Source organism: Mytilus trossulus, chromosome 7 (genome assembly GCF_036588685.1).
Source record: "Mytilus trossulus isolate FHL-02 chromosome 7, PNRI_Mtr1.1.1.hap1, whole genome shotgun sequence".
NCBI lineage: Eukaryota > Metazoa > Mollusca > Bivalvia > Mytilida > Mytilidae > Mytilus > Mytilus trossulus.
Window position 1 is genome coordinate 70,401,639 of NC_086379.1, and position 72,089 is coordinate 70,473,727.

The following is a 72,089-nucleotide window of genomic DNA, read 5'->3' on the forward strand; positions in this document are numbered from 1 at the left end:
TTCAGCAGGAAATATTTAATAACAAGTACCTTTTTTAGATGATTTTCAGTAAAACGCGTGTTTTTTGGAATAACCTTTAATAAGGTTGCTTTTAATAACAACATTAGAAAGCCAAAAATATTATTTTTTTAAAAGCTAAGTAACATTAGTAACCCGGTATTGATATTAATGTTAACTTTTGTGTTGTCTTGCTATATCTGGTTTCTTGTTATATTTAATGTCTTATTAAAGTTTTTTTCGTTTAAGATTCTTTACTTCTTTAGATTTTTTTCAGTATTTGCCATTTGGTCTTTGATTTTCACGTGGACATATGTAATACACAGAGGATTCCGAATTTTATCTGATGCACACTTGCATATGTTAACAATTCAGTTATTATCGATGGCGCTTCAATACAAATTTAGAAGATCAATAAAACTCATAATAAAGAATGCAAAATGCAAAAGTATTTGATAAAAACTACAGTCATTTCAAATCAATAAAACACCTATGCTATACCTTAAAAGTCTAGATCCTGTATTCATAGCATAAACAAATTGAGTCAAATTTTGGAGGTCTCAATAACTGATTGACCTTTCAATTGTATAATAAAAAAATCGCTTGTATTATAAGCAGTAAATTTAAAATTGAATTCAGAAACGACTGTCAAATCAGGAAATATCACAGTAGAAATGAGTTTCAAATTGTAATTAACAAACATCAGTTAAGAATCTATAAAAATTGAATAAGGAGTTAAATGTAAGTTACACTATAACGTATTAAAGAACTTTCTCGTATATATTTATTTCTAACATAGCACAAAATTTACTAAAACTCTTTTACAAATAAACAACAAAAAGAAGATAAAATTAAAAACCATATTTTAAACGCTGCCTTATTTCTAGAAGTAAGGAGTAGTTAAACCTCACTTTCTGCATCGTCTGCATGACTAGACCGCTTCTTTTGTCCTGACTTAGAATTCTGATGTGTACTGGGAACTACGTCATTACTAGCTGGTATAGGTGCAAAACATTTGACTAAATTAACAATTTCACCTTGCATATTTCCTAAAGCTTGAATTATATTGTATAATGCTTTCTGATTTTCTGTCATTACTTTACGTAGAAATTCTACATCGTCAATAATTCTATTATTCTCTTTACTACTAGCTTGTAAATGTTGAAGTCTAACGTCTAGAAGCTTCTGTGATCTTTGAATAGCGTCTAATTGAGGTATAACGAGAGTTGTCGGCCCTGATGGAACACTATTTGACACACGTCGTGTCTGTTGTCTTGCAGTTGTTTTTCTTTTCAATCCAGGATTGCCAGCTGAAAATGATAGAATGGAATTTTTACATACTGTAAATGCAGAAATTAATGCGAGGTTTTTATTATAGTGAAAAATGCGACAGAGTTGTACACGCAATAATTTAAACTCGCATTGTGAAATATTTTTTATGAATTAAACAGGATTTTTCTCAAAATCGTAAAAAATATATCGTATTTAAGTCTAAAATGACTAAATCGCAATAATAAATGCATGCAATAATTTCTGAATTTACAGTAATCAGAAATGAAAACCATAAACATCATATTGTTTTATACTGGTCGTGAAAAATTTTGTCGAAACTATTACTTTGACACATGTTTTATTTTCAAGAAATCTCGTAAACATTCATAAAAAATGCTTTGTTTAAAGAGTCAAGGTTGCATTTCTGTAAATATTGACAATGCAATTTCCCATAGGAACTCCTTTAACGGCTAAAACTGTACCACTTTTATTAAGAAGTTTTGAAAAAAATACTATCCTAGAATTGAAGTTCATATGCACCGCAACGTTTTTCAAAGGTCAAAATATAGGGCTGTGCGGCATATTTTCAACGTTTATATGCCCTGTATAAGAGATAGCATTTTATTAATGATGTTTAAATGTCAAGAATCCATTAAAAAGATACAAATCAAAGTAAAAAAAAATAAAAAAAATACGGGAATCGCATGAATTTCAAAAGCCGCGAGATGGATTGCGCTTAAAGTAAAGCGTTGTCTAATATGCATAAATCACCAGTCATGCGAATGCATACTAAGTTAAAATATCGTAATTCGGAACAGGACACAAAGTTTAATTTTTTTTCTGTATACCAAGATCTCAGACGCGAAACATGTTAAGATTGTTTTGAGACACAGACACATCGTATCTGTCAATTTAAAAAAAAGAAGAAGATGTGGTATGATTGCCAATGAAACATCTCTCAACAAGAAACCCAAATGACCCTGCTAATGTTTTCTCTAGGTTTTAATGTGTACAAACGTACCCTTTATTTGAATATTTAACACTTTTACTTTTTACAGTTAAAGATGGGCTTCAAAAATATTGTGATGAGATATATTTTACCAGTGGAGTTAACCAGATGTGGATTCTCAAAAATTCGAAAGGTCTACTGATTATTCTTCGATCACAATCTTTGCAATTTTGCAACAACATAAAAACTTTTGATTTTTCTACTATTTCCAATGCTCAGTTAAAAGATCGACTTCACCATCTCATAAAACAGAGCGTTTTCTATAAAAATGTAATCGTAGATACAAATTTCTTGTTTTGGGTTACAATAGTTCATATTTTGTAAATATACTGAAGATGATATTATCAAAATGCTGGACTTTTTGATCGACAATATATTTGTTGAGTTTGGAGGATTTATATTTCAATAGACAGTCGGTATACCAATGGGTTCTTATTCTGCACCCTTGTTGGCCGATTTGTTTTTGTACTCGTGTGAAGTAATTCTCATCGGATTTTGTCAAATGTGCTAACGTTATTTCTGTTCCCATGTGTTATGGTAAAGAAAATTAAATGACCGCCTTCATTTATTAGATTTTTTTTTTCAACGTAATCTGGACGATGTTTTACGTTTAAAGTTGGATTCAAAACAAACCGAACATGGCTTTATGTTATAGTAAGTTGCTACCTTAGTTTGATATTAATAAGTATTAAAATGTGCATTTTTATTAAATGTAATATCAGTATTTAGTTCAAATATAATCTTAAATTTATCCTAATTCTATCTTATTCATTCATATGAGACGTCATTTTTAATTTTTTGATGATCTGTTGTACAAATTCTAATGTGACATCATTTGGCGTTGAGGTTTAAACTTATTCGGATGTGTTGCATTTTGTCGGGTTATGTATTGTATTTCGGTTGTTTCCTGTAATTAGTTCATTCTTCAGTTTAATCATGTATATCTTTTGTAAAGTCATTTTATAAAATATACTGATTGCAAAAGTATGAATTATTCCAAATGATAGGGATGTTCTGGTAACTAATAAAAAAAACCTGGCCGTTTGTGTCACAACTTTTTTGAACTTTTTTACCTAAATTTTGTCTTTTTGACCGTTGTATTTTAAAGAATTATCTAACACACTCTTCCACATTCAATTTCAGAAAGACAAAAAATTTAAAACAAATTTTAGAAAATTGGATCTACGGTCTAAGTTGTATAATTCGTCATACATACCTCTTTGATTACATGATATTTCATCCTCTTCTTCGTGTATTGGAGGTGTAGCGTAAGGAATTCTATTAGGTGTATTTGGAACAGGGGGTGGGGCATCGTTTGTGTCCACAATTTCTACTTCCTCTGTTCTTAGGGCTGGTACATTCACTGCAACAAGTAATTAAGGAAGTCTAGCTATTGACCTATTTTGACTATTGTTATTTTTTATATTTCACATAGATTATTTTAGCATGAGGTGTTCTATATATTGATTCAGACTCGACTATTTACCAAATACCAACCAATAGGTTAAGTAGCATTTCTAGGTTATGTGTGATGATACTGAGCTATCATGAGCCAAAGCGACTTAGCTTGTTTTTACTAATACTGTTTTCTGTGCAAACCAAACATTTAGTTCTGTTGTTGTTAATTTGTCAACAAATTTTCGTAATTATTTTTGTTTATTTATAAAATCACCCAATTGTTTGTTTTAAAGACCTCTGATTTCAACCTTATAACTTTTTGTTTCTGGAATGACGGACTCACAAACACATATTGATATTTTCTTTATATATGAATGTTTTAGTGTTAAAACTGCTTTAAATTGTATGAAATGTTGTTTGGGTTGTCTATAACGTTTGTTTTTGTTCGATTGAAACATTTAAGAATTGACATTTTTGAAGTTGTTATTGTTCGTTTACTCCAGTTTAGAATTACCACATTAAACACATTTATTTTGTACGATTATTTACGTTTGAACTTGGATTCATAACAAACTGGACATATATATATTATAGTTAATTGCTATTAATAAGTATTGCAATATGCATTTTGTTTAAATGAATTATCAGTATTTAGTTCTAATACAATCTTAAATCAATCCTAATTCTATCTCACTTTTGAATGAGAGTTTTTCATATGTGACGTCATGCTGTTTCTAAATTTCATAAATTCAAATGTGGCATAACGTTTCTGCCTTTTCGCCATCGTATGTGATGTCACATTTTATTTAATTACTGTTGACGCCTGGACTGATTCGGGTGTGTCTATTTTGTGATAAACTCGGGTTTAGTTTTCTGTAATTAGTTAATACTTCAGTTTCATTATGTATATCTCTTTCATATTCATTTGTTAAAACTTACTGTTTGCAATAGCATTTAGTGTTCTATATAATAAGGATGTTCTTATCCCGTGCATAAAAACAATGCCGTATTTGTCAAAACCTTTTCAACGTTTGATCTTCAGTGCTGTACAACTTTGTACCTTTTTAACGTTTGATCTTTTATATCTGGGCGTTATGTATTCGGGTTTAGTTTTCTGTAATTAGTTAATACTTCAGTTTCTTTGTGTATTTCTCTTTCATATTCATTTGATAAAATTTACTGTTTGCAATAGCATGAATTGTTCTATATAATAAGAATGTTCTTATCCCGGGCATAAAAACAATGCCGTATTTTGCGAAACCTTTTCAACTTTTGATCTTCAGTGCTGAACAACTTTGTACTTTTTTCACTTTCGATCTTTTATATCTGGGCGTCACTGGTGAGTCTTGTGTGGACAAGGCGCTTTTTTGGCGTATTGAATTTTAAACCTGATGCTTCTTGTTATCTATTAATCATGTTTTTCTTTGTCTAATATGTTCTCCTATTTATTTGTATTGTAGTCCTGTAATATTATGTTGTCATTTCAATGTTATATTTAACTTTGCCATTAAAGTGCGAAGTTTGGCATGCCAAAAAAACAGGTTCAACCCACCACTTTTATTCCCCTTTAAAAGTGTCCTGTACCATGTCAGGAAGTTGGCCATTGTTATATTATTGTTCGTTTCTGTGTGTGTTGCATTTTAATGTTGAGTCGTTTGTGTTTTCTCTTATTTTTGAGATATTGAGATAAGACGTGGCACGGTACTTGTCTATCCCAAATTCATATATTTGGTTTTCATGTTATATTTGTTATTCTCGTGGTGTTTTGTCCGATGCTTGGTCCGTTTCTGTGTGTGTTGCGTTTCGGTGTTGTGTCGTTGTTCTCCTCTTATATTTAATGCGTTTCCCTCGGTTATAGTTTGTTACCCCGATTTTGTTTTTTGTTCATAGATTTATGAGTTTTGAACAGCGGTATACTATTGTGGCCTTTATTTAATGTCGAATATGCACTAACATAACTTTATTTTGCATAACATGCAGCAATTACAGAGTTATATGTTTCTGATTTTAATTTACCCATTTCTTTTTCATCTCTGGCACGTTCCAGCTTAAACAAATATCGCTTGACTAATCTCTGCATGATTTCTGTATAGGTTGTTTCTTCTGTTTTTAATTCCAAAGTTTTACAAACAATTTCTCTACGTCTCTGAAGTTAAAAATCCAAAACAAATTAACATAGTAAATTTAAAGATTGAAAATAATAACTTATATTTCATTCAGTGCCCTTTCATTTCTATTGTTTGCCAAATCCACATCCAATCATTACTATCAAATGTGAATTTTTATTTCTACTGTCTTTTGTCTGAAATAAAGTTTTTAGAAAATTCTTTAAGAAAATAACAAAAATCCCACTGATGAGATGTTCACACGACATCCTTGATCTCCGTTTGTCTTTGGTCCGTCTTTGGTGGAAGTAGTATCCCACTAGAGAGATGTTTACACGGCGCCACGTGTTTGCTATGTAGCGCCTGTGAAACACCTTTCTAGTAAAAATACCAATGAGTCTTCAATCCCGCACACTTATTACATTTTCCTGAAAAAGAACTATAGAAAAACTTGACAAGGTTTTTTTTTCAATTGACATGACTCGCACCACAAGTTGCATTAGATTTTCGAGATATTTTCAAACAAATTTTTGATTTTTTGGTTTGTTACTATATAAAAAAAAATAGCAAAAATTCAAAATATCTTATTCATCAAATATTTGGGTTTATAAATATTTACCTTTATAAATGTTTTCTTTCTAGCTCTTTGATAATCAAGCCAGTCGCCATTTGCTTTTCTGGAGAATAGAAATCTGAATGACCGCCATATATAGTATATAGACTTTGGTGTTGGTATCATGTTGAAAGGAACAGGTAGTGTACTTCCGTCGTCCATGTAATTCATCCAGAGTTTTGTTCTTGCAAACTTCCATTCGACATCACAGTCAGTCTATCCATATAAAGAATACAAGCGTAATGTAAAGTGTTATTCAGTTCATTACATGAATTGTTTATTATTGGTTTATTCTACTTGTGTTTCCTAATTGTCCAGTTTTATAGCGATTATAAGTGCTTATCTGTTCTTTTTGTTCGTTCATGAAATTATCTTTTGATATTCAGATGAGATAATGAGGAAGAGTTGAGATTTGATGTGCATGTGCCTTTAACATGTAAATCTTATGAATAAGTGTAGATGTAGAGAATACAACAAAATGACAAAACACAAAAACCAACAAAAAATCAATACAATATGTAAAGCATTTCGTCGTACTGTATCTATAAAAGTTATGAATGAATTAAACTAAAGTCAGCAGCAAAAATCTTTCGATTTAAACATTTTGTTCCCTCCTAAAAACAGTATTATCTCTAGGCCATGGACATAGGAACATAGTGAAACCTCACACGGACTTGAAATATGAATGTTGTTTTTTCAATGTCGCTATCAATAGATGTTACTCTTTTTAAACAATTGAAATTCGTCAGTTTTTTAAGGTCTTTCCGTACGGTAGAATAAGTACCTCAGTATTATCATAGTAAGGAATGTTTAAATTTTAAATCATTCAATATACACATATACACGACAAATTGATAAAATCAAGTCCTCTATTTATATATCTATATATTCAGATTTCAGCCAAACTAACTGAATCACACACATCGTCAGCTTTATCAATCGTCGGACGTTCCTTTTTATTTTAACCTTCTGTACTGTCAATAAATTTATGAAAAATTAAAAAAGTAAAATTAACAAAAATTATTAACTCCGACGAAAATTCATCATAGAATTTAAAATTAACTAAACTGCATTCATCGTCAAAAGTATCAGTATCTTTCGATTTTTTTTTAGAAAATTTTGTTCAAAGAGAGATAATACTATCCTAACATGGAAAGTTCTTACTTTTTTTTCTATACTCAAATTTACAAATACCTGTATATCTTCAAAAGAATGACTCATCATAGCTATCAACATGTTGATCAGAACGATAATGATAACCACGTGATAGATTCCAAATAAGTAAGTTCCCACTCCTTCTACGATGGATGTACTACTCTCCATCACATTGTTTGGATCTTTAGCAGTGAACACTAAAACAAATACTTAACTGTATTCTGTATAAACGCAACTACATATCATGTATAAAGAAAACTGTTATTATTCAACAGATCATTTAATTTGCAATTATTTGTTTCGTCTTAGTTTCCAAGTATTCATGCACAATTTTAAACAGTTTTATATCAAAATGTATATATATATATATAATAAGCTTGCAAAAAAGAATCATATTAATTCAGTTATTGAGTTTCAAAAGTAGCAAAATCTAGTTTGACATTAGTAATTACAACTCTGGATTCTTATATCAGAGAAACAGTTAAAACAAGTTTTGGAATTAATTGTAGGAATTAATAGTTCGTTCTTATGATGTACTGTTATACCACTGTCCCAGGTTAGGTGGGATCCCGCTAACATGTTTAACCCCGCCACATTATGTATGTATGTGCCTGTCCCAAGACAGGAGCCTGTAATTCAGTGGTTGTCGTTTGTTTATGTGTTACATATTTGTTTTTCGTTCATTTTTTTACATAAATAAGGCCGTTAGTTTTCTCGTTTGAATTGTTTTAAATTGTCTTATCGGTGCCTTTTATAGCTGACTATGCGGTATGGGCTTTGCTCATTATTGAAGGCCGTACGGTGACCTATAGTTGTTAATGTTTGTGTCATTTTGGTCTTTTGTGGATAGTTGTCTCATTGGAAATCATACCACATCTTCTTTTTTTATATTTCCTACTCATTACTTCTTATGGCTCACAATTAATAAGTCCGGAAAACAATCAGTTAAAAATAAAGTCGTTTAGTTATCATTAGCCAAATATCACAACATTTCACTAAACCTGTATTTCGATGGTTTTCAACAATTATGATACAGCACTATGAAGTACACACATAATCAGAGATCAAATAACATTTTATAACATGAAGTTGAAAGAATGTTCTTTTACTACACATATGAAAATGAAGATGCAGTTAAATTGAAAAACATATTTATACTAAATTCTTTGGAAACTTCCTGATACTCAATAATCACAAAATACTTGAAACCGGATCCATCTGCCTCATGCAAAACGGGCTATATTTGTCATACATTGTGCTCATGAAGTCAAAAATAAAATACTGGTGCGAATGTATTCGAATGTGAGTTTCACTTCCATACATTATTATGAAAGGAATTAAAGTTACAAAAACATGCAACAGAAAGATGCTAAAAGATTGATAAATTAGAAAACAAATCATCATTTCTAACAAAAGAGCTAATTACAATCTAGCTCATAGGCAATTGGTATTGAATAACACATGTAATATGCGTACACTTCATCATTGAAGAGTGTATATATATGCTTCAATGACTGATCAAACTTATAAAGCTTTAATAATTTCATAAAATAAATGTTTCACACCAAAGCATGGCAAAATTGGGACAACAAATGGTACCTGAGTAATTTGACACGCCACTGGAACAGAGTATTTTGTTACGATCACTGTCAACAACCATACAACGCCTGACTGGAGAGAGTAAAGCAAGAAATACAAGTACAGTTAAACAGTGCATGCATGGTATTTGAGTTAGTATAGAAATATAAAAAGGGTTTGTAGGAATGAAACTGGTAGCACGAAAGAGTATTTTTGTTTCTTATTTATAAACTCCATTTTTTATCTATAAAAATAACAAATTTTGTCAGTTCAAAGCACTTTTATGATTTTGCTTGAGGGAGTTGGATCCTTTGTTTCTTAATACTTTTCAAAAAATATTTCAACCAGGTAATTTTAAACAAATTTATGATATAAATTATTTCAGTTCAGACGGACCACCTACTGAGCTGATGATAGTCTTGTGGGTACTAAAAGGATATAGGTGTAATAACGAAATGTATGCAATGTCAGAACAAAGATAAGAAATTGGAAGGTACCAATATCTTGTTGACGAATATTCCGTATTAACTTCACCAATAATACACGATGGTCATGAAATATAGATTCTGGGTACTGACGTTGTTTATCATTCAAATAACGTGTTATTTTTTTAATTTGTTTTTATGAATATTACTTTTACTGTGTATAGTCTGTTTTGGTGTATTCATTTGACATGGCTCTGTACTTATACATCTTGTCATTATGTTATTGTTTTATGGTAAAAACAATTGCATTGGTGTCTTTCATACACATCCCGCAATTGTGCTATAGTATTTTGTATTGTCTTTTTGTTCTATTGTGCTTTGTCCATATGCATTTTGGTGATTCCTTTTTACATATTTAGGTTTTCCTTAGTGATTAAGGTTATAACACATAAAGGACTTCTATGCGACTGACATATATTTGAGAGGTTTAACCCACCATTTTCTACTTAAGAAACATGACTGTTGCTATCCATTTTCTTTGGAGTATAGAAGTTTTGCGTTTCTAATTTTTAAGATTTTAACAATGTAAATCTCCTGTATTTATTCAATTCTTACTGCTAAACAGAGATTCGATGACTGTGTATTCGGTATTTGATAGTGTATATAAATCTTTTAACTAATGAGCGTTTTTATTTATCAAGACATGATTAGCATTTTAAAGTAAGAATTGTGAGTAACGGTACTATAAAAACGATACGAAAAAATCTATAGTATTTATTCTGTCAATATCATATCTATTACATGCAAAGTATTTTGACCAAATAAATGCATTTGTATGATGTGTGTCTCTCATTAAGGGACATTTGCAGCAGGGATTCCGCGTCAAACTATGTGTGTAGACAACTGTTTTGGAATATGCACGTTGATGAATAACTCTTAATGATTTTGGGCAATATCGTGACTCTAGGAAGCAAAAAGTTATTTATGTCTTGAAGAAAAGTTGATTTTTTTTTTAATTCTTTAAAACAAAAATAGTGGTTAAAAAATATTATATGCACTCTATCCCATGGACCTTTATACTATTCAATCATTTCGCATCATAATTATATATCATAAGTGATTTCAACGCTGGTACTTATGATACATCAAAGGCGTTACAGCATAGTGCGATATGGTTTTTTTTTATATTTTTATCCAATGATATAAGTGCAATCCGTAGAAATGTTTAAATGTGTATAAGAAAAGAACGTGCAGTTAGTGGGTACATTAAAATGTAAAAACATATTTAGTGCCACACAAGTTATTGTCCTTATAAATGTCATTACCTTTACGCCAAAACGGATTAGGATTACTAATTGAACCTGAAAAATGTCAAACATCCTTTATGCTTCTCCCAACCTTGACAGTATACATTATTCAATCGCAATGACCATTCGCTCTTGATAAAATATTACGTAAATACATATATATAATAACACCACCCTGTTCAATGTCGCACACTTTTCGGTAGACTTTTGAAAATAGTCCCATGAAAATAATTGTTCCTTACAAAACCTGTTTTTGAACTGGTCACGCCAACGTTATATGTATTGGAACGCTAATTTATGAAATCATTTTAATTAAAAATTTATTCTTTAAATAGGATATAACAAAAATTGTCGATTTTTGGTCGAATATTTAGTGCGGATTTGAAAATTTACAAAATATTGTTGGAATTGTTCCCTAACTTTCATTTTGGTGTTTCCATAACAACAAACGTAATAAGTACATTTTGTAAAATTTCTTGATTTTCTTTGTTTTTGAGATTTGGAAACGTATACGCAAATCATAATTAAAATTGATTTTTTTGTAGCAAAGTATCATGGCTTCCAAAAAGGATACAAACTGTATGGATAGATGGGCTCTGTGTTGAAAGCCGTACATTGACCTATACTGGTTTACTTTTTTAAATTGTTATTTGGATGGAGAGTTGTCTCATGGGCACTTACACCACATCTTCCTATATTTATGGATGGGAAACAGATTAATATAACCATCGTCCTGTGCTTACAGTATATTGAGAAATCTTGTTTAACTCAACATTATCATTGTACCACGTTAGGAATGTGACATTGTATATTTCTTTCCGTTGATTTAAAACGTTTGAGTTTGTCAGTGTTCATGGACTCCCCCTTTTTTAATTTACCTTTGAGTTAGATATTTTTTGATCTTCGATATTTCTTTTAATCAATGAACTACATTACCTTCAATATGTTAGAATTGTAATGTAACAATTTGTAAATTTTACATATAACAATGCAAGACATACGCATTAAAAAGAGATAATGGGTAAATTAAAACAGCAGCAACGAGAGGATACAAATCAATACAAAATATGTTCACCTCATCAGTAAACAGGTATATATACAATGAAACAAGCTCTATGTAGTTGCAAATGTAAATATATTAATAGACGGAACAAGAATTATTTAAATTTTGGCATAGACTACAAGTTCATAAAATGACAAACAGACATGATATGACACCATATGACACTGACGTAACCTTTAGCAATAGTTATGAGACATCAACTCGTCCATTTTACACAATTCAAACTTAACCAAAGTTCAGTTTAGAAATATTATGTTATATCGGAAGTTTGTACTTTAGGTGTTTGAAAGCAATATACTTCACAAATGTTGGTGGAAAAAGATTTGCTAATTTTTTAAAGAACATTTTGTTTATGTAACTGTTCGCAGGTTGACATCGGCGTTAAAAAACAAGGAATATAATTTTTATTATGTTTCGTTCAAGAGAGAATTTAAGAAATGAAAGAGTTAACTGGATTTGAAGTTGGCTTTAAATGGTATGTTTTAAATAGATTTTATTTTTCGAAATATGTAAAAAAAAAAAATAAAAAAAAAAAACTTATTTTAAAATATATAGAGTAAAAACTAAACACAAAATCCAAAGCAGGTTCTTTGTACTTTATTACACAAGGAATAAGTGTCTAGTTCTATAGGTTTAAACACTATTTTTACAATGCTTACCTCCGTCAGGACCAGGATGTTTAACACTGATATCGTTGATACTGACTTGTCCAAACATTGACCAGAATAAACTATAAAATGTCTGTTTTAATCTGGAAAATAAAATTTATAAATATGAGTAATCTTGATGTTCGCGTTTTATTTCAATATTTCTTTTTCTATGTTCACTTACTGTTTATTACAAGTAACGTTATGTCCAGAAAGTGATCAACGGATAACGCCAAAAAGACAATCAAGCGGATGTGTAATTATTTCTTATCTAGCCATAACTAATCACCTAGTTTAGTATCCGTCATCCAGATCAATTCTCTAACCCCATTTATATGTGAATGTTTAATTTTGAAATAGAAATACATTTCAACTTTGCAGAAAAACAAAAAGACAATACTCGTGTGATATCAATTATGATAGGTACATACCATAAGATATTTTTATTTATTTTTTAGAAAATACCTCTTTCTATCATTTAAGGAATGACTGTAATATTTTTCCTGTTTATGAAGAAATAACATACACAATTTGGTGTACACTGAATAACGCGCGTAGCGGGTTATTTAACAGTGTTTAAACAATTTTTTTTTATGTTATTTCGAATAGACAGAAAAAATATTACAGTCATTTCTTATAATTTAATTATAAATTCCATTTTAAACCGTAGAAAACCATGAAAAAACGTTGATGACGTCACGGTCACATGACTAACTTATGTCTTTGGGCTCATAACAAAGTAATGTCAGCCAATCAGGGGACGCGTTACATCCAAAATTGAATTATTAAAGGATATTTCACACCAGAAAAATTTCTTTACGATATGCAGGTATAAAGTTTAGAAATTATAGAAAAATTTGACAAAATATCTGCCATCAACACCAATTTTAAAGGACATCATTGCAACACTTATATCGAAACATGGACTTTTACTTATGATGTTCCGGACTAGAACAGGAAAGGAAGACAAAATATGGTAATTGGTTAAACTTGATCTCTGAGTGTTATACAATCTATTTCGTTTATTTCGATCATTATGTCAAATGCCTTGTAGTATAGTAAAATGTAGTAATATGAGCATTCAGTAGTTGATCATTATGCCATATTGATATCAAGACTTAAACAGTGAATTTATGTTACTTGGCATTACCCTTGGAATGCCTCTGCAGCATGTACATATGCAGTCTGATCGCCCATCACCATCTTAATTCTTTGAGCGCCGTAATACCAATACAAGTTATGTAGACCTACCATAAAGGCAAATAGTACCTAGAAGAATACAAATATGCAATAAGGTAATAGAATACAATTCAATCAGAAGGGAAATATATTCTTATGTCTAGATTACAATAAGGGTTTTACGGCCGTACTAAAATAATACTATAAATATAGGTTATAATGTTTACAAGCATATATATATATGTTCCGGACCATATGAGTATTTGGACCATACGCGTATGGTCCGACCGTACGCGTATGGTCGGGGTAATTAACAGGTTTAATACTAGTTGTCACGTCATTAAAAAGACACTACAAAGGGTAATTCAGTTTATTATAGATCTATAAAAAAAATAATAATAAAAAGATTAACAAAATGAAATAAGCAGTTTCACACAGTAAATTTCATCATTAGTCAAAACTACAGTATAAACATTTTTTTTTCATTTTTTCGATCAAGTTGTTATTACGAGTGAATGGCAAAATGTCGACCTGGCATGCTGGGAAGATAACTTCCAAAAATATCTTAATGAAATGTTACACAAGAAATCAACTGTTTTACTATAAACTGACCGTGCGTAAAAGTCGACAGGATAAGAGTTTAATAACTTGCTTACTTTTGAAACTTTATATAATTAGCATTTATTTAGCGGTGCATGTAGAATTTTTATACTAATACGTGTTTTTGTTGTTAAAAATGAATGACGTAACCCGCAAGGACCCTAGTTTAATTTTCTAAGTTGTTTGGTGATATGATGTACTTCAGTCTTGTTACGATATTGGAGATCTATAGCTTTTTCAAAAACATCGTAGACACATAGGAATGACCCAGGACCAAAGAAAAGCTATGGTACGGTATGGAAGTAAATGTCATCCTACGCATACAAGCAAGAATACCATTAGCGATGGAAAGTAGCTTTGGCATAATTATTTAATTTGTTTCCATGATTTGTTCCTCAATTTTTTTTGTTTGGGGCTATATAAATTGAAAATAATACAATTGCATGTAGAAATCATTGTTTTTATAAAGTTTTCTACTGCATATTATTGAAAAACAAATACCTATATGGTCCAAATACTCATATGGTCCGGCCCGTTAATAACCAAACGAGTATCATACTCATATGGTCCGACCATACGCGTACGGTCGGACCATACGCGTATGGTCGGACCATATGAGTATACGCATATGGTCATGACCATACGCGTATGGTCCAAATACTCATATGGTCCGGAACATATATATAAACAAAACTCATCATAGATACTAGGGTAAACATTTTGTACGCCAGACGCGAACTTCAGTCGGCAAAAGACTTATCGATGACGCTCAACTCAAAAAAGTTAAAAACACGAATTAAAGTACGAAGTTGAAGAGCATTGGGGAATTTGAAAAATATTATATAGAAAGCAGCATAAAATTTCAATAAAGTACAGACAATTATACCCAAGACGAAAATTTCAAAAGTGCTTATATTATATATTAAACAAATTCTTTGAACTGAATAGTCTGCACTTGATTGAATACATACTTGATCATCAGGAATAAGTTTATCGATAATCATAATCAATTATAATATTCAAGATCATTTTCTCAAATCAATCATGTAAGTCTTATATACAATATTAAACGTTGGTCATTAACCGACTAACTGGAAATTCGTCTGTAAATTTTAGTATGTATATTGGGTTACGTCGCATTTTCTATGGATGTGTAGTCATTATTTCCTTGTTTAAATCATGCATCTTACTTATCACATTAGAAATGACAATAAGCAGACAAATCCAAATTTTAAAATCAGTTAAATGTCAAATACAAAATGCTTTTGAACTATAAAAATATTTAATATCATGTTTAAATATAGATAGTAAAGAAATGTGCAATTGCATGCTGTAGATCCATATTTGTGGCATAAGAACGCAATTTAAGTGTTTATAGATCAAGGACAATTTGCCAAACATATTGTATATTAATTGAGTCTCGCAGAGAGGTTTATTGTGTTATCTGTGAATTTTAAAGAATTGAACTACTTTTAACCATCTTTAAATAATCCAAGTTATGATATAACAGCGATATGTTCGTAAATATCAGTATCCTGAATACATAATTCTTGTCTTCAGTAAGTGTATCAGAAGGGAAGGGAATAGACAACTTCGATCTACCAGAATAATAAGGACAAAGCAATCAATCTAAACCTTTTCTGAAATATTTAACAACTTAAAAAAAGACATGAAAAAGAACTGGTAACAAACATATTAACCCCCCAAAAAACATTTATGATGTTGAATATGCTATAAGTTGTCATCATAAAGGTTATACACATACCAATGTGAATAGCACCATAAAACGAGTAATATCACCAATCATGCGTCCCAGTGATATCTGTAAAGGACCTAACACTTCAAAAGCAGGCATCAGAAATGTTGTTCTAGCAAAACTAATCACATTTGCAATAGCAAATAACACATCTGAAACGATTTCAGGGTCGTCTGCCTTCCAATGAAATCTGGCTGAAAAAGAGATTAGTTTTCTTTAAAAAAAATATATTGCATTTTACTGAACTGTTTCTGTGTTATTAAAATTTTACATAGAGAAAAACAGATTACTAACTGTTTTCATGCTTTCATGGGTTATTGCAAATTTATTACGCTTATTATATCAATATAGCAACTGGAGAGCATGCTTAATTTCCTATGTAATTAATTTGGCTTTGAATTGTCGGTACTGTAAACTCCTATGAATAACCTAATGTTCATTACGCAGAAGGTTAATTCATAGATTTTGCTGAACTTCAGTCAACCTTAGTTCATATTTTTCATCTTTAGGTTTTCGTCTTTCTGTATTATCTCTCGTAGTATTGAACACATGAAAGCTATATCATAATTGTTTTCATAATTCAATTCTGCATTGTTGATGATATAAACAAGTTTGTTAAACTGCTATAACATTTTTAAGCATTTAGGCTTACTTCTTGCATGAGAATTATCTTTTGAGAACCATGTCAATATTGGTGTTACACGAAGCTTCATTTTAATATTTAATTTTTCATGTTGTGTTTTAACTATATAAACAGCACATAGATTTTATGTAAACTCTGGACTGCAATGGTAATGTCACCAACAATTGAGTTACCATTGCGTTTACATTTATAGGTCATTGTTGTGTTTATTCATTTTAAATAACTTTATATTGTCATTTTACTTCCATCAGCAGAAACCTGAAAATCAACTGATATGTGTATGTACTAAATTGCATTTTTGGGATCCATTGATAAGTTAATGTTTCTTCTACACAAAATATGAAGGTTTGTACTAATGGTATAAAAACATAACTCAGTTTTGTAAACGAATCCATCGGTGTTGGTTTCATCGAGTTATGAAGAGATGATAAATTTCAAAGACAATAAATGTGGTTCTTTTCTTCCAAAGCGTCCGTTTTTCTTAAGAAGTCATCAATCGAAGTTCGAACCCCAAGGAACATATTTTAATTCATAGTAAATTCGTGGATAATTTGGGAATAATTACGGTAAATATGAGTCCGTCACTAGACAAATGAGCCACTTTTGTTGTTTCTTTTGTATTGTAAACAATTCGACAATCAATTAGAGTTTATCTGATTCGAAAACACAGACCTAAAAGCATCATGGCAAAATATTTTGACAAAGATTAAGCTCAAACTCATTTAACTGTATACTCACAAGCTTCCATGAAATAATTTTGTGGTGAGTAGCGAGGATTTTTTATCTCCGCTAATAGTAAATCAAAATATGTGTAGTTGTCCTGCCGTAGAAGGTCGTTCGCACGTTGTGCGCCATTGAATTCCCTTAAAATGTAAAATAAAAATTGTAAAAAAATACCTTACCATTCTTGTCTCAAAACATTTTTCGGTAGCATGAAGATTGTGATTAATTAAAGAATTGTGATATGGAATTAAAAGTGTATACGTGAACAATAACTTTTCATATTACGCTTAATGTCGGTGTTAATCTCATTATTACTAAATTGTAAAGTATAATATACATAAACGGTGATAAATCCATTTTGCACTAAAAGTAAGACATATAATTGCTTAAAAATATAGATGAATAAGACTGATGAATATAATTCTGTGATAATTAAGTATAACACAAGCTCATCCGAAACAGACATTGGATAATGTCTTTCGACGTAACAATTCAGTTTAGGTGTTCGACCTTTTATTTTCCATTTGATTAAGTACTTTTCGTTTGAAATTTTCCTCTGAGTTCAGTATTTTTGTGATTTTACTTTTTACATTGCATATGCGATAAAAGAAAGTTGTATGTCTATGTGTGCTCAAAAATATAATTACTTATCTCCAACATACCTGTCAGCATTAGAAACCATGATTTCTGTATAAAATCTTAACACATACGATGCAAGATACATTGATATTACACTAAAGTCCATAAAATTATAATAATCTGTAAGATATGAGTGAGCGCCTGTACAATAGAGTTGTTTACACTCTATCCACAAAAGACCTGAAAATTAAATAGAACAACTTTGTATTGTTTATTTTGTAAATAACTAAAACAGAGCCATCTCAAATCATTTGAACATTTTACAAATACCGTTATTAATAGGAAGATTTCTGCAGGGAACAATTTTGTTCTTCCTACTTCCTTTATTTTTTACTAGCAATTGTCCACAGTCTTTTCAAAATTTTACTATTTTGAAACAGAGGAACAAGACTGGTTAATTCACACACCTAAATTGTTGCATTTATCTTCTGGTTAATTCAGCCATTGTGATTGCATTACAATTAGAATTTATTGTTAGACTCATGAACACTTTAGACTACAATAATGTCGATTCGACTTCATTACAGATCAATCCAAATTCAAACCAACTAAAACAAGGTTAGTGTTGCAAAAAACTAAACCTTAGAAAAATGTTAGATATTATTTATTTTTTCTTTTACGTCTCTTTGTAAATTACAGCATCGTATAAGAAATATTTGCATTTGTATAGTAATAAATGTCAATGCACGAGGAAAATATCTACTTACATACAAGGACAGTGTAGTGTAATTGTATAGTTTATGTTTTTTTTTATTGTTAAACTCATTTTATTACATTGAAGCCAAAATAATTATATTTGTTCTTAAAATTACATGTAATACTGTACAGTGCTTTCTCCCTGTTCGTTGTAAACTATTTTCGATCAAACCGTTTGATGTCTAGAGCGGGAAAACCAGATGAATTGGTGCCAATTATATACCTTTAAAACAAAAATAACTTCAGATGATTGACAACTCACCTAATATCCAAAAGACTATACAAAACTGTTCACGAGTTAAAATTCACCTAATATCCAAAAGACTATACAAAACTGTACACGAGTTAAAACCCACCTTATATCCAAAAGACTATACAAAACTGTACACGAGTTAAAACTCATCTAATATCCAAAAGACTATACAAAACTGTACACAAGTTAAAACTCACCTAATATCCAAAAGACTATACAAAACTGTACACGAGTTAAAACTCACCTAATATCCAAAAGACTATAAAAAACTGTACACGAGTTAAAACTCACCTAATATCCAAAAGACTATACAAAACTGTACACGAGTTAGCAATGTATTTGCAGGTCTTAAAGTCTCCTTTAGTAAACTATTTATCTTCTCGTCTTTTGAAAGGTGTATAAAGGCGGGATCTGTAAACTCCTTCGTTGAGGTGATTGAAATTCCACTCTCTGCAAGTCTGAAAGTGGCAGCAGCTAGCAGAATGAGGAAACACACATGTGATGTGGTATGAGTAATAAACTTTGTAACTGGACAACGCATCACAGCTCCAAGCTGTATAAATGAAAAAGGTACAAAATTACGGAAGGCATCATATTCATGATACATTAAAAAAGGTAGTTTGAGTTCCTTAATGAGCTAATGAACAAATAGAAGTATTACAATATAGTAAGATGGAACTCAACTGTGTACAATGATTTAAACAGAATTGCAAAGTGAATTATGCCTTCCATTGATGGTATCATTGTTTTAAAAACACCGTCAATTTTCAATGTTAATAGTTAGACTGGTTCACCTTGTAACCGTTTTCTTTTATCTCGTGTCCTTCGATTTATAACTTACTATGAGAAAAACAACGTCCTGTTTAGAGTTTGGACTATTCAAATGAGCCGCTGGTTAATAAATTTTGCAATTTCTTAGAGTAAGAAATGAGGCATTAATAAATGAGCTATTGCTTGATGCCACATCATATGATATGACTCATTCAATTCTGGAATCTATGATGAGTTTATTCACATATTTTACTTGGAGTTACATCTCTGGTGTGCTGTTTGAGTTGCTCAATGTTCAGTTTTCTTTGTTTTTGTTTTGTGAACTTATGAACGAATTTGAATAAACGTTTCACTGAATTAGTACTGTGTATATATGACAATAAGCTAGTGTGGAAATAGTATGCTTATATATTTTACAATCAATAAACCTGCAACGTTAAGTTTCTATTGATAAAAAGGATAAAGGGTCATATTATGCAATTGGTCATAGAAACGTTATATTTTTCATCCAATGAGGAGTTCATTTCTTAACATTTTCTTCTTAAATGAGAAAATCTCCTGCTTATTTACAAGTAACGATCATTTTGAAATGTAGTAATCAATTCTTGTGTGATGTATAGATGTCAAAATATAACAATTTTATAATTCCTGAGAATCGGTTGATTGATTAATCCCGTGGTACCATGGAAATGTTACAGAACAAAGTCAATGCTCTGACAGAATGTTTTCCGTGAAAATTAACAGTGATTGTTCACAAATCAATTATCTTGTGATGAATTAGGTACAGCATCTATCCTTCAAAGTATCGTTAATCAAAGTCTATCTGGCATTTATCATCACTTTATAGTGACCAAGAGACAGCATTAAAGCCGCTCATTTGAAAATTTCGATTCCATACATTGGTATGGAATAACGATTCTTATTTTGTGTAAACAGCTTTATGAAGTGCTAAAGTGCTTTTATAGTTCAATTTATAAATTAGGTGCATCATCATATATTAACATTTTATGATATCAAACACACGTCGTGGAAGGATAAAGGTGTGTGTTTGTTCTAACGTTTCTAACTAATCATTTTCGTTTCAGTAAAAGTTGGATGCCATAAAAAGGAAAGATTTGAATTTGGAAAATAGTCAAATCACAGAAATACTGAACTACGAGGGAAATTCTAAACAGAAAGTCCCTTATCAAATGGCAAAATAAAAAGCTCACACAAATCAACCGAATGGAATACCTTCCCAATAAAATGTCGATTTTCTTTAATCTTATTATAAAAGAAACCAAAAGGAACAAATGCCAAAAAATATTTTTTATTCGTTTTGAATTATTTCAAAGGTAACGTTTACCTTTCGTCAGATCATTATTCTCAATTTAACGATTCAGTATCATCCGATATCATACAAACCTCTGTATATAATTAATACATACCTTTGTATTTGGCGCAATGATATATGATAGTGCTATAAACGGTATCGTAGGTAGAAACAAAATCACAAAACACAACTGTTTCCACCAACTTAAAGACTGAAGAAAGCCCATTTCTGACCCGTACCATAAACTCGTCATATGCTGCTGGCAATTAGGATGAGCTACAAACTGAAACAATTTTCAAGTTTTTAATTGATACATTGTTACTTGATTGAAAAGAAATAATGGCAACATTGAAACAAAAAAGCGAACAGAAATAACAATTTCGTTTACTTATCATCCAGTCCACAAAAAAAGCGACGATTTAAATATATTCTTAATCTTTTCCATGAAATTAAACAGTCATTGAAAAATTGCACGTGCTTGTCTGTATCAGGTTGTCTGATCATCGGCAGTCTTCGGAGGTCATCTCGATGGATTTTTTTATGGCGTTTTGTCGGAAAATACACACGAATTACTGATACATTATAACCTGACAATGCAATTTTAATGTTTCTTTTGTTGTTTTTTTTTTTCGTAGTTTGAATATACGTTAATAGCTATCAAAGTTACCAGGATTATAACTTAGCACGGCAGACGTATGTATGTCATAAACCCCAGAAAACAGGCAAAAGGATATATAATCCTCTTTTCAAAAACTGAAATTCGTTCCAAATTTTTTTTCTTTCTGAGAATAAAAATCAAAGTTACTTTTTTATAAAGTGGGCGGTTTGAATTTATCTATTTTGATGACCTTATAAGATTAAAAGATGATTTCCAGTTAATGATTTGTCTGCACTCACAGAATTAAATACACATTATATAATTCTGTTATCAGCAATCTAAGTTGGCGTCGGAAGACATTAAAAGATATTCCAATCAAGTGCCTATAAAGAATAACCATAAAAGAGAACTTTAAACTTTGATAAAATCGGCTAAAAAATTGTCAGATAAAAAATATGATTTATTTATGGGGTCTTACTGTTTTAGGGAAATGTACTAATATAATTGATTGCATTTTGAGAAATGACAGTTGTATATTCCACTTGAAAGAATCTAGTCAAGCTATAGCAAATATTATTAAACTTGCTTTCTTAGTTTATACAACATCTAATGATATTTATGAGAATTTCCTGGATCGAAATAATTGCATTGGCTTAAAAAATGAAATTTGATTCGGTAGAATGTAATAGATAGGAAACTTTTGCATAGTAAAACAGGCATATGGAGAAAATTAATCAACGGTTATAACACGGCGATCATAATTATGTTTGTTATCTTATATTAACAGTATTGTGTTATTTATTATATTGCTTGACGTCGGGTCAACTTCTTTTAATATTTCGCTTTTAGGGTGATGTCTTGCATGCCCTTAATGGACATAAATGTTAAAGAGGAAGAGCCAACGAACGCAACTAAATACAATTTGTAGGTCTTTGGATCCTGGTTTACATATTTGTTGTGTTATGTGTAACACAAATCAACTTCCAATGACGGAATATTAATCTTAGTTTATATTACTGTACCAAAATAACATATAAAACAAGAAAAACAACTGAGAGTGGAAGGAATACTACTAGAACTATAAATGTCTTAAAATTATTATTTCTATTTTTCTTTATTTTTTCAATTACTATTTGTTTGGTAGCTTATTGACCCTTACTATTATTTATCATTAAATTGTTATTATAACTTGGTTTTTGTTTAAATTATTTATGATATAATAATCGAACTAGTTGAGATATGAACATGTTTATGAATTTGCACCTGCGACTTTTTACATTGATATTATTATATGAAAAAAAGTATCAATGAATTTAAAAACATAAAAATCATCTTAACACAAGGCAAAAGTTATCATAAAGATGTTTTGAATAATATCAATTAGCAAGTTATCAAAGTCAAAATTTCCAATTTATAAATAAAACTAATAACCTTTGAAATAATTGATAAAAGACAACTTCTTATATGCGATAGTCTACTTCTTAAACATCAACGTCTGATCGGGAAAAGATAAGTGCAACAACTTAAATCTCTGTTAACAATTATCAATAGTTACACATAACTTATATTTACTTATAAACATAGATATCAATTAGTTGTATAAACATAGATATCAATTAGTTGAAAAGAAAAAGTACAAAAGTATAGATGTAAGGGATCAGGCATTCAAACACAACAAAAATAAAGCTATCATGATTGTTTGTATTATTCCCATTGTGTCTCCCCATTTGTACTTTGTGGGTCTCTGTGAAGGATAACATTCCACAATAAGGCCGGAGATCGCATGTGATATTGTAGTTATTATGCAGATTTCAAGTTTTTAACCGTAATAAAGGAATTTCGTATGAGTCTAAAAACACTGTGAAAAGAGCTCAAAAAATTGTTGAACACACCATGTCTTTTTGTATAATCCGTCATGGAAAAGTAAAATATTTGAATTGCCGTTTGCTGCTACAGTAAGAGAGATATTATCTTGTTTAATTTTATTTTTTTAGTTCCGGCGAGTTCTAAAGTGAATGTGAGAAAAGCAAAATTTATTTTATTTATCTATCATTCCTAAATTATATCATACTTTCTTTTCTTGATATCTAATGGCCATTTTAAGGCGAGCTAGAAGATCTCTGGATCCCTCAATTACTGAGTCGGTGCCCTCGCTTAATACGGCTTCTACTTCCTGAGTACCCCTACATAGATCCATCAGCTCACAAGCAAAGTCCATACACTTCACAACCAAACCATGATATTCATTCTGAAAGTTAATAAATGTGTATTTAAATAACACACAACTGCAAATGTTATTCGTTTTACTATTGGTAACGAACAAATACTGAAGGGGACTAGATGCGTCGACAGAGAAAAGGGATCTTGCCATATATACATTATCTGCTTTACGAATCCACACTTAAAATGTCACAACCGGATAGAAGACACTATCGGTAAATATTTGACTACTGATATCTATTTTTTTAAGACTACTACACATGTCACTATAGTGAGTTCTAACAAAGATAGCTCGCAATATTTCAAAAAAGGTCGGGGTTCCCTAACTTCGGAGAACTTCAGGTTAATGATTGATGCATTTGATGACGACTATGCAACACATATCGGTAAAGCTCGAACCAGGTATACTTTTTATCTGAATAGTGCCAATTTGGCTGAGTCTTGTTTTAGTCAGTCATAAATCCAACATTTTCTCTAAATATACTTTAAACAAAAGAAAAATCAACAGAATAACTGCTTTCTATACGTTATTGTATAATAGCGTATCGTCACAAAAACCTTCTACAAATCGATATATTGTAACTAAAATAAAACAATTCGTATTATTTATTAAATGAGTTATTCTCAATCAGTGGTATCAATTACTCGTGGATTCTTAAATTATAATGATCCACTCAAAAATATTCAGTCATAATGTTATACGTTTGCAGTATCATCGAAATTAATAATTCTGAGATACATGTTACTATTCCGAAAGCTCAATTGAATATTTTGGACTATGTTAAGAATAATGCTGATTCTTACAACGAATACATCTAAGATTAAATATGAAATAACACAATGAGAAATTAAAGGAAATAGAAAATTTTAAAGTTCCGAAAACGACCAACCTTAATCATAATTGGGTTAAAAAAAAGCCTTAGTTTTCTCACATTTATACCAAATGCCTTTTTGTACCGGTTGAATAAAAGTATTGAAGATGCATTCAAGTTTCAGTATACAAATTAAATGTGTTTGAACAGGGAAATGTTAGTTAGTTAGTTGATGACTGTAAGTTCCAGTATAATTAACAAACCCCTATACATTGTGACGTTTCTTTGAATATATATTTTTATAAGGTTTCTTGTCGGACAACATTGTTAGAAGGTGAGTAAAAGCTTTTAATTTCATTAATGCATATAAGGGTAACCAGAAAATGTTTTATTAGAATGCTTAATGCATAACACGGTTGTTTTAGTGTCTTGTTACGAAATAAACACGTGATTGTGACTGGCGTTAACGTTTCAATTAGTCTTTCATTATGCATTAACAAAACATCAACAGACAATTAGGTTATATTGACTCTTGGGAATCTTGATGATATATACCCATTTGTAGCAAAGAAATTCTTACAATCTTAGTTTCAAATTTTACCAATAGAAAGTCCAAATATTGAATTCTAATATCAAATAAACATGCAATTAGACAATTTCAATATTTTTGAGTAAAACACATTCAATACTCAAACGAAAAGATGTGAAATTAAACACAATAATTATCTCTTAGAAATGTAGTAAATCTTATAAACGAAATCAGCTACCTTTACATGGAAGTGCTTGCTCATTATTTGTATAAGAGGATTATGAGATGTATGTAACTTTCATTATGATATATTTGGGATTGAACTAACTAGCTAATTCATCTGAATGATTTACAGACAAGAATTGACGAATTAATCATAACATTAATTTGAGATTGTGAAGTGCATTCATTTGAATATGCATTCATATAGTGGTACAGCAAAGTACATGTAATACAAAAGATCAATTTAGAATTGGAAGCTCAATTTCGAAATGTATTGAGAAAATAATAAATGATTCAATAAATACCATAACTCATAATATCGTTATATCTTAAAGTTACTTGGTTGTATTTGAATGTCAGTTCATTTTCCATTTGAAATATTTTCATGTTCAATGACAAATATGTCATGAATCCATTTCGGACGAAAAGAAACTCATCAATTGGTAAAGTCTGAAAATTGAGAACACAAGATGAAGGTGATAGATAGATTTGATACTATGGAGCGTTTTTAAGGCCGAATCATAAATTAAGGTCACTCATACATGTATATGGAAAAAATTTCCAAATTCGAGCTTTCTATCAAACTCACATACGATAAATATAATAAAGATTTTTTTTTTAAACAGAGACTGTTTTTTCATTGTCAATTTCACGTTATTTTGAACAGCGGTATACTACTGTTGCCATTATTTATGCTAAGGTCTTGTACTATTTATACAGAACCAAAAACATGTGGCGAACATTTGCATGAAAAAAAAATGATGATAAGAAAAATAAATGGCACTTGCCTTGAACTCTTTTTCAACTTCTGCAAGCTTCATCATTTCCTGTCTAAGTTCAAATGTCGTCATGATAGGATCCGGACTTGACAGCGCCATGTAAGCAGGACTAGACAACGCTCTATATGCATTTAAACGTGACCTTGACCTTTTCAAAGAATCATAATTCTGCTTGATGACGCAGTCTGTACACTTACAGTAAATTGGATGTGGTTTCTCTAACCGATGATTTCTCGAGAGAAACATTTGAACAATTTCATGATTATTGTACGAAGCAGCTAAAATTAAAGGTGTAATATCCGGAGGAAACTGACTTTTCTCTTCTGTTCTAAAAAAGGCTTCATTGACCCCTGACCTCTTGAATCGATCCTCTCCAGCAATAAATGTCGGATGTTCAATGATTATTTTAACAATCTTTTGTCCTCCCTTACTAATAGCATGGAGTAGTGCCTCTTCAATACAGTTAAAACTTAAGTTGTCTAGCAGCATCTCTATGATGTACAACTTCTCGCTATCAATAGCTAGGTGTAGAGCATTTCTGCCCATATAATCTAAACAGTTAACATTCAAGGAGGCTCCCTTCTCTTCCAAGGACTGTCGGACGATCCCGACATCACCCAACGATGCTGCATTTAAATAAACTCTTTCTTCATCTGTCAACTATGATTATAAATAAAAATGAAATGTTTCAAATATCGCTATAATTTACTAATAGTGAAACTCAGCTTGATCCAAATCAGCTAAACAATACAAAAAGAAAAACTAATGTAAACCAACAAAAATTAATATACTGCAATTTTGTGAATCATTTACCAGAGTAGATAAGAATTACCAATAATGAAAAAAATTGTTCACATATACTATTCAATCTTTTTTTATATTTGATTGCAGATATGTTTCAATTTATTGTGAATCACATGACACTGAGGTGCCTACTGGTTTTATTCCTTCAAGGGAACGGCAAATCTAACTGTTTTCCTTGCATTGACTTACTCTTCTTTTTAAACATTTTCGAATTACTTTGGTGCACTTTCTAGATACACCGTATAAATGAAAAGGTAAGCCTCTTTTTTGTGTATTTTCTTTATTTCCTTCTTATTTTTTAATAGGTATGCCCATGTATTTTATTTTCTTAGTATACAAAACGTCATATGAGTATTGAAATAAAACAATCAGTTTGTTGATAATTAATAACTGCTCTTGATCGTGTTTGTACTTCATATTTTATATCAAATGATGGTTATACAAACGTTATCACATACACTCTACCACCATCTCCTGACAGTCAACAACAATAGCCACAAGATGTTCAATCAAAAAGTCACAACATTTAGATATACGCTTGTGGGAGCTTATATAATAGAGCACTCACCAGAAGTAAATGTTTATTAATGTACGTTTGATAACAAAACTCTTGCAACAAGCATGAACATATTATTATAATTAAATTTCTTCATGCTTTTATCATAATGTATTGATATCAAATTGGTTGAAAGTTCAATTTTGAATACCAATACTGAGATAATTTTTGAATGTTATACCATGGCATACTCTCGATTGATGCGATATCCATGAAAAATGAAGCATATTACAGGAATGAGACAAAATACATATCTATGACTGGTCGTAGAAAGTACACCAATCATTGTCAATAGCGTCTATTTTAAGCAAGGACAGACCACAGATACTATCTTAAGTAAGTCACTAATTGTTATGCCATCGTTAGGTACGACAGACAGATAAATTCATTTATTAGTTTTTTCACTCTGTCATCGTGGCTAATCAAATCCCATTCAGCTAAATTACCTCAATGATTTAAGTGAACTTACATTAATGATCGGGATTTTAATAAAAGAGTTCTAGTGGTATCTAACAAGGCTGATATAATATGTCATTAGACTGGGGAAACAAAGTTCATATTTTTGATGGATCATAATACTTCTATGACTGTGTATTCTATAACAGAAATCTAGATAAAACAAAGGGCTATATGCAAAAACAACATGCATACAACGTATTCCCTTTTTTAATAGAATATACTCCGTTGTATAAGATCTAGTCGCTTTTCCCCTTCATTTTGAAATTATTTATTTTTTAAATTTGACATTTCAATGGTATGTTCTGCAACCACACGTCTTTCCTTATAGATTTATATGCAAAGAAGGACGTGATTTTTCGAACAGACCAACTTACAGCACTCCTACCAAAATATGTCGACTAGAAAAGAAGTTGAATATTGGTTTTTAAAAAGGGAAGCTCACGCTCAACAAGCGTGTTCATTGATTTTTACCTAGACAATAAATTTTAAACCGAAAAGTATATTATATTTGAAAAAGGTATCAATATTTTACTCATTTTTTTTAGTCAGTGTTCTTTGTTTACTACAATTGCATTTGTTTTACCTGGTATTAGTAGTTAAGACTCAAAAGTTTAAAACATCAGACAGAAGACCAGGTTTCGATTTTTTACAAGTAAGTGTTCGATCTTAAATGGGTAAGGCAAAAAAAAAGATCTTAAAACACTTCTGGTGGATTTGCAGGTTAGAGAATTCAGAGTATGTTTAAATCAAAGTACCCGTTTCAGGTAAACACCTTTAACAAAATAATTGGAAACAACACGTTAAATAATTTAATGCGTCCGAAGCGCTTTTCTGGATTTACCTTCATCAGGAACGCTCAAAGGAAAACATTTGAAATCCGAGGATTTATACGTACCGAAACTGTTGAAGAAATATATGACAAAAATACCTTAAATAAATATCTAAATAACAAGTGACTAGATCTTTGTAGAAATTACGGACTTGGGTTATTGTTGAGCTTGTCTTATCATTTTGAATGGTCAATTATCATGAACCTTGGAAAAATGCTTATTTGATTTAGCTCCATGTTACGATTGTTGGTCAGTTACCTTTAATCATGCATATTCTTTCTTTTAAATTTATACTTATTATAAAGAATACGAGCGATTACTAGTGATACTGTGAGCTACTGCTCACTGGTAGGACCCCCGCCCCAAGTGGATAATTTTAATAGTGTATAAATATGTAAGTGTTTGTTAAACAGGAAGTTGTAGAGTGATGAATCTGAAAACGCATCACACGGTATAGCTGAATTGAAAAAATCCTGAAACTAAATTTCAGAAGTCGTTGTATTGTAGTACCTGAGAAAAATGTGACGAAAATTTCAAACTTGATTATCATGTGTAAATTCATACAAGTATTTGGTAAACAGGAAGTTTTTGAGTGATGAATCTGAAAACGCATCACACGGTATAACAGACTTAACTTAACCCTGAAACCAAATTTAAGAAATCGTTGTATTGTCTTTCCTCATAAAAATGTGACGAAAATTATCAACTTGATTATCATGTGTAAAATCATACAAGTATTCGATACACAGAAAGTTGTCGAGTGATGAATCTGAAAACGCATCACACAGCAGACTTATATAAACCCTAGAACCAAATTTCGAAATCCTATATTGTAGTTCCTGAGAAAAATGAGACGAAAAATATTTATGGGACGGACGGCCTGACGGACTGACGGATGGATTGACAGACAAAGGTAAAACAGTATAACAATATCAAAATAAGTTGCATTTGTAAACTAATAGATAAAACAAATCTACGAAGCAAGGAGAAAGCAATGTGGGAATGAAACAACATTCCTAACCTAACTCTTCCTATATCCGCTTCTTGTCATGGACAAAGCGTGTAGTATTTGACAACTGACCAATACATACATGGTCATAAATTGACATCTTGTGATGTGTAATTAGTGTGATTCTTAATTTGACATCAGACTTAATCGAGTTGACCTTTAAAACATCAATAATTGCCTCGTTTGTAATGCCAAACAAATATTTCGTATTTCCGGTAGGTACGATTGGAAATTTCCTTATTTGTTTGTATGTGACAAATTGACCAATATTTCCTCATTGCAGTGTCTTTATAACCATAGTGTAAATATTTACACAATTTGCTTAATGTACAAAGTACATATGATTTCTCTTTTAACGTCTTAAATTCAGAAGCTTCTCCATTGAATCATTCGTCTAACCCACATGGTGTATACTATCACTGTTAGTGCCTTAAACTCAGATTCCAATAGTGAATTCATTAGCTTAAACGGACTAGCAAAATATGACCAACATTCCAAAGTAAAATTGTTTCGAAAAAAATATTTATTTGATTAGATCTGCATCTTTTGATGGTATTACATCATACACAATACCACTTTTGTTTTGTCAAATGGAAATTATGCAACCTCTACAAATTAAGCAATATTTAGAAAAGACACGATTTACAAATATTAAACAAATCTATTTTCTTTCAATAAGGAAGTAAATAGTATATAATAACATCATTCAGTACTCGAGTCGCGATACTTTTATTGAATTAGCGGTGACATTACGTCAATTAATTTCTTTTGTTGAATGAAAAAAAGGATATGTTTGTTCGATTTCCTTTTAAAATTACTTCATTTGTAGAACGATTTATTTACTTCACTTCCAAGTAGAAAATAGTGACTGCCGAACAAAACATTGAATATATTTGCATGTTAGAAGACATCTTCAGGAAAATCTTAAGTGTTTCAAAATGTTAAAGGAAACACAGAGATCATTTCTAAAATTGATTTTTCAAAGTGAACTGTAAGCACGGTTCCATTAAATTAGGTAGACTAGTGTTATCTTGCTTTATTTTCAATGGTAATAGAATGGGTGAAATACGTAATGAGACATTCACAAAATTAAATATTTTTCCCCTCCAAGTTGTCCTATCATGATTTTCTTGTGTCTTACTACAGATGATAACTTTTGTTCGGTCATTTTAGTTAGGTATTTTAGTTTGCGTGCACAAACTATTCTTTAGTTTCTTTCTCTATTTGGCGAGAAATCTCGAAACTATCGTGAATTCTATCAATTACATAATTGTTTCAGGTTAGGGTGAAGGTTTGCGCCTATTTAAACGTTTACACTAGCTGCATTTGTTTCCACTTGTCCTAAATCAGGAATCTGTTGTTCAGTTATATTCGTCTGTTTGTGTGGTTCATATAAGTGCTTACCGTTTCTCGTTTTTAATATAGATTAGACCGTTGGTTTTCCCGTTTGAATGGTTTTACACTAGTAAATTTTGGGGTCCTTTATAGCTTGTTATTCGGTGTGAGAAAAGGTTCCGTCTTGAAGACCACTCTATGACCGATAATGGTTTACTTTTACTTATTGTGATTTGAAAAGGGAGTTGTCTCATTTGCACTCATTCCATTGGTCTTTTTAGTTATATTGAAGGAAAAAAATGAATACTACGTTGTGTTAAAGAAAATACCAGAGAACACTATCTGAATCACAGATATCGTAATGGGTTTAACGCATTGTAAATTCTCAAAAACACGTCCTTCATATTCATTCACTCATTTAGAATGAATGCGAATAAGGCATGTTTACTATCTTTCTTATTCAGATTTTAGCACAAAAGCAGATTTCCTATATATTGTAAAACACAGATTAAAGATTGAACCTAATAGGCCACTTCTGATTTATTGAGAAAATTGATTTGTGACACGCTAAAAGCAGTGGTCTTTTAAACAAGTATAAATGCTAAATTACCTGGCTTCTGTAACAGTTTATCAAAACGTATAATGTATTAAGAAGATAACAAGTCTCAATATGTCCCTTTTCTATTAAACTTTAAACAAATAAAGTAATAGGATTTTAGAAGAAAGCGCTAGAAATCCATTTTTAACTTTATTATATTTGTTGATCTGATACTTTAATGAATGACACTTCGCTAAACTTAATAAGAATATAACGAAGCACCAATTTATAACAATATTTAAAGATATTTATTTCAGAATAACCTTGGTTTTGTTTATATTACTGTTAACTTCTAACTGGAGAGCTTTGAAAGTCTAAAGTTTTAATAATTTACAGACCCTATACTATACTACCTATCTATATTTGAAGACTATATGCTAGTATCTTGTTTAATTAACTGACGTTTATCCCTCGACTGAGCTGTTCCTATTTATACTAATACATCTTAATGACGATCAAAGTCATATTAAACGAAACATACACATATATGCGACAAACATTTCGTTTTTTATTTCCGTTCGATTTATCAAATTGACTTTCTAATTTAATTATAAATGTTTATGAAAATGTCAATCCATGTGAAATCTTCAATTAAACTATAAAATTGAAAGGAAAGTAATATTTAACGTCTGAATTATATTCTATTAGTATTTGAGATTTACTAAGACTGTTACGAGTTTATATATTCCATCATTTGATCTTTTCAAACACCAAATCGATAAACTTAAATCGCTCGACTTAAATCCGATCTATCTTTCCTCCGCTGGTTTATGAGATAAATAGTCCATATGCTATATCATAATCATTCTTAAAGAGCGATTTGCATTTTATTGAATTAAATGAAATGCTTGATTTAGAATTAAAGTATCTAAAATACATCCTTCATATTCGTTGACTTATTTAGGATGACTGCGAGTTAGACATGTATATCCATTTTTATAGATATAACAAATAAAAGAGAGAACAGGTCTTCAACGTCAATCCGACAGCAACCCAATATAATCAACGATGCAAATTACCAAAAGATGCCCAGAGCTCAACATACAGTCTCCAACAATAGGAATATGTTTATTTCAAAAAATACCAAAACCTGAATGCCCAGTCTCACATACATTTTAAACAGATAATATTAAAGATCTGTCATCAACAGGAAAATTGTTCACATACCAAAATCATAAAGAAATAATAGTATTAGATAACTTCAGAGAAGGTTTTTGACATGGGAAAGGTACATTTAGAATATTGGCATTTTTGTTTTTTTTTATACTTACTCTATCAGCATGAATATTAAGCTAGCAGGGAGAGTTAATATTCGAGCTGATAAAGTCAGTGCATAACGAAGTCGGATGGTTTAAATTTTATATATTTTGCACAAAATATATAAATTTTTGAAAATGCAAATTCAATTTTAAAAAAAGTAACTACGTAAACTTTCATGAATATGTTTAATGCTTATATTTCAGACATAGCTGACTATAAATGCACGAAGGTTTATCCAGAGACGTTTAGTCAATTAATATTTAACATCACAAATTGGTGTTTTTATCAATTAAAATGTTTATGTTAAGAATAAACTTGACGCACACAGTTACTTGGGTGTGTATACTTTTTATACTTATCGTAGCTATAGTTATATACTGTTAACTTAAATTTAACTACATCTACACTACTGTTGTCGTTGATGAAACTTTGGGAAACAATTGTATCAAAGCAAAGTATAAATAGTTGTACATATTATCTGAAAATAATAAAGAGGTTTTTTTTTAAACTGGTTATCAAAATTGTATATGATAAGGTGAGTGGTGAAATCCGTTTGAGTTTTGTAAATGCCATGTCAACGTTTGAAAGTTATAGAAATACAAATACGCACAGAAATATCATACTTAACCCAGTCTAACAAAAAAACTGTCAAAAATACCCACTATACAATGGTTTACTTTTATAAAATTGTGATTTGGGAGGAGATTTGTCTCATTGGCACTCATACCACATCTTCCTATATCTATAATAATCTTCTCACGATACGCTTTTAGTTTTTAAAACGCAGAAAATGTATAAAGTAGGAAACAATATTTTAAACTCGTGTTGTTTTCTAATTTTCAACGAAATGAATCCAAAAATTGGAAAAAATTAATAAGTGTTTTCAAATAAAACCTAAAATCTTTAATTCTGTTTACCATTTTTACATGTTTTCTTTACATACTAGTATAATTGTACATGTGTTGGTCTCAAGTGAATTTAGTGTCCCTGACAAATAGTCTCGACAACTTCTCAACGTACCCTTTTGCGTATTACGATTTTGACATAAAGTATTATAGACTCTTTGATGTTGTTTTTTTGGATCTTATGTTGACATCTAAAATTCGTTGATGTTTTATCGTTATGTTTCTGTCGCGTAGACCCATAACCAAAAACTCCCCTTTTTACATAAAAAATAAAATAACTTCAACTTACCTGTATATCTTCAAAGTTGGTGAAGAGAGATCCCTGGGATGGCATGGTTGACGCCCTCTTGTGTTCCGCTGTCCCTCCACTGTAGTCGACGCCCCTGGACGGAGAATTATAAGGAGAATTATAAACTATACATGGTAACAGTTTATTAGACATATTTGACATGTCGACAGTTCGTCCACCAGAAGAATTGTTCAAATCAACAAAAAACATATAAAAATGTTTTATAATTACGCGCATGAATTTTGTGTTCTCACATTGAGTAAAGAACAGATAGCCATTAATCTAATAAAGTAAGAAATTAAAACCACCAGCAATACCATCATGTCAAATAGCTGTTTATCTAATAGGTTTTGTAATGCTTCGTAAAAACTTTATATTTAACAAGCTTAACACTTCCATGTGATCACACCAATATTTATTAGATGATTCCAAATTAAGTAGTGTTTGTCTCTCAGTGAGAACAAAATTAACCAACTGAAACACAATTATCGAAAAGCACAGGCGAAACTATATGGCGCCCATGTTTCATATTTTGATAACCAATATCATTTGAGAAGAGTGCGATCTTATCGGAAATTACATTTTATATTGGTACTGCCTTTCCTAATATTTGTACGATAGATAGCCAGTTATTGACATATATCAAACTCTCTGGCCAGCGAGCCACACGATCAGACGTGGCGTTAAGAATTTGTAAGTTGAATACCTCTCACTTGATGAGAACGTCATTGTTTGTCCGTTAATCTCGTGGAATCTCGTGGAATTAACACGTTATAATCAGACTTGTGTCATATCTGCCGTGCTAATAACAGTCTGTGGTCATTAAATAAATATCCATTAGATCCCTACATTACCAATGCACTGTCAATGTTCTTTCATTTAATTTCTTTCCGATCTCACGATTTATTACAATTCTGAACTTCACATTTCAAACCGCATTCTGTCACTGTTTCTATTTCCTATTTGAATCTTTTAGAATTATGCTATTCAAATTTAGAAGTTGATAAATTCCTCGGTAAATTATCAATAATTTAATCAACTTTTAATTTAATATCTTTTTCAACCTTGGATATTTCGTACTGTGCTATTTTATATTTATTCACTCTGTTCATTCAGTTAAATTTTACAAGATTTTGATTAAAATCACCATGCCAAATGAATAACTTTGAAAAGCTGAATTTTGACGAACGTTTCGCATGTAATGTAATAGGAGCAATCATTGTAAAGCAAATGTAACGATATAACACTTATATGGATTCAATCTGACATGCCATATACTTGATGTATATCATTTATTTTCTCCGGCTAAGGAGTATATTAGAATAATGTAATTGTTTTATTTTCCGTTTATGCTGACCAATTATTTCTTTGAAAGAAAGTTAAATAGTGATCATGACCTAATGTTGTGCCAAGGCATCATACAAACGCTATAGAACTCAAGGATAACTATTAACACTCAAAACCATAAAACAAATCAAATGACATATTGAAATAAGATTTGTCTTTGAAAAGAATAAGTCAAATGAAAAATAATTAAATGAGCATATATGAATGTTGCTTATGACGTATATGACTGTTAATTGATATCAATTAATTAATTTTCTATATACTGTATCTTGAAAAAAGATTTTATTATACATCTTTTCGATCTAAACTTTTTCCACTTGATTGTAAAGAATAAACATATTTGCGGTTTGCAACATGTGGTTTCTTTGATAATAGTAACCAGGCTGTTAAACCACTGTCCTGTGTTATGTAGAGGAAAGGTTAGATGCCCGCAAAGATGCTTATCCCTCGCCAAATTATATATGAGAATATCCAAAATTAGGAGCATGTAATTCATGAGTCGTTAGTTGCTATTATCAACGTCACGTACTTATCGATAAAGTCATACATTTATCACAGTAAGACAATTTAGACTACTAAATGTTTTAATTTAATATGACTTTAATAATATTGAAGACGGTGTTCTTTTATTGATTCGTTATCAGAAAGAACAAAATGTGTATGCTCTCTCATTAACGATTGTGATATACTAATTTAAGTTGGTATCGATGTCTATTTGCTCATATAAAGGCTAAGAAAACACTTATGTAATTAACATTATTAAAGATGTATCGTTTATCCTTTGATTCATTAGATGTATTTAACTGATTTGTCTTTGTCTTTGTGTATTATGTATTATTGTTGTTCTAAAAAAGAGTCTCTTATGGCCGTTTTTGAAACTGCTTAAACATACTGAGTACGCAGAATGAGCAGTAGGCTTGTTTCATTAGAAAAAAGTCATATTGATATTTTGGATTATAGCTCTTCATCTTTGTATAAGCTTTGGATTTCAAATATTTTGGCCACGAGCATCACTGAAGAGACATGTATTGTCGAAATGCGCATCTGGTGCAAGAAAATTGGTACCGTTAACTTTATTCAACATGTATGTTTTATGAATCTTATCATAGTATTCATCATATTGACATCGGAAGATGTGGTGTGAGTGCCAACGAGACAACTCTCCATCCAAACAACAATTTATAAAAGTAAACCTATATTTGATATAGGGTAACATTAGAGATCAAATTGAAAGTTATGTGAAAATATATATTTGATACGATATTCCAGCCTTGTATTTCCTTTTATGATTTTCTTGGTAAACGTTCCTAAGTTGTGAATTTGAAGTCATCCTATCGTATATTTTACGGACACTAACAAGAGTTGCTTGATCATTGTGGAATATCCTTCTCCCAGATGCTAAGGGATATTTTCCAATTTTCGTAAGTACAATTTCTTTTCCCTTCCCGAATATTACTTACCGAATTAGACATATTACCGCGATTGTATTTACACGGGCAACATGACGGGAACCCAATGTGGAGCAGGATCTGTTGACCCTTCCAGAACACCTGATATCAGACCAGGTTTTGGTGGGGTTCGTTTTTCAAAGTCTTTAGTTTTTTCATGTTGTGTTTTGTGTACTGTTATCGTCTGTTTGTCTTTTTCTTTTTTTTTGAGTTTGAAAGTCCAATATTGTCTGATATGAATCTGATATATACTAATACCAATATGCTCTATATATTTTTGGAAAGAATATATCCTTTTAAAATATTGTTAAGTAACTGTTATCTTTTGTACATTAATTGTACTTTTGTTTGAAAGTGGACAAAACTCATTGTTACGTAAGCTATCTAGTGTCGTAAACTTCTGACGTCATATAAATGAAAAATGTAGTCTGCTAAAATCGATCACCAAAATGACAATGATTTATCTGTAAACCTAACATCGAATTTAAGTAAAAAAAGAGATAGCTAAGAAAGAACGACTTTTTCATCCACAGAAGCATTAAATGACAAGACAACTAATATGTTGTATAAAATCAAATTCTTTTTAAAGACAAAATGACATACCAATCTCTATGTCACAAATAAATCCAATACGATTTTGTAATCTCTTGTAAAAATCAAACATTTTTACGTCTATTTTTGCCATAAACCACAGAGGGAAATTTTAAAAACAATAAGAGGGGGAAAAAGAAAAATCAATGTTTAATATTGGTTAAATTGACAGTGTCCCAGTTACAAAAACCTGAATAGTTGTTCCGGTTAAAGGCATATGTGATACCCTCGATTTCCTGCACTAAACCCATGCTTTTATAAGGTATTATTTCTATAGTCTTACTTGCTGATGTTTTGATTGTTGTATTGAAGTTATCGAATTTTGTGCTTATAAACGAAATGAAAGCAATTGACCTTCATATGTTGATTTGTGTTCCGTGAAACACGGAAACGCTTCTAGTTAAAAATGTGACGGTCACTTGCTTTGTATCAATTTTCAAAACTACGGTATTCAATTTTTACAGATTTTCGATAGGAAACATAACAGTTATTGAGATTTAAAGCATGAAGTGAATCTTTCAGCATTAAACTTCGACATACATTTTCTTTTGAGATGAAAACACGTGAAATTAATCATGTGACTTGAATTGTCATAATGATGATGTTGATTAAAAAGTAAATAAAAATGCAGATTGTTATTTTGTTTTATCAAATTTCATTCATTAAAATACACGTATAAAATATCATAGGATAATTATTCTTTATTTTATATTCAATTAATTATTCATATTTACTGATTACAATCGCCAACTACTTATTTTGAAATAGTTGGAATAATCATCCACATCAACCTTGTCTCATCGGAAAGTTTCCAGACATTTAAACAACAATGACCAGCACAATGACCATATAGGCCAACGAAAGAAACACCACCCATAGGGACTATTCTACCTAAAAAGGACATATGCAACATAGGTTTATTCTTTATATCATTATCCTTACAGCAGGAACATCATCTAAGCTGTGTGAAAGCAACATTAAAAAGATGTTTATTTACGTACAGTCCTTGGTCATGTCCATTCTCAAAAACATAGTAAAATAAACATTTCAAAGACGAGTCGACTCTCGTTGAAATAATTCTTACTGAACACCTTCCCTTGGTATTTCTGTGAATGATATCTATTGATTTCTCATGATGGTCAATCTGATATGTAAACCCTGAGCATAGAACCTGGCGAATACTTCAAACTCAGACACATTTTGACATTTAATACTAGTTTAACAATTGTATTGAATGATGTAGTAATTTCAAGTTATGTAATGTAATTGTATTTAACTTGTCTGATTCTATTCGTTTCAATCCAAACGAAATAAATGATTTGTCTGAAGTGACATCAATGATTTAAACGAATTTTCCTGGTTTGATATAATGTCTTGATTGAACTTTAACCGTAAAAATCATCTTCAGTATGTAATATTTTAATTAAAAATTGTAAAAAAAAAGTAATTTAGCACTATATTTTCTGTGATATTTTCAAAATTCTAGGTTTAGTTAGTACAACTGCTAATTCTCTCCAAACCATTTTTAGATTTTTGGATTAGCTGTAATGAATCCATTTTTTACTATATTTTTTCTGAAGCAACACAAGTATATTATTTTCTTTTTTACTACAGAAATTAATATACATCAAAGATATTATATGTTATGTGATTATGGACTTTCCGAATTGATTTTCCTCTAAGTTCGGTATTTTTGTGATTTTACTTTCTATGATACCAATAGTTTTCTTGCATTTGTCATTTCATTGCCTTTTATAGTTGACTATGCGGTATACGTTTTACTCATTGTTGAAGATCGTACATTGACCTATAGTTGTTATTTTCTGTGTCATGTGGTCTATTGTGGAGATATTTTTCTCATTGGCAATCATATCACATTTTCTTATTCATATATAATGATCAATTATACCGAAATAAAGAGATTAAAATGAAACGTCTGGAATCAAACGAAATGTGATTTCTATTTTTGTAAATTGTACTACTATATCATATTTAGACCACTCCTTATAAAGACAGTACATGAGTAATCTATGATTTAAATGTGTATAGTATAAACTCTTTCGTATTGGATTGATTTATTAGTTAGATAAATCACAAATGGCAGTTTTCTTAGTTTTTACATTATCAAGAAAAGATAATCTTTCACCCTTCAAGCATCAACAGTTTATTCCTAGAACAATGTAGAAATAAATGCTTCGGTCAGTCGTGAATATCTAACCAAACTATGCAATAAGGTGATCTTTCATTATCTCACACAAGATCAGAGACAGGCGTAATACTGCATACTCAATATAAAAATAATGATTGACAATAAGAAAACTATCCATGAGAGTCCAAATTACATGAGTTTATATAAGCAGCTATAGGTAACCGTACACCATTCAACAATAAGCAAAACTCATACCGTTTATTTAGCAATAAAACGGTCTGATATATAACGAAAAAATTAACGGAAAAAATATATATAACAGTTACTGATTTCAGAGAATAAGGACCAGAAATATATGCATAAAGTAAAATAACAAAAAACAAAAAAACGGAAAGTCTGAAATCAAATGGCAAATTCAAAATCTCAACTAATGAAACGAATGGATAATAACTGTCTCGGTTTTAAAATTGGCTTAACCTATAACTTGTGTGCCCGTCGCTTAAAATTTAATTGTATTGACAACAATGTTTGAACAAACTAAAAGACATAATAGATAAAAAAAAAATTAAAAAAAAGTTAAAAAAGTTTGGTACAGCATTCAACATTGGGATTTAATGTAAATCACTATAAAGCAAACAAATAAGTAACAAACAATCACAAAGAAGGTATAGACAAAGCACAGAGGCAAAAAAAACACCATCAATACAAAATTTTTCCATAACACAAACACACAATGACAAAGCCACGTCAAATGGATATTACTAAAACATACTAATCTTTTTAATAATATTCATCAAGACAAATAAAAAAATAACATTTCACGTTATTGAGATGATTAACAAGTCAGTAGCTCGAATCTATACTACAAGACCATCGTGTATTATTTGTAAACAGTCTTTATGGTCAACTTTATCTTGAACAGTTTCAACCTGAGTAGTGCACTAAGTAATCAAATTGAGAGTAAAAATGTTTCATTTCAAAGAGGTCAATTATAAAGTACTGGGTATTATGCTGTTCGCACCATCATGGACTCACCCCAACCATACTTTACCCAAGCGACTCAAGGGGTTACAAATCCAATGAAATATTATCAATTCTCATTTCTACAACGTATATGTTTCAGAGCCAAGCAATTACAAGACAAAAATAAATTAAAACACATGTTTGTTTATTCATTTAAAAGGGCAAAATATACCAAGTAGACATAAAAAACCATAATCAGTCGTTTAACATAGAGACAAACCATGTGCAAAAAGGGAAGAGAAAAAGTACAAAAACTTGGAATCAACGTTAACCCGTTCATAGCAACCTTGTAGTAATCTTAACATATATACAAATGCATTGATAAATTCCACCCAGGAGAGTATCTTCTATTTTACATTTTAAAAGAAAACTACGTAGAATGAATCCGATTCTATCTTTCTTTTACAGTTGGATCCACCCTAAAGGGTCAACAATCTGTTTGTGCATGTATGTGTTGTACAAAGGGTAAGTATAAAAAAGAAGTAAGGAAATATGTATAAGCAAATATTTGAATACTAGGTACAAAATCAAACGCATAACTAGCTATTCCATACCGAACATTAGTTTTGAAGAGGCTTCTTTGCCTTCTGTTTCTATTGTTCTCATCATTAAAAAACTTGTAACAATGTATTACGTGGCAATTAAGATAAATTGCCAGTTTTTTTTCATTCGTTTGATGTGTTTTATTATTTAATTTTGTCATTTGATTAAGGACTTTTCGTTTTGAATTTTCCTCGGAGTTCAGTATTTTGTGATTCTACTTTTTAGAAATGCATTTATCTATGAATAAAACAAATGCTTATTGCCTTAAAAAAGAATACGGTACATAAAGTTACATCACACAATGATACATGCACAACAATAAAACTTTCTGTGGCAACATAATTCAATATAAAACCTATTTACAAGTCTAGAGGATCTGAACCGATCTCCATTATGTAATAAAGCGTATTTCATCGTCATTCAATAAATATTCAATAAAACAAACCTCATAACAAAGCGTTGCACCAAATGTTCAATTAATCAAGTTCTATTGTCTTTTATGATCTATAACTAAATCTTATAGGTTCAGATCCAATAGCAAAGAAAGTTGAAACAGAAGATGGTGTGATAATAAGTGTGCTGTTTAATATAAAATGTCTTTGAAATATCAAGTTTAAGGTGTGTGCGATCTAGATATGTTTAGCAATCTGAGTTCGTTGAGTTAATATTTCAAAGATAAACTACTGTTCCTTGAGACCAGTTGGTTCATTTTGGTATGTTGAGTTCAACTATCGATGGGATAGCGTAACAGGAGCATAGCGTAACAGGAGCATAACACTAGGATCTTTACCAATAGTAAGAGTATTTAATTTGGGAACAATTGTCGTGTAAACTGGGTTTGGTTCTAGCTCTTCAACAATCCCAGGATCCATAAGTGAGTGTATATTAACACACTTATGTCTGCTGGAACCCAATTATTGTCGTAGTTGTATAAACCCATTATAACTGTTTGGGTTGCTCCCCGAATATTTTCAGTATTACGAAACAATAAACAATTTCATAAAACCAAGTTTAACCCATTATTTGTTCATTGGTTTAAAAATACTATCATACAAACGTAAACGTTTAAAGCAAATATCAATGTGCAAGAGAACTTTTTTCACAATTTTAAGTCAATAACACATGAATGCCCAGATTAAAAAACAATCCTATTGTGTTGGTCCTAATTGTAATGTGTTCATCGCCTGTCTTCCGCAAAATTAAGAAGTCTATTTTTTTTTATTTAAGAAACCTCGAATACACTTGAATCAAAAATTAAAATTCAAAACATTTAAGTTCATGTTTCGTATATGAATCTAAGTGAAGGATAATTGAGTTCTGTCGATCTGTTTTTACGGAGATAAGGAATCACAAAGTGTGACGCGGAGAACAAAAACATCATAAGTAATCCCGAGGGATGTTATGCCACTTTATCAATTATGACAGACACACTGACGGTAAAGCTACATTTTTTGCACACACAAGCATTTTCAAGAAACTGCTTAAAAGATGTCAGTAAAATGACAACTCGTTTTCAAGAGACAAACAAGCGACTATTAATTGCAAAACGTGGAAGAAATAAGTACCCAGTCCATTCTAACTAAATTATAAAATCTAGCTAAATTCAACTCAACCAATAATGAGAAGAAGAGAAAAGTTTAAACTCATTTTTAAATATACTTAACCGATTTAAATATGTACTTTAACTGCAAAGAAACATGTTGTTATTTAGTGATAGAAGCATTCGTTGTGTCTAAAAGTTACACCCAATCGGCTTTTCATAGAGGTGTATGTCAGATTAAAGGAAACTGTCTTTAAAAACTCATTGTATGAAGTCATGTGATATTACAGCATTTCCGTAATATAAGCATCTACTATTTAGTAATCTGATACAGACAGAATAGAGTCATTTGTTATGCAGTGTCGGTTTGTGTTTGATTACGTAATTATCCGATACGTAAGCGGCAGACCATAACCCTCATAGATCACCGTGTGTCAATCTTCAAGAAGCAAACCAATATATCGTTGTTATAATCAGTTCTTCACAAGCATAAATAATGTCCTTAGAGTAAAGAGATCAACTAATTTGTTGTAACTATTAAGATAGTACATCACCAGAACCAACATGTAAAACATAGAATGTTCATGAAATGCTTCAGACCTTACCATGAAAGTAAATGCATTTATATTTGATGCACACATGTTCTTTAATCTAAATTTAACGAGAATGCAATCTTTTTGTGTGATTTTACAGGGTTGCAAAATCGTTGATCGTATGCATATAAAGTATTTGAAAGTGCTACTGCTCTTCATATAATATGTGCTTTGGAATAATGAAAATTAACATACTGGTCAGCCAGTAATTTTATTCCGACTTTTGTAACATGTTCCCTGATTTGATTATCTAATAGGTATACCAGTTTTACTCTTTTAATACGTGGTAAAATAAAGTACTAGTTCGCTATCCCATAAACAACCAAGAGGGATTACTTTAGAAACAATGGTTTTGCTAATAGTGTTTTTAAAAGTCAAATAAAACAAAATATCATAGATCGATACGGTTTCGACGAAACGTGCTTTTGTTTTGTGGTGGCGATGACTGATTTCGGAGGAATATGTTTTATTATGCAAACAAAAACTGTGTTTTAAAGTTATTATTAAAAGTCCCATTTGAATAAACCTGTTTTTTAAACTATTTACATATATTTTCCTGTATTATAGCGCAAATGCCATACGTTATATGGCGCAAATGAAAATCATTTTGTCGGAAAAGCAAAGCACTGCTCCTTATCTTTATAGAAAAAAAATCTACTTAGTTTCTTGACCATGAAAAGGGAAATCATCAATAGAGTTGATTTCATATCAAATCAAAATAATCACATTAAGTTAATTACCTTTTTTTATAGGGAGGTGTTATCCCTTTATTACCGTTGACATAGTTGTGTGAAAGAACATTATTATACTGATAAAACTCTTTACTAGATTTTTATCCTTATATTTAATCAAATTCCAATTAAAAGTAGACACTTCAAACGGTCAATGATTATTAGAAATTATATCTAATACAATATAACACTACAATCCAAATTGGATGAACTTTTTCTCCACGCAAAAACTAGTGATAGTATGGCATAATTATGTTAAGTAGACAAGCATACATTTTCATATAAACAATATGTCAATCATCAATATGTTGTCTTTGAGTAATTGTCAGTAATCAATGTAATGTTTACCACAGCTAGTCATAACCTTATAATATAGCTTTGAACAATTGCTTCAACCTTATAAAATAGTCATTATATATTTCAATGAATCTTTATGTACTTGAATTCGAGATTAGCTCTTATTAAGTTTAAAAATCAAGATTCGAATTAAAACAAAAACATATTTCAACTGATTCAATTTATATCTTCCGTCACTTTATAAAGTTGAAAATAAGGATATTGAATTCAACATCTGATAATAACTCCTTTCGAATTTTAGTAGGATTTTTAGTTCTTTAACTTGAGTTACCTAAGTAATTTGTTATTTTCTCTATGTTTTTTGTTTTGTTTTTGTCATACTCCAATCTACAAAAATTGTCCTTCCCCGCTGATATCGTTTTGTTTACTCTTATCTATTACTTCAACATAGTGTTATTATTTTTGTTGAATCATTAAACAACTTTCTTTGCTTGTGAAGATTTTCAAATGAATTTTGCATCACCATTTTATCTGCATCATACTGAACATTTGCATATTGACAAATTGGTTTATATGCATCTATCTTTATACCATAAAGTCTTCTAGTATTTAGTTCTATTATATTTGATTAACACAATTAAGGATACGGCTTCGCACAGCATTCATAGCATACGGAGTATTGTACTTTTGTTTAAATGGCTATTTTATTTTTAACTCCAGGTGATGAAAAAATCTTTTGAAGACGAAATACACCTCTTACGCAAATACAAATTTTCATCCTGGGTATCTAAGAGGAGTTTATTTACCACAACGTTGCCACTGCTGTGGAAGTTTTTATTCCCAGAGTGTATCACCAGCCCAGTAGTCGGCACTTCTGTATTGACATAAATTGTCATAATTATAAAACTTTTGACATTTAAAATACTTAGGCTTTTCTACCCAAGGAATAGATTTCTTCATCTGCATTTGGCAAAACATTTATGAATATTTGGTCCTCAATGCAATTTAACTTCGTACTTTATTTGTCTAATTTTTTTTTTTACTTTTTGTAAAGCAGATACAAAATCTAATTCTTAGTATCTATGACGAGATTATTCATCAACACTCATTGAACACCGAAACTTTAATTAGTATTCGTGTCTTATGTGGCACATCAAACCAGATTTGTAGAACGTAAAAATAAAACAGGAATATTTTTGCACACAAAGGGGTGGCTTACTTATTATAGTACATTGTATGACAGTTAATCATACTTTTTAAAAACATCTGATCTCTTTACTTGTTATTGTTTTGTAAATGTTACAAATGAAAAACTGGCTCAAATAACTTGTCAACGAGGATCGGAAATTAACATTTCAATCAAGCACCCACGTTTATGGTTATCGTACTTTTTTTTTATTTTTTATCTTTCTTAGTCATCTCAATTTTCGTCTTAATTCATACACGTATCATATCTTATTAATTATAGTCATAGTTCTTGTTCGATGCAGTTTAACTTCATTGCCTGAAACACTAGAGTTAAAGGTTATATTGAAATACATTCTTGGAAATGCATTGGTAAGAGAAAGTCAAAGAAGTTACACACTTTGATAGAAAAAAATGATACATATGTTGAAAATATATTGAATACCGTTTTAAATCTAAAGACGAAAAAGGGAATACAATGTGTTTGAGATTACAGTAACTTTTCTGTTGTTGTTGACATTACAGTCGAGATTACAATGGATTTGTTGACATTATAAATGTCTGTGTTTTGTAAACTTTAAATACAGGACAACGTCTTCGTGATAGTAGAGAAATCTAATTTTGAAAATAAGATTAGCTATAATAATCGTTTCAAACGTTTCAGTCAGGACCTTGGGATATGCAAACTTCGCACATCTGGTCGATGTCTATTAAGTTTTCTCCAGATTGCATGAGCTCTGCATCGAACAATTTGATTAAATATCTTGATTTTTTTATGTTTCTCAACTTATAAAATAGATTTTTAATCTGATTTCTCGTTGGAATCCATAAGATAGGAAACGATGTCAGTTTTCAGAGAAATCCAAGTGACATCATTTCCAATATATCAAAATAAAGTAAATCAAAGATTCGTTGTAGGCCTTTTATTTTTAGATACTAGAACTTAAAAAAAACCTATAAAGTTAGCGATTTAAGGTTTTGCCAAAACTGTTGTAAAAACGTATGGAAAGAATATAGTGTAATGAACATCAATTCTATGGTCATTTTTATAAAGTATGATTTTTTCGAAACGGTAAAGATTTTCTTCTCCCAGGCTAAGAATATTTTAGCCTTATTTGGTAAATTTTTGGGGAATTTTAAATCCTCAATTTTCTTCAACTTTGTACATGTACTTGTTTGGTTTAATAACTATTTTGATATGAGCGTCACTGATGAGCCTTATGTAGACGAAACGCGCGTCTGGCGTATTAAATTATAAGCCTGGTTCATTTAATCACTTTAAACATATATATAATTTGTCTAATGTAAATTCTGTGAATTTAAGGAAGCAAATCTGTGTTCTTCCCTGTCCGGGGATTCGATCTCATGCTTCTGATATATTGTGGCCTCAAATTTCCTTGCACGCACTGTGCCCAACGAGCGAGTTCACTAGACAACCTAGACATTACATTAATAAAGTTGGCCGGGTGTTACCTTTCGTCGTCAGTTTTAATCTATCGCCGTAATACTGTACATGACATAGCCATGAAGATGGAATTATTGCAGATCAACTGAATTATCTATCGTTTAGGATCTTACAAAGCAATATAGGATACAGTCATATGAATCATTATATTATAAGTAAGCCTGTACCATTGACAACTCGACGACAGATTGTATCCATCGGATCACCAGTGATGGTGATACATGGCTGAAAACCGTGAATTTCTGTATTTACAGTATAACATCCCAACAATATTAGATCTGTTAACTTGCGGAAGCAAATCTTTTGTTCTTCTCTTGATTCAAACTCAAGCATTTATATAGCAGAAAAAAGAATTTGAAAATATTTTGATCAGACGTAAAAGTATATTTCGAAACATAGGAGTTCCTTGGTATTAATTTATAAATGCATTGCAAAACAAAAAGCTAATAGGTTACAAACTACTACTGAAAAGGTGATAGTGAAAACAACTAAAAAAGGTAAGAGATCACAGTGAACGTTCTGTATGTTGTTAAAACTATGAATGTTTGTTTTATATAGTAATGTAAACGGGAATGACAGTTTAACGTTCTCGTGACAGACAGTAGGGAAATCTCATTTTGAGAATATGTTTAGTTATTCACACTCGTTTAAACTTTTTCAGTCAGTTCATTTTGTGTATGGACATAATATTCACAATTTGATCTTCATATGAATGTCCATCAAGATAAATTTCAGTTTGCGTGAGCTTTGAATTGCGCAAGTTCATTAGCTATCTTGATTCTTCGTGTTTTATAAAGAAGAAAGTGATAGTATTTTACTGATGTTTCAGATCTCGAAATCAATTAGGAAGAGACAAATCAAGACAGCAAACATTAGGTCAGGAATCACATAAACTCAAAAAGGAGACAGTCCGGATGCGACCGGGAGAGCGTCGTCTCTAATATATGCATTCATCGTTCGCCCTGCGAACTAATACTCAGTACAAAAATGCAAAAATAAAGAATAAAACACGATAGCTAAAATAAAAAACGAAATCTTTATTCCCGAAAAAAATCCCCAATCAACATTTTTAAAAAGGTAGTGTACAACTTACTTCAAGTTATGGTCCTTGGATGACTTCCATTCCTTGCACTTTTCCTTTTTTTTCCTTATAAAGTTTTAAAACATACTTTCTTATCTTTTGAAAAAGAAGTTAAAAAATAAATTGATAATGCAGAACAATAGTTATTGCCAAAACAACTAAAATAGGAAAATGTATTAATCTTTTTCAATCCTTTTGTTGGGACACATAGGAGCTATGGCATTATTGTAGAAACACTTTTACATTATAATGGATGAGCATAAATTGACCTCCATGTGTCATTCATTCTATTTTCGTTTGTGAGTTTGCTGTCTTATTTGTGCATTTCTCGTCATTCCTTTTATTCATATCTTGATATTGAAATTATTTGCGAAAATGTGACCGCTATCAGATGACGGACGTTACGTGATAACAATTACGTTATAGTGTCCACTGTAAAAAGAAAGGTTAAACTAAGTATGTTGAATATTTTTATGTTCTGTTCTTATATTTTTTTCATTTTGCAAAACAAATTGACATCAAATACTTAAAGATTTCTTGTCAAAAATGAACAAATAGATCGATCCTTCGGAAAATCTAATCTAATAATATTTATACATGAATGATGGGGAGAGGAAATTGATCATAAAACTAAATCAAAAATGACCAAATCAGGCTGAAATTGACAGGACTTACATATCGGACTTAAATAAGAACGCGGCCGTTATTAGCAAGGTCAAACAATGACGTATTTACCGTAATGCACGAGGCATAAGCAGAAGTTATCAAGTATGATGAAACTAAGCAAACAATATTGTTTTGCCTTTTACGAAAAAGTAGTACCAATAGCTTACGTAGTAATTTGGTTACTAGTATCTTGTATCTGTAATTTTGTGTGTATAAACTCGAATATATCAGGCTTATAACATGAGGTCATTACTCCCTAGTTGTGTATCGTTATGGTATTATGGTTAAGCAAAATGATAGCTTTCTAATTTAGTCTTTCAAAAATTTAACCTTATTTCACTTGTAAGTTTAATATATTGTTACAGTTTTCATCGTAGATATGAAAATAAGAGGATGTGGTATACTTGCCAGTTAGATGACTCTCCACGTGAAAACAAATGACATAAAAATTAACAAATATAGGTCACCGTACAGTCTAGATAGATATACAAATAAAGGATGTGGGATGCTTTCTAATTAGAGAACTCATTACAACAACCTTATTTTATATTTCTAATCACTGGTCCATTGAAACCATTTTACAATTTTCAGGGTAAAGTCTCTTTGAAAAGTATCTAAAATTGAGAAAGGAAATGGTGAATATGTCAAAGCGACAACCACCCGACCATAGAGCAAACAACAGCCGAAGGCAACCAATGGGTCTTCAATGTAGCGAAAATTCCCGCACCCGTAGGTGTCCTTCAGCTGGCCCCTAAAATATGCATAATAGTACAGTGATAATGGACTTCATACTAAACTTCGAATTATACACAAGAAACTAAAATTTTAAAATCATACAAGACTAACAAAGGCCAGAGGCTCCTGACTTGGGACAGGCGCAAAATTGCGGCGGGGTTAAACATGTTTATGAGATCTCAACCCTCCCCCTATACCTCTAGCCAATGTAGAAAAGTAAAAAAATAATAACAATACGCACATTAAAATTCAGTTCAAGAGAAGTCCGAGTCCGATGTCAAAAGTTGTAACAAAAGAAAATAAATAAAATGACAATTATACATAAATAACAACAGACTACTAGCAGTTAACTGACATGCCAGCTCCAGACCTCAATTAAACTGATTGAAAGATTATTTCTTCATCATATGAATATCAGGTACAATCCCTCCCGTTAGGGGTTTAGTATCATACTATCATAAAATATATGAGAAGAACATAACCCGTGTCATGTCAACAACTGTTTTTTTTTAGAAATAAATGTGTTTAGTTCCGATGCAAAGACCCTATCAGTGAATCAATGTTTAAGCCAAAATATGCAATCTTTAATGACCTGACAACAGTATCGTAACTATATCCCCTTTTAATAAGTCTATTTAAAGGTTTTGTTAGTTTCTGAGGAGAATACTGACATTTTTGTGCTTTATAAAGAATATTTCCATAAAAGTGTGGATGTGAAATACCTGAACGTATAGGATGTCTGCATGTTGAGTTATATTTACGAATTATTTCCTTATACCGGTGATAAAATTTAGTAAATATTTTGACCAGTTTGTAATATCGAAAACCCTGGTGTAATAATTTTTCAGTAATACATACATTTCTCTCGCTAAAATTTAATACGTTGTTACATACACGATCGAATCGTACAAGTTGAGATATATAAACACCATAAGATGGTGACAAGGGAACGTCACCATCTAAAAATGGATAATTAACAATAGGAAATGACAAATCATCTCTTTTATCATAAATTTTTGTATTAAGCTTCCCGTTTATGATATAGATATCAAGATCGAGGAAAGGGCAGTGGTCATTGTTATCATTAGCTTTATTTAAAGTAAGATCTACAGGATAGGTTTCTTTAGTATACATACTGAAGTCGTCATTATTGAGAGCCAATATATCATCCAAATATCTAAAAGTATTGTTAAATTTTTGTATCAAATGTTGTTTTGATGGGTCTTTGCTAATTTTAGTCATAAATTGTAACTCATAACATTATAAAAACAGGTCCGCAATAAGTGGTGCACATTTAGTCTCCATTGGAATTCCAATAACTTGACGATATACGGAATCTCCGAACAAAAATGTTATCAAGTAAAAATTCAAGCGCATAAATAGTATCAAAGCATGTCCAATTGACATAGTTCTTTTGTTTATTGCTACTAAAAAATGATCTAAAAGAGTTTGAACATATGTACTCGCATTCCGACTTTTTAAATGCCCAGTTAATTAGGGATGTGATTTTTTTCTTAATAAGAATATGAGGCAAAGTGGTATATAGGGTAGAAAAATCAAAACTTTGAACAGATTCAAAATCACCAATATATGCATGCAATTTATCAAGTACTTCCAACGAGTTTTTGACACTCCAAAAGTAATTAATTCCACTATTTTCAAAGGCCTTATTTGAACAATTTATTATCAGGTGTTTTATTGTTCCAAGTGTACTAGTAAGTAAAACAGACAATTTAGTAGTTGAACAATGGCTAGAAGATGAAATAAATCTATATGTGTAAGGTTTTTTGTGCAGCTTCGGAAGCCAGTACATAGTTGGGACTTTCATTGTGTTTGGTTCTGCTTGTAAAGAAGTAGCTAAAAGTTTATGTTTGTTACAGATGTCGTTTTCTAAAAATGAAGTCAGTTGAAATGTTGGTGAATTCGTGATTTCCTTTTGCAGAACCTCTATATAAAATTTACGTCAAACAATAATGATATTATTAGCAGTTTTATCAGCCGGGACAAAAACAAATTCCTTGGCTAGTTCTGTTAGTTTATTTTTGATACGCGAAATAGGGTTTGTATAGTTTTTGTTAAGAGTAAAATGTTCTTTAAAATGTTGTTTTCGAATATCAACTATCTTCATTACTGAATTAAAAAAAGAGTCCAAAGATTTTTTGTCAGCTTTTTCCCGTTTTACCCATTTCAAACAGTAGGCACGGAGTGAGTCGTTGATGATATTACGACACTCATTCCAGTTAATAGTTGACGGGGGACGATATTTAGGTCCTTTACTGAGGAATGATTCGAACTCTCGGTTGCGAACGATGTTAAGGTCTCCTGTTATAACATGGGAAATTGGGCCATAGGTGTATTCTGATTTACTGCAATTACACGACATAGGTGTATTTTCAGTGATATTTACATCTTTACACAATTGGCTATAATTAAACACATATTTTCGGGTAGATTTCTTGTAAGTATAACAAATGAGAGGGAGTTCAGTATTATCAAAATATCCAGGAATTTGGTCTTTAACAGAATGGTCGTTAAAAATACCGGCAATATTTACAAAATCAAAACCTTTATTGACATACTTTATTTTAATAAAATGTTTTTTATGATCTTCAGGGCGATCAATTTTTGGAAACAGTTTAGAATAACAATATGCCATTATAATTTGGACAATTTCATACTTAGGACTGTAATATGAAATTGTGTTGCAATCCTCTAAAATTTTATTTTATTTATTTATAGGTAAAGAACAAAGCTTGGTTAACAGATAATGTCTGCCGTTGTTTTTTGAAATAGAAATTAGGTCCGAAATATTTGTATGGTTGGTCCGAAATTTTCTTTGATTGCGATTTTTTCTGCGTCCATGAGAACGATTTTTACGAACAGTTTTAGAAACTATATCCAAAATGTTAACAGAATCGGTTCTTGATATATTGCCAATTCCCATGATATTATCATTAAGACCGAGAGGGTAGACTGTCTGTAATTTTTTAATCCAATTTAATTCATTCATTTTTCGTGATCGTACAAACTTAGAATGAGATTCACCAGGCTGCTTATTTACTACTTCTAAAGGTTGAACTGTTAAATATTTAATAGGATGACTGTGCTTCTTAAGATGTTGATAAATGGTACTTTTGAATTTATTGGGTCTTTTAAAACGATACAGGTGTTCTTGCGTGCGTTTAGATAAATATCGCCCAGCTTCACCTACGTACTGAATCCCGCATCCCGGTTTGTTTCATGTGAGTAAATAAATAATACTGTTTGTTTTTCAAGTAATATCAGTTTCAAAATTTAGAGAAAATGTGCGACCATTAAATGTGGACCTTACTGTATTGTTGGTGGAAAGACGGGGACACGTAAGTAATTTTTTGGCATGACACTTATCGATAGAAGGGTAACCAAGATTTTTATTGTTAAAAACGTTAGCGATGGTAGTATTTTTAGATAAGCGATTCTGAAGATTGAGACGTGTAGATACCCTTTGAACGAGTTTAGCATTTAATATTTTTCAATTTCTAAGCTTCATATTTGTTTTTTGGTATGTAGATTTATTAGAAAGGAGCAAAGACTGGCGTCCAGAATATGAACCATCACACAGTAGATTAAATTGTGTAAAAATGATAAAACTGTTCGGCTCAAGACGTCAAATGGTTATTGTCATAAGTTACCCGACAAATTAAACAAAATATAGGGTATATCAAGGTAGCGACTGACGTCTGACTAAAAAGATGAATGGGGCTGAATATTAAAATAGATATTCCTAAAGTAATGAACATAGAGAAGTTCTCGCTCGGACACACACTCCATAATCTAGTATAATATAAGAGCATAAACCTTAAGCACGGGTAGGCACTCTACTGTCTCCACACGGCACTAAAGACATATGTATGTTTATCCATACTAATGTTTTTTGAACGTAGATTTTTGAGGCAGAGTTTGAGTAAAAGTAAATATGTGGTTTATGTCAATAAGATGGCAACCCAACGACACAACAACAGTGACTTCTTTAAAGAAAAAAACCAAAGATCTGCCACAAAGGCCTAGTCGCCCCACTGATAGCGATTTATTGTTATCAATCTTTTAATAGGCTTTAAGTAGTTTTATCGCGGTTGATCGTAGAATTGGTTGTTACTATAGGTTGAAATTAACATATATATTCATATTAGATCACGACCGTCCAATGTATTTTTTTAAACACCTAAATGGCAAGTATATGCTTTAAAGTGTGCATATAATTTACAAACATAATCATTACACAATTTTCATTAAGAATCTTTAAGAAAATGTTTTGGGATATTAACATTTATATAGGTTGTCTCCGTTTCTCAACACATTAGACACCTTTAATGTGAGGTATTAAATTAGAGCTCACGTAGTTCCTCCCATATTGTGTACTCGTGTACCATACCATTTGATTAACCTCAACGTGTGAACATTATGCAATCTGATACCTTAAAATTACTCTCAGTTTTGTATGAAAAATGAATTTGAACAGGGGGATACGGATACGCTACAACCTTTCTTATGGGTGACTCGTACTCGCGATACATTTCTAAAACGTTTTCGTTACTTTCTACCTGTAAATATGCCCAAAACGCACAACCATGTGGCACAAATGAAATACTACAGCATTTAAAAAAAACCAGCTCACCCCTCGCGTATCATTTAACAGATTATTAATAAACACATTATATTGTTTTAAAGAAGCTATTTTCTGAGAAGAGATTGTATTACAGCGTATATATATATACATAAAACAAAGAAGACAAAACATATTGGAAGTTTTATTTATTTTGGTTTAGTGCTTTTAATCTATAATACTAAAATTACGAGGTCCAATTTTGTCAGCCGTCATCACGTGAAAACGACGAATCAAAGAATTCAACTTTATACAACTTATATAGTACAAAGGTGTAGATTAAAAACTACACCACTCCAGGCCCTTTTGTTTTCCACGTTATTAAAATTGCCAATAATTAAGAAGTTCCGGGTCGAGTCCGATACCGATACCAATAGTATAATCACCTGTTACTTATTACTTTATCTGTACGCTCCCCATCTTACAGGGGCACCACCAAACAGTGTATGCAGGATTAATATGCTATATACACGGGTCATAATCACAGGGTTGACACTACTAAATTGTCAAATTGTTACCTATTGCAGTATTTTAATCAGTAAGACTTTCTAAGATAACAATACGAATACTAAAAATCTGGACTAAAAAAAAGGCGTATAGGTACAGTTTTCAATTTGTTAGCGGGCATGAGTGACGTTAAACAGCGAATCAAAGAATTCAACTTAATTTATAACTAATATAGGACAATGCTGTTGATTAAAAAATACTCTATTCCAGGACCTTTTGTTTTCCAAATAATTAGTATTTATCATGACCAATAATTGATAAGTTTCAGTTCGACGGGTTCAAACAGAAAGATTTGAAAGCAGAGAAAACTGTTTCTATAATCGGCATGATTTTATCAGATGACAATACTAATACTAAAGTAAGGCTTGCGCATAGTTATATACTTTAATTCAGTCACGGACCCGCGATGTCACGGGTGTGTTCTAGTATATATTATAATTTTAAACAAAAGACTAACAGACTATCTGAAAATAAAGAATGGATGATTAAACGAAACGCAAAATAGCTAATAAAAAATCGTGGATTTTTAAGGCAGTTTTTCGAAATAACAATAAGAAAACATATTACCTCGAAAGATAGCATTCGTTCCCAAATCCACAGACGGCACATGGAGAATCTAAGCTATGCATTTCTACCAAAACTTGTGTTTCATGCTGAGGAAGTTTATTGTCAACTTGAAAAGATACCTTGATACATTATGGCGCATTCTTTAATTATAAAAATTCCAGAATTAATTGAAAATATTTCTAATTGTCATTTAATGGGTATGAGAGTAAGATGTATTTTCTTGGACAATTTTCTCATCAGAAAAATTGATAGTGAAATCTATCCGGAAAATACGATGAAGCCATTAATAATGAAATTCATTCATTCTCTAGTTATACATTCCCACAAATAGAATGATCATAAAATAATACAATGAAATAATAATTTATAAGATAAAAGGAAAGAGATATAACGTCGTATTGACAACGAACGAGGTAATACTATTTTATATGATTAGTTTCTATCGAATTAATGTTGAAGTGGACGTATGGGCACGAGAGATAAAAGTTCATCAATCTATTTCATATTTTATTATTTTGAAATGTATTTTAATATGGTAGAGATAAATTAATTGTAGATATTGTACCATTTGCTATTTTATCGTTGCTGTAACAACATTTTCGTAGATAACGTTTTATCCTTTGAAGAATCGGGCCGTATTTACAGGCAGTTCAGCTGGATATTTTTTAAAGGAGTGGTTGAATTTTAAAAAGTGAGAAATAAGTGAAACAGAGCACATCTTATATAGTTTTCTTGATGTTTTTGATTTTGAAAACAAGGATTGGTGACCAATATCCTCCTAAGATTATTATCTGTGCGTTACAAAGCAATACACCAATAAACGACAATTGACATTGTGGGGACATCTCAATAATATTGAATGTGTTTCAGGAAATGCAATACACCAATAAACGACAATTGACAGTGTGGGGACATCTCAATAATATTGAATGTGTTTCAGGAAATGAAAAGAAATACAAAAGTTGTTGAATTAACTCCAACTGATATAAATAAAAAAAACATTTCATCTGTTTGTAAAAACGTAAATCACAAAATACTGGGAAATTCAAAACTGAATGTCCCTTATCAAATGGCAAAAACAAAAGCTCAAACACATCAAACAAATGGATAACACCTGTCATATTCCTGACTTGATACAAGCATTCTCTTATTTAGAAAATGGTGGATTAAACCTTGTATTAAAGGGAGCAGTCGCATCAAATTCCACAAAACAAACATACATAATAGGTAAAAATGTCAAAAATAGGGGTACACTATAGTGTCAATGCTTTAATTATCTTATTCAAAGCGATGTAGTAAAGAATACAGATAGATGTTCTCTTCTAAATAAACTAATCACAGATACCAGGAATGCAATTTTGTATTTGACCACACACACGTTTCGTCGACAAAAGACTCATCTCATCAATGACGCTCGAATAAAAAAAAGTTAAAAAAAGGCCAAATAAAGTACAAAGTTTAGAAGTATTAAGGACCAACAATTCCTAAAACTTTTGTCAAAATACAGCTTATGTTATCTTTTCATTAGGTACAAAGGCCTTAGTATTTCAAAAATGTAATGTTTTGTAATCAGTTAGTTTATAATTATGAGCATATCAATGATAATTCTTGTCAACACATAAGAATCAATGTCATTTTACATGCAGAATGTCGAATCTACTTCTATGTCCTTGACCAAAACGTTTGAAACGAATCGCAAAACAAGTTTATAAAACAAATTTAATTAGGGAAAATAACAATAATTACTCTTTATTTGAAAATTGAGTTCAAAAATATGTTCAAGTCACACCAAGGCTATATAAGATTCTACAAAATGTTTTGTATACAGCTCATATAGTATTATTAGAACGGTGGTTCATTCAAACAAAAACAGATAAATCAGACGTGTAAACTTTATTAGTTTGATGTATGATGATTTGTCTGAAGGTCCAAAGTTAATAATCATTACAGATCTCATTCTGTCGATATCACTGATGTTAGGGTTGACAGAGTGGAAATTACGTCTGTTGTGTATCGCAAAACAACAATCGAAGAACGATAACTCAATCTCAACTATGAGAATAGTGATCTTAACCAAGCAAGATGTTACAAAATAAAACAAATAGATTGTTCGTGACAGTTTATTCTTCTTCCAAAATCCACTTTCGAGAAACGTTCAGATCATTACATAAATCTGTTTTGTTTCACTCTGCTTACGTAAGTTAGGTATTTTGCTTATTTAGTTTATAGTGAAAATTCGATTCATTGTCAGGCTTTCGGAAAATGTTTCAATCGGAGAAAGTCCACTGGTTTTTGCGCAGGGAATTCAAATATTTAAGCGTATATTATAAATTTGCTAAATAACATCATTCAGATGTTCAAATGACAAATGAAGTATGTCAGATATCAGTATTTCTCTAATTCTACGGAAATTTATCCCTTTCCGAACCCATTGTATAAAAAAATTTAATCAACGTGTGGTTGCTGGTGATCTCAAAAGATCATTGGATGATTTTAAGGGTCATGACCTTTTTAGCCAACTGGATGAATCAAAATATGCCAACAGGTGTTGATGAAATTGACAACTTCGTGCAATGTAAAAGGCACTCCAAGGGGATTTTCGGTTAACAAAAAAAGAAAATGTATTGTTTAATCATTAGAGAAACAGATTCTTACATAGTTACTCGTGGATTATCGGATTTATCCAATCTCGATAGTTAAATTATAAATTTTAAAGTCCTCGCCGAGGCGGCTTGGACTTTAAAATTGATAATTTAACTATCTCGATTGGATAAATCCGATAATCCACTGGTATCAATGTAAGAATCTATATTTATATTTATATAAATATTTATTTTACAAATTTACATAAGGGCTTCAAATCTCAAAATTTGAATTAACAACTGCAGAAAGCTATTAAAATGGCCAATTCAAGATTTTAAAAAGGTAGAAATAATACTACAAGATGTACATGTATATAACAAGATATAAAATGTCTTATTGTTGAAGTCTGTGGGTCAGAACAATTCATTCAAAAGCTATGAGTAAAGTTACAATTTTTGACAAACATGTGAATACGCGCGATTGGCGTTAATATTAAATTTTATTCCTGGTTTCTATGATAAGTTTATTAGAAGAAAAAACAATGGTATTACATTTGACATTTCTTGCTGAACTGTCAATGTTATACTCTCCAAAATGAATATCAATAAGATGACATAAACAATAAGTGCTTTTAAGATTGAACTATCTTTTTTAATTTGAGAGGCCAAATAATGGCTTTTATAGCATATCTCCTCCTTCCGGAATGTAGAACATAATGCAAAATGAAAGTAGCAATAAATGTTTTGCTCTGACTTTCCTAAAGGATGGAACAATATGAACAAGTGACAGATAAATGTGTGACCTTCTTGTATATTATTGATATCTTTTTCATGCTATTTTGATTTGAATTAACCATACATGAATTTAAATATATGTTTGAGTTATTCTTCTTCACGTTGGTTTTATGTTTAAAAGAAACATCAAGGAATGTTTTGTACCACTCTTTTTTTAACAAACTTTACTTAAACCCCTTTGAAACTCTTAAATTTCCTCATAGTCGATCGCGTTCAAAACAACTAAGAACCTAGTAATAATTTTTCCAAGTTTAATATCAGTTGTTGACTTTCTGACTTTATCTACAATTATCTACATCAAAACAAATATTAGATTAAATGTCCTGATGAAGTTCAAATGTATTAAAAAAAACCCAGAAAGGTACGCACTTTATAGATGGCGTTTGTTGGTATTTTTATATGTTTGGTAATTTCTATTACCCTTTAATGGGCTATCTTATTAGTTTATGTGAAATTTCACAGAGCAGAGAAGATGATAAATTTTATATGAAACATAAATCAAATAAACCAACAAAAAGATATGAAATGAAAAGGCAAATAAACTCATCATAGATACCATGACTAAATTTTGTTTATTCGCCAGACGCGCTTTTCGTCTACAAAAGACTCATCAGTGACGCTCGAATCCAAAAAAAATTAAAAGGCCAAATAAAGTACGAAGTTGAAGAGCATCAAGGAACAAAATTACCAAAAGTTTTGGCAAATGTATAGTCTGTGATGCCATATGCATGTGTATTGAATCATATTTTACAGGAGTACAACTAATACCTTTGGTATCACCTATGCTTGTTTTAAATATGAGAACACATTCTGACCGGAAATAAATCATAAAAACAATTTTTTTTGTATCTAACGTCATTATATTATGGACAGTGCAATGCGTGTTTTGTTCTAAATTATCTATTGTATTACCTGATTGACAGTGACTTTTTTGAAAATGTGTAAATCTGATCCAATTTGTGATATCAGAATCTAATTATGTTGTCCTTTAGGAAATTTGGTATTCATAGCAGATCTTTGATGTCTGTTGACAACAGTTTAAGATTCCTGGTTATTTAGACCTTGACATAGAGTTGTATAGAACACGTCTGTTTTTTAAGAAAATGTGTATGTCTCTTTGCGCCCTTTGATAACTATTTGCATTGTGCGTTGTTTGGTTTTTGTCTGATAGATCGATTTAAACATCACCCCTCGTTTTTATTCACATAAACGAATCGTGATTGCCTTTTATGGACAATTTTCTTCCTGCTTTACATAATTATATAAGGATTTTTTTTATTGAAATTGGTTCGTTTTAAACAAGTATTTTCTTGATATTTGTATCTTTTGTTATGTGTTGCGTCTTAAATAAAATGTGATACTGAACTAAAACTGTTAGCAAATAATTGTGATCTGCAAATTGAATTGTATTATTCTGAATTCCTGTACTAATTGACCATCAGTTCCCGAGAGTATTATCAGCTCGGTAGTTAATACTTTAAAAAATCTTTCTAAAATTAAACGTTTAAAAATTTTGAAATTAAAAAGAAACCGAGGTTTCAACTCCTTTTAAGTGACTAGTTGAATGGATTTGACTATTGTTTACATTCAGCTCTTCAGCCGTTTTGGTTTACATCATTGCCTTCATATATTCGTCTTTGTGCGATCGTGATGACAGTTATTAAACAAACCGCTTAAGAACCATGCCATTTAGAACGCGTTATTTTCAATTTTTAGACTAGAATTTAATGGAGGGTTGTTACTTTGAGTGATATTTTATCAGTTTTACTATTTCTTTAAAATACATCATAAAATAAGAAAACTTAATCTTGATATCGTAAAGAAAATTTCTATTGTGTTTTTTAAAACAAATTCATAGTTACAATATGTTCGTGATATGTATTCAGGAGCAGAGTCAAGAATTTGGAACATGTCATTTTAGATAAAACCAACAGCAGTTTACCGATGTTCAAAAGTCATAAATCGATTGGGAGTAAACAAATCCGGATTACAAATTTAAACCGAGTAAACACGTCAATCATAAGAGGACAACAATGGAACAACAGGAACACTGAAGTGAAAGAAAAACAAACGTAAACATACATGGAAACAACTATCATATTCTGACTTGGTGCAGGACATTTTTGGGAAACAGAAAGGTGACTTGGACCTGATTTTAGGCTAGCCATACATCCCGCTTATATATTAGTCCAATCGATTTGTGCAGATTTTTGACAAAATTGCTCAGATTGTGGTAAAAGCATTAAATTTGGCATAGTAGTAGTATATGTCATGGACAACATTTTAAGCTATGGACCCACTCTGAAAGTCGAAATTTGTGGACGAGGCGGCCATTTTAAAATGGCGGCCGTTTGATCTCTGTAGATTAATAAAAAAAAATCATGAAAATGATATTAGAGAAGATATTGACATGAAACCTGGTTAATAGAACAACACTGCCGATTTCAATTGTCTGGTTGAACAAAAATTTTGGAAATATTACCCATATTGAATGGCGGCCATCTTGAAAAATCTTGATTTTTTAAAGCCAAAATATGAAGTCATTTTTCTATAAAAATAAAAAAAATGCATTGTCGAAGATATACAAATGTACTTCTTTGAGCTATATAAACAGGAAAAAAGGTGAGCATACCCCCCTCGGTGAGTTATTCTTCTGTTGTGTATCGGGTATAACAGCATTAAAACGCGGACCACGAAGAGGATCATAAAATGAACTATTACTCTAAAAGCAATATTCGTTCCACCACTTGTTCAACATAGAATAACAGGAGAATTTTATTTTGCAAGTACAAATAAAGCAAGAAAATATGTGTATACCTGTACGGTTTATAATAGTTGTCTGATTACAGGATAATTCAATTTGTTGATATTGTTCATTTGAAAAAACTTTCAAAAACCTTGATTGCAGACATAATGAATTACATATCATGCAAGTAATGTTAAAAGAACACCAATTACGCAAATGTTTTCAATTGACGTTAAAAATATCTAACAATAAATAAAATGTATATGTTTTACCAAACCACACTCTGTCTAGTATCATATTCGATCACATTGTCATCCACATTTATATATCGTAGTACTACTTAATACTGCCTTTACAAATTTGCATTTCCTTAGTAACCGTGTTCACTGTGACTTATAACAGGTATAAGTTGAGCGCTTACTGCAGGAAGTTATTATATAGTCATATGGTATATTCATCACAGATGACAAGGCCTGTCATCTGAGAACTTCATGTATATTGATTTGTTTTGGGGAAGCCATCTTGAATGATGGCCATTTTGAAAACATGATTTTCCAATATATCATTATTTGCTTATCTTTTTAATTCACTGTTTGCATTCATACATTTTTACTAATCTATATTTGATATTCACAAAGAAGTCAGATAAGGCATGCACATGTTTACAAAATAAAGATATCAGTATCAGAATTTTTGTTACTTACATGTTTTCCTAAGTAACTCTTTAAAACAGAAACTACGTATATATGATATAATTTATGACCGAAAATTTTTGTTGGAAAAAGTCGAAAACCCTGGGGCTCGATATCAGAAGAACATTATGGGCGATTAGACTGTAAAGAATGTATGAAACGGCAAGAGAGGACATGTGAGGGTTTGCAATGCCAAGCAGATACAAATGGAACAGACATAGACATTTGAGCTGGTAATCACTCTTTTGATGCAAACATATGAAGATGTTGGGTTTTGAAATGCTTATCCTTTCGCTCAATTCAAAACAGTTGAATGAGGGCTATGGAACTGCAGAAACATTTCAGAATCACAAGGCATTATGGCACAAATCATGTCAAACAAATGTTCAGATCTCAAAATATTTCATCAGTAAAAGGGAAAACATACTAGATAAGTTGCCAATTGAAAGAAAACAAAAAGTAACCAGACACTGTAAGGTGATACTGGATCAACAAAATTAATGACTGCAGTGTATTTTTTCTGTGGTGATGTATCTGAAGATCTCCATGACACATCGACAATTTCAAATCGACAAAAATAGGGTATGACTGTGCACCTGTACTACAAGACATATTCCCCTAGCCAAAGAAAGAGCTGAAGATGTCAACTCACTAATATCCTGCTTGATGATTGATAAAACTTCCACTTGAATGCTTAAAAATAAGAATTTCGTCACCTTAAAAAAAAAGAGAACATGACAAATCAGAGAGTACAAGACACAGAAAGAAAGCAATGAATCTTTTATCCTTGGAGCTATGCTTTCCAAAATAATAAAATACATTGATGGCACAGGGTCTGGAAGAGGTATTGTACTAATCTCCAAGCGTGCACATCACGCTAAATTGTACAGTTAACGCCTGGAACAACTTGGAGTTATCATGGAAGGAAGAACTGATACAACACTGTTAACAAAATTGGAATGTAGCTGCCATAGCAAGCATACAATCAAGATAAATTAGTTCTCTTGATTTTCAACAAAGGTATTCGTGACGCCCTAAAACAGACCTCTTTATAAAAGGGTAAAAATAAAGGCATCACCATAGCAGGCAATATTAAAATATATGCTTGATACTAAAAATATCTTTACAGGGACACTCAGTAAACGCCGTTGACACGAATCAGTTCAACAGACATAAGTTTCCTCAGTAAGAATGATACATGATGGCATAACATCGTGACACAGTCCAGTTATATCGTTGAGTTGCAGACAAACATACCATTTCTCAGCTATAATAGTTCAATTGTGCAACTCGTAGTCGAAAGGATACAACTGAAACTTATCAGCCATCGGATAGAGAATAAGATGTCTCAACGATTGTGGAACTGATTCATTTTGAAAGCCTACATTGAATGTCTCTGTAAACCTTTTAATAGTAGCAAGCCTATAACTCTTCAAACTATTCAAGTTACTTTAACTATGAAGAGGCCGTCACCATCATGACTAAAAGACATGGCCTTTTTCAAAACTTCCCCAACATATTCGTTGAAAATCCAGAGAAAGACGCAACCATTCGTGTGTGCTTGCATATCATCTATGGCAGCTAGTATTAAATTTTTGGAAGTGTTGTATTAATCATTCCTTTCATAACAACTAATATTTACTAAGATCATTAACTGTACAATTTACAGATATTATCAATTTCAAATATTAAAACAATTCCAGACTGTAGCCGTCACTGTTTTGTATCCTTTTGGCGAGGCCCATTCCATGGATAACAGATTCTTGACTTTCTTTCTGTGTCTTGAATTCTGTCTAATTGTCTTATCGTGCAGTTTTAACAAACATTTAGCATGTTATCTGCTCCTGAAATATTAATCTCCAGCACTGAGTCTTGCTAAAAGAACAATGGTTAGTAGTTCAAGTGACAATAACGTACACTATTGTCGATCATAATTGTCGATGCTTGATGATGAATGATAGTCAGATACCTCATCAAAAAGAAAGAAACAAAAAACACCCTGCAGTCATTGTTCTTGTTGATTCATCACAACTGTGGCTGGTTATTTTACTGGTTTTTTTTTCAATCCGTGACTCATCTTAGACTTTTATCATTTTTTCCTGACAAAATGTATTTTGATCTTAAGATTTGCCTTGAAAGGATTAGTTAAAATTGAGAATGGAAATGGGGAATGTGTCAAAGAGACAACAACCCGACCAAATAAAAAAAACAACAGCAGAAGGTCACAAACAGGTCTTCAATGTACCCCTTTTGACTTGTGATTCTCCCATTACATGTCCTTCATCAACTTGGAACAGTTGTATGCTTACAACAAATGACTGATTACCAGCTCAAATGTCTATGTCTGCTCTTTTTGTATTTGACGGGCATCGTAAATCCTTACGTGTCCTCTCTTCGCGTTACGGAATTCTTTCCAGTCTATTTTTTTATTATTTTTTTTCAGCTTCAGTGATTCTAATAGCTACGCAGTTTTCCTTTTCACATACAGTGGTCATAACTCATATGTGTATATACACATTTTTTGGTGGTAAAAAGTAACTAAGCCCTATATGCTTAATTGCAATTAAAAGAATTTATGTATTTCTGTACATACATTTATTTGTTAACCGTGTTTATATACGCATAGCTTATTTGAGCACTTGGTGAATATATCCTATATAAACAGTCATAAATAAGTGATTAGCAAAACTAATTGTAAATGCAAATAAAACTTAATATTAATTCAAAAAACAATTTAGGATAGCGAATAATGATATATTGGAAATTTACGTTTCCAAGATGTCCACCATTCAAGAGGACCACCATTCAAGATGGCCACTAAATGCTTCAATAGTCCTCAGTTGATATTCTCTGTCATAAGAAATACGAAAGTTTATCAAAATTGGTAAAGAAATATATTTTTCATATTTTTTCTAATTATTTTTATTACTTTTTTGGACATGATTTCAAAATGGCCGCCCAAAGCCGCCATTTTGATTTTCTAAATTGGGTCCATAGCTAAAAATGTTAGTTATGACCTCAACTAACACTCTGTAAATTTGATGCTTTTACCACATTCTGAGCAATTTTTTCACAATTCGACTGGACTATATATGGCAATGTTAAAAAAACATCGCTATAATGATAACACTACGTAGAATATACAATGTATTCATTAAACGTTGAATATGTAAGTGTTCTATAAAATTAATTAGTCAAACATTGTTATTTTTTTTCAGTAGTTATTCGGATGATTGATTCTTAATTAAGTGTAAACTTAAACATGGAGGATTTCAAAGGGATTATGGGAGCCCATTTACGGAGCATTTTCACAAATGATTTAAAACAGAAGTGATTATCTGCACTGTTATACTGGAGGATTTTAAAACAAAACGCTATTAACTGAGGCTGATGTTCATTTGATTATTTGGTTTGAATTGTTCAATTGCACTCTTTATTGGCTTGGATTATTCATTCCAAAAATAGACTTATTTCGCAATGATACTGTTTTGATGCAACAGTACAGTCGATCCAAATAACAAATTAAACTATTAAATGACACAAAAACAAGTGCAATCGTAGTTTTCATCAAGAATAAGTATTTTATTACCAAAAAATTGATGAAATGTTGCTATATCACTGTGAGGAACACTGATTCCAAAATATGATGTCTTTTTTTTTTTTTTTTTTTTTTTAAATATTTGTTTTTCGTATATTACTCACATTTTTATTGTTTCCTCAAGTAAATTGTGCATGGTGATGTTATTTTTTTGTAGTCCTATAATATATGACTTTAGAGGTTGATATCGTTTACATTCAACGTTTTTTTATCATCGTTCAACTTAAAAAAAAACGTTGTATGTAAACGATATCAACCTCCAAAGTCATATATTATAGGACTAATGTTTGTAATACTTCTGTTATTTATAACGTATACGGTCTACTTAATATTCATATAGCACTTTAAACTTTAATGTAAATGTTGTGATTTTGAGTTGTTGTCTTGCCTTAACAATTTCCCTAGATCTTATTTTTGTATATTTATGTTTTTAAAACTTTTTTTTATGGTTTGTTGCTATGAAAAAATAAACGTTTAAAGAGAATGTTTAAATAAAAAGGTACATCTAATTAGTGCAACAGGGTCATTGAGAAAAAACAATACATTGTTTACAGCAGTGTAACCTGCTGCTCTGAGGGTAACTCATTCAAGAGTTTCTAATGAGATGAGTGGTGTACATGTTAGTGACGGTTCTCTGAAGAACAACATGATAATTGTTATAAAACAGAATAGATCATTAGAGTTGATATACCGCAAATTACAAAAGCTTTGAAATCAAATTGGACATAGATAGTTTAGAAATGAGTTAAACAATCTTTTTGTGTGTTCTTTTTTTCGGTTCATTCAAAAAGATAATCGCGACTTTCATTCAATTATTATTACGCCATGAATATAAGTAAAAAGATACGACGAGAAATGATAAGTAATTGTTATTTTCATTGGAGCGATTCGGTTTTTTTTCAGTCCTGTTAATTGGGACAGTTTAGAACAATTATAAAAATCTTAATCATTTACCATAAAATCAACAACTGATCGCGGAAACTCTTGGGTGGCAAAAACTATCGAAAACAAAAAGAAACAATAGTTAATCATCACAAATGCTGGTATTATTCAAATAAGAAGATGTGTTATGATTGGCAATAAGACAACTCTTCACTTGAGAAAAAATGGGATAGAATTAAACAACCATGGGTCACCGTACGGCCTTCAACGATGAGCAAAACTATACCGCATAGTCATCTATAAAAAGCCCTGAAATGACAAATATAAAACAAAAGAGTAAAATAACGGCCTGATTTATAAACAAAATAATGAACAAAAGAAATAAGATATACAGCAACAAACGACAAGCATTGAATAACAGGCTCTTGGATTTAGACAGGTATCTACATAACATGCATAATGTGAATGAGTTAAAATATTTTGATGGAGCCAACCCTCCATGTACTTTTTCTTACCAAGATCTTACCAAAAACATGATCACACAAACCATACACACCTGACAAACAATAACCAACCCCGAATGGTTGGTGCCATAATTTTGTGAACCAGATTCACATGCACTCATACCTCTCTCTCGTCATATGTTGTACCATTGTTTTACAAACACCTTGAAGAGTATATATACCAACAGGTGAACACTAACTTGAACTACACAATAAAATCGTAATATTATTGAACATGTAGTTACTAGTGTAGATGCAATTTGAATATGAAACATGTCCATAAAGAACGACAGTTGAACAAAAAGAAAACTAACACATGCATCTCTTCATCTCGAATGTTATTTTAAAAGTTACTGACAATTTTGTTAAATTATACAAAATGTGTATACAGTTCCTACATGAGATGTAAATATATCCTGTACAACAGATAATATCTTATTGCTAATTGACAGGTACACTCTGATGTGCGTATTGTTGCATCCTTAACACGAGGTTAATGACAGTAGTTATATAAAGTGCATACTTTGGCTTTTTTAATCGAATACAAAACAAATTTTAAAAAAGAACATTCTTTAGCAGGAAATACTGATAATCAAACTGAATTAAAAATATCGAGGAAACAATTTTAACTGACTAGTTCTATTTCAAAATATGGTCTTATACCGGTCTTATGCGACTTTCATACAAGTGAGAAGGTTTAGCTAGCTATAAAACCAGGTTCAATCCACCATTTTCTACATTAGAAAATGCCGGTACCAAGTCAGGAATATGACAGTTGTTATCCATTCATTTGATGTGTTTTGACTTTTGATTTTGCCTTTTGATTTTAAACTTTGCTTTTTGAATTTTCCTCGGAGTTCAGTATTTTTGTGTTTTTACTTTATACTTCTATGATAGTAAACAAGGAGACATGATATATGTGTGTAGCTTCTATAACTATCATATTAAATTATGTGTCCTAAAGCAACCAGAGACATGACATATAGAAATAAGATGAGTAGTGTGTATTTCGATGAGACTACTACCCACCGGACTTCAAATGACGGAGATATATAGGCAATTATTGTTTGTTATCCACATTGTTCAGTTTTCAAAATGTTTTAAATACAGTTTTCAAAATGTTTTAAATGTTTGCTAAATATACTTGAATAACACCGTTCTCCTGAGATGACAAGGTGTATAAATGAAGTTTTTACGTTTTCTTTTTTTATGTTAGATTAGTCAAATCATTCGATTTTTGGACTTTTAAAACAAAAAGATGAAGCTTATGGGGAAACATAAGAAAGGGTTAATATTAATTATTTTATTTGACACTAGAAGCATTTTGAAACACTTTTTTAAATTGTTACTGCCATTTTCACATGTATAAAGTGGCTTAAAACTGTAAATTTAAAAATGTTGATCAAACAAAACCAGTATTCTACCTAAGATAGATGCATTGTCTTTCAGAGTCCTTTGTCCTCCGATAATTATTTTAAAAAAAACAACATAAATTTGCAAACACGCTATCAACATTGTCAACAGTAATAACATTGAAATAGCATTTTGTGTTTGGTGTTGTAAAATATTGAGGATATTATTCACATTCATCAATTATATTGAAATGTAACTATTTCGTAATTTAACACTTTTAGTGACACTAATCTAGGGGGAAATAGGCCATACCTCTTTATCAAAATTTAATTTTAAATTCAATCAATATTAAAGCTTCTAATTTTGCTACATTGTAATTATTTGAACGATTCGTTGTCACACTAATATGGCTCCTACAAAAACCATTAAATTGTGAATTTGACTTCCGAGGCACTCGATTTATCATGCAGGTTATTATCACACCTCGTGAATATTTTTAACATCTTATGAACTACATTACAGGATCAATTACTTGATTCAATATCAAATATTTATTACTTCCGTTAAACCAGAACAGTTTCAAGAGCCAACACTTTTTTCTCGATAATTGTAATCCTACACATTATGTTACAGGTTTTTTTCACAATCAATTTCACCTTCAAACAGAAACCTTTTTTAGAGGTCAAATGCACCATTAACATAGCTTTCATATTTATAAACTTATGATATTATGTAAGTAGTCAGGCCTTTGATCTGAAACGTTACGTACGTACTGAAGACGAAACATGCCAGACTACGTTATCCACGTGTAATTGCTCTCATTTCTTTTAAAAGCAAGTCGATGGTAGCAATTTGCAGTGATTACTAGAGAAGATAATTTTTGTAATACCGATTAAATAATTACTTGTAAATCATGAATGATCTTTTGGAATGTTCAAGGCTAGAAGAAAGAATGCATGTATAACATTTGACTATAGACGCATTTTATTTAGAAATTAATATAACCTTCGCGGATATTTATTCTTAATTTTTTCGATATTTGATAGGTTTTTTTTTCACGAGGATACAGATTTTCACATGATTGTGTTATACAATATAATAATTGATCCATGTTATATATATAAGTGCGAACACATAATTTTCTACTATTCCAGACGTTATTAAGAGTCGCTTTACCAACTATGGTATAGTTTGCACTCTGTATTTATTATCTCTATTCCCTATGAATAAATTTCCCAAGAGGATCACTTGTGTAGCATCATGTAGGTGAGAATGATGTAGTAACGACCAGTTAATGAGAAACGATACTACCATAGACACATTCTAGAACTATGATGTGGTCTTCAATGACGTGGTACCAATAACCAACCTAACACTGTAATATATCAGTATTGCCTCTATCGAAACTTATTTTATTATCAATACTAAACATATAAACTACTAGTGGTATACAGTCTAGTATAATCCTTTCCCAACTTAAAATGTGACTTTGTCCTAGGCCATGTCTATATGTAAAATTAGTTCGTAACAGGCAGCATAGACGTGTTTTGTCAAATTTTAGAAGTGGCTGTTTACCACTGGCAGTTGAAACGGATAGATGCACCAAGCCAAAAATTCCTTTAAATGAGCGCACTTGTACATATTGTACAGATAATTGTGTAGAGAATGAAAAACATTTTTTATTAGGGTGCGATTTTTATGCAGATTTAAGATATGATTTAATGAAAAAATCTGGTGATATATGTGATTCTTTTAACGATCTTGATTTACAGGAAAAAAATATTTTTTAATGTCAAATGATGCTATTTAACCATTTTTAGCTAAACCTTTATATCAAATGTTTTATCGAAGAAGGTATTGTGTATGGTAATATTTTAGTACATTAGTTTTAATTGTTTTATAATATGTGTTATATTTTCAAAGTGTCTCATAAGTCAGTGCATATTTAATTGCATATTATGTAATTATTTATTCATTGTGTTTTATATTGGTATGTGGCACTAAAATAAATTATTCTGATTCTGATTCATGTCTTTCTCAGCAGACCGCTTGTGACGTTTTTAAACTAAGTCTGTTTTATTTACAATAAAAAGGAAAGATTACTTCAATTATCATAGAGTTTGGTAATTGTTTCGGCTATAATTGATTTATTGGACTCAATTGGCTTTGAACTAGCTTTCTATAAATGCTCATAAGCTTTCTATAAATGCTCATAAGCTTTCTATAAATGCTCATAAGCTTTCTATAAATGCTCATAAGCTTTCTATAAATGCTCATAAGCTTTCTATAAATGCTCATAAGCTTTCTATAAATGCTCATCAGCTTTAATGTTGGTCTTCGTGTTGATCGATTGTGTCAAACCCTTTCCGACTGCTTTTACAGCTTGTTCTTCTGTTGTACTTTTACACCATTGTACAAGGCTATGTTAAGGGTTGAGTGCTCGCAAAAAGTATTAAGCCTGAAACATTCTGCATGTGTTGGTCCACAGTCATGAGTATGCCTCTCAATTGTTTTCTTTTATTTATTAAGCATGAATAAATTGTTTTTCATGTCTATGCCTTTATAGTCAACTATAATCTAAACGGTCGACTATACGGCTTCAGTCATTGTTGGAGGCCCTACGGTGACCTATAGTTGTATATTTCTGTTTCATTTGGTCTCTTGTGGAGAGCTGTTTCATTGGCAATTATACCACAACTTCTTTTATATATACTGTTAGTGGTTAACTTTGTTGATGGTTTTACATTGGCCTATTATTGCCTTCATCCTCATTCTTTGTATCTAGTTGATAAGTTATAGGCAGCATATGGCCACATATTGTGAGACCCAATAGGTCATGAAAACAGTATATACCATTGTTTTAGATATAATCTTTGAAAGTCACTCAGGATACCTATTAAAAGTTTTCCTCTTTTAAAACCCGTTTATGGCATTGATATTAACAAGGTAATCTGATGGGAATTCTTCCGTTTAGTGTGATGATTCAATTTAATAAAATGGCGAACTTCCTTTCTTTTAGAGTATTAATTTACGTTCTTTTGAGTTGCATGGTGAATGCGTATCATAAATGATTATCTATTCACGAACGTGTGACAGTGTCAAGCACAGTCTTGGAAATTACTTCGTTTGACGAAAGTAACAGTCAGCAAAGGTTGTTACCATCGTCTACGGTAAATGAATAGGCTGACGTCACCACAATGGTTTAATTTTTATGAGTCACGATTATGTTTACCATTAAACAGCGGGTATCTAAAAGATGGATATAGTCATTCTATAATTTAACAGTGCTAGCTTTTATCTTTTGATTTTGTTCTCTGATGTGAGCTATCAGAACGTCAGTAATCCGAGAAAGAAAAATATTGTCGCTTCTAGAAATAAACTGTACGCAAAATTCACTGAATACTAGAACGACAGTGTAGATCTAGCAAAACGAAACTGATAAAACAACCCATTACATCAGGTGCTTCGGAAGGAGCAAACGA

General features: G+C 31.0%; 1 protein-coding gene across 1 annotated transcript; it reads right to left on the reverse strand.

Annotated features, from left to right (window-relative positions):
- Positions 1-776: 776 nt before the first annotated feature.
- On the reverse strand, positions 777-34,499 carry LOC134727240 (short transient receptor potential channel 7-like). The gene is made up of 15 exons (XM_063591617.1): positions 34,347-34,499; positions 26,311-26,961; positions 23,811-23,987; positions 21,257-21,424; positions 19,350-19,611; positions 18,133-18,289; positions 17,486-17,610; positions 16,114-16,298; positions 13,720-13,838; positions 12,582-12,673; positions 7,589-7,746; positions 6,401-6,610; positions 5,693-5,822; positions 3,495-3,641; positions 777-1,307 (listed from the first exon to the last, which is right to left on the reverse strand). The coding sequence occupies exons 1-15, from the start codon at positions 34,497-34,499 to the stop codon at positions 898-900; spliced, it is 3,144 nt and encodes a 1,047-aa protein (XP_063447687.1). The 3' UTR covers positions 777-897.
- Positions 34,500-72,089: the final 37,590 nt, after the last annotated feature.

What these genes read in the sequence shown, in the direction of transcription:
- LOC134727240 (XM_063591617.1), bottom strand. Translation starts at nt 34,499, where the DNA reads ATGTCTAATAAACTGTTACCATGTATAGTTTATAATTCTCCTTATAAT. An exon ending in CCAACTTTGAAGATATACAG is followed by an intron (nt 26,962 to 34,346) that starts GTAAGTTGAAGT and finishes TTATAATCATAG; the next exon opens with TTGACAGATGAAGAAAGAGT. An exon ending in CAGAGATGAAAAAGAAATGG is followed by an intron (nt 3,642 to 5,692) that starts GTAAATTAAAAT and finishes TACTTGTTGCAG; the next exon opens with TGAATGTACCAGCCCTAAGA.